The sequence below is a fragment of the Acomys minous genome (genome assembly GCF_964271855.1).
Source record: "Acomys minous genome assembly, chromosome: 20".
NCBI classification, from domain to species: Eukaryota; Metazoa; Chordata; class Mammalia; order Rodentia; family Muridae; genus Acomys; species Acomys minous.
Genome location: NC_140502.1, coordinates 10,945,497 through 11,017,585, shown reverse-complemented (window position 1 = coordinate 11,017,585; position 72,089 = coordinate 10,945,497). Strand labels below are relative to the sequence as shown.

At 37.1% G+C, this 72,089-nt stretch overlaps 2 protein-coding genes and 1 pseudogene across 3 annotated transcripts in view; all 3 read left to right on the top strand.

Moving 5' to 3' along the window:
- Positions 1-4,181, top strand: part of LOC311590911 (vomeronasal type-2 receptor 116-like) — a 16,978-nt pseudogene extending 12,797 nt beyond the window's left edge. Inside the window, exons 4-5 of the transcript in view lie at positions 700-823; positions 3,286-4,181. The product of the transcript in view is annotated as a vomeronasal type-2 receptor 116-like (transcript). The remainder of the gene's footprint in view (positions 1-699; positions 824-3,285) is intronic.
- An 18,942-nt stretch (positions 4,182-23,123) lies between these two features.
- LOC311591390 (vomeronasal type-2 receptor 116-like) lies at positions 23,124-46,676 on the top strand. The gene is made up of 7 exons (XM_084770930.1): positions 23,124-23,204; positions 26,138-26,278; positions 28,810-29,092; positions 29,906-30,193; positions 31,562-31,789; positions 41,894-42,017; positions 45,727-46,676. The coding sequence occupies exons 2-7, from the start codon at positions 26,166-26,168 to the stop codon at positions 46,623-46,625; spliced, it is 1,935 nt and encodes a 644-aa protein (XP_084627056.1). The 5' UTR covers positions 23,124-23,204; positions 26,138-26,165; the 3' UTR covers positions 46,626-46,676.
- Positions 46,677-52,400: 5,724 nt separating this feature from the next.
- On the top strand, positions 52,401-68,196 carry LOC311590910 (vomeronasal type-2 receptor 116-like; the record flags this gene model as incomplete). Its single annotated transcript, XM_084770204.1, has 6 exons — positions 52,401-52,513; positions 56,923-57,205; positions 57,493-58,305; positions 61,029-61,256; positions 63,485-63,608; positions 67,298-68,196. The coding sequence occupies 6 exons, from the start codon at positions 52,401-52,403 to the stop codon at positions 68,194-68,196; spliced, it is 2,460 nt and encodes an 819-aa protein (XP_084626330.1).
- Between the last annotated feature and the right edge of the window lie 3,893 nt (positions 68,197-72,089).

The following is a 72,089-nucleotide window of genomic DNA, read 5'->3' as shown; positions in this document are numbered from 1 at the left end:
GCTTACACTGTCAATTTATTGGAGGTCATGTTTTGTATCTGATATTCTAGGACAAACTTCCCTGGGTGCATGAGTCTTTTAGTCTTACACTGCTAATTGATGCTGTGAATAAGCAACCTTAAGCCAAGGGAAGAAAAAGTTGATTTGCCTCACCCATGACTGTCAAGGGAAGACAAGGCAGGAATCTGTAGATTAAACCAAATCTAGACCCTGAAAAAGCTCTGTGTACTGGCTTGTTCTGCTAGATTTCTCGTAGAACCCTGCCTAGCAAGAGCGCCTCCCACAGTGGGATGGTCACTCATACATAAATTACCACTGAATGAAATGCCTCACAAATATAGGAACAGTTTAGTCTGGTGGGTGTAATTTCTCAAGTAATTTTCCTCTGTCTTTTTACTATACTTGGTATCAAGTTGGCATTCATTAGCTAGAAAAATCTGACTGAGGTTCTGTAGTGTTTGCATACAGCACACAGTCAATTTTTGTTACTACATTTTTAGGAATTGGGAAGCAACTCAATTTTTCATCAATTTTGTTTCCATATGTTTAGTACTTGACACTATACAATGTACTAAGTGACATGTGCTCCATCAGTTCTTGTCTATAGAATAAGGTCATTCATAACTCAACAGGCTAATATAATATATATGAAGAAGTAGGTAAAAAATCTGATCTTGGTATGTGTCTAATTTTTCTCAGATCTTGCCCTCTGTGTGTAGTGCTGACTGTGGTCCAGGTTTCAGAAAATTCTGGAAAGAGGGAATGGCCACTTGCTGTTTTGAATGCAGCCCATGCCCAGAAAATGAGATTTCTAATGAGACAAGTGAGTGTTGCTGCTGTGCAGAAACCTTCACATTTATCATCATCTCCTAACCACTTTGAGATACCAAACTTGCCAAAAAACCAATATGTATAGCTGAAAAATAATATATATAGCTTTCCTATGTAGATCTTTGTAGAAATACAAATATTAACAATTTCCTGAACAACAGCAAATGATAAACTCTTATGTCTTTATAGACACTGTGACTCATTTTCAATTGAAAGAGGATCACATTTTATCAAAGAAAGATTTTGATAACCAAACTTCAGTTGTTCGAATTTTATAGATTTTCTTAATGATTCATCTCTTCTAAAACTCTGTATAGATTAGATTCTAGTTATAGATCTTTAAAAATGTTTATTTATTCTCTTTGCATGTATATATGTGCCCCTACATGATTTGTGCACATCACATATGTACAGGAGTCTGTGCAGTACAGAACAGGGCATCAGACATGCTAGATCCTGTCATGTCACTGTTGGGTAATAAATACAAGTTCTCTGTTATATTAATATAGAGGGAAAATATTTCTCTTATAATTATGAGAATCTAAGAATGAGATGGAAGATATTTTGCAATATCCAAAGACCAATTTTCAAATGTCTGATGTTATGTAATTCTAAGTATGGGGGGGCAATGATTCTTCCGACATAATGTAGGAAATACGAGGATTCTTGTAACCAACAGTTTATATACAGCATCCAATTAATGCAATAATGTTATAGCTTAGAATAATTCATAGAGAAAGAATTTAGTTCAAAATATTATTACCACCTACACACAACGTGTTAGTCAAGATTATTTATTTAGCGGTGACTAAATGCAAATAGCCAATGGATAATTTTTCAAGTATTTCGCCTGTCATCCTATATAATTAAATGAAAGTTCTTAAAGGGCACTAGTGGCAATTGAGATGACCCAGAATCTAAATCTCTTGACACTAAGGCTGATGAACTGAATGCACGCCCAGGATCCATGTAGAAGCAGTATGTAACTAACTCCTAGAAGATGGCTTCTTACATTCATGCATTCCAACATACAACATTCTCTAAAACAAACTACATGAAATGAAATTGTTTTAAATGTAAAAACAAGTAATAGTAGAGGTGATTTACATTAACAAATACCACAAAATTACCAAAAATTATTCTTATCACTTTAATTAGGTTTATGATTTGGAGGAGGTGGATGCATCTCACAAGTGAAGACGCAGGTGAGAGGCTATGAAAACACATGTAGATAGAGTTACATGCAGTTTTGAGACACAGGACAAAAGTACTGGAATTTGAATTCTGGGTTTCTGAGACATATTTATTTTCTTTACTATTGAACCAACTAGCCTAGGTGTTTAAAAACAATAATTAATTATATCGATCCGTAAATACATTCCTCTAGATAAAAATAATGAAATGACTTGAAGCACATCATCACTCTCTGCAATTATCCAATGACTGGATGAAATTTCACACACATATATTTCAGTTGCCATTCTGGATCTTGCAACATATGAATGAAGTACTATGGCAAAATAAAAAAAATATTGGTTACCACTGTTGGAATTCTTGTGTTATCTTGCTCATGGTGTTTTTCCATGTGTATTTCACCCTTGAGTCCACTCACAGAGTCTGGGTCTCATAGAGTTGAAAATAAGGGAGGAGGAATGGGGTGAATGATTCCAAACATAATGGAATCAAGATGAAAGCTTTTAGTGCTCAGTAAGATCAGAGTTTTCCACTTTCAGTGTTAACAAGTATCAGGAGTCCTGGTCGCTATGACCAGATAAACATACAACTGAGAAAACTGTTATTTAATATATTGCAGTTTTCAATCATTAACTTTATATTCATATGTCATTCAACTCTCACTCTAACCCTATTACATCCTCTTTAGACTCGAATAAAATTCAGATTCATAAGCTTCCTTATTACTTCTACATTCACACACACACAAATATAAACCACACATACAACACGATCATTCTATTTATGTTAGTGTGCTTTGGCTAGTGAACTGAAACTCAAAAATTTACAACAGGTCTTGTCCCAATAAAAGGCATAGTCTCCTTCTGTCATAGAGGAAACAGTGATAAAACACTCAACGACCTCAGGGTACAATGAATGTACAGAATTTGTTATTTTAAAATACACTCAAGTACACTGTCATTAATGAATTTACCTTTCCAGAACTCAAGAGTCTAAGTCATTTCAGTATATCATGAAGTACGATCTAAGAAAACTGTACATACAGAAAACATAAATTATATCATCAACAAAATTCAATAAACATAGAAATGATTGCTTTTTCTTTAAAGAGAATGAGTATGATCCAATAAAAACGTTGCTGTGCAACACTGTCCTTGAATGACATAAACAGTATTAAAATGTGCCTATCACCATGATTCTTCAATGTCCTATCAATAAAATGCTTAAGAAGCACTAATAAAACCTCCCTTTCTCCATCAGATGTGGATCAATGTGTGATGTGTCCAGAAGAACAGTATGCCAACCCAGAGCAGAACCACTGTATAGACAAAGCTGTTGTCTTTCTGAGCTATGAAGATCCATTAGGTATGGCTCTTGCCTTAATAGCCCTGTTCTTCACTGCATTCACTGCTCTGGGTCTTGGGGTCTTCATGAAGCACCATGACACTCCTATTGTAAGAGCCAATAACAAAACCCTCAGCTACCTCTTACTTATGTCACTCATTTTCTGTTTCCTGTGATCCTTGCTCTTCCTTGGGCGTCCAAACAGGGCCACCTGCATCCTGCAGCAGATCACATTTGGAATTGTATTCACTGTGGCTATTTCCACAGTTCTGGCCAAAACAATCACTGTAGTTCTGGCTTTCAAACTCACAAGCCCCAGAAGAAGGATGAAGTATATCCTAATATCAGGGGTACCTAACTACATCATTCCCATCTGCTCCCTATTCCAAGTGATTCTGTGTGCAATTTGGCTAGGATCTTCTCCTCCATTTGTGGATATTGATGCACACTCTGAACATGGCCATATCATCATTGTGTGCAACAAGGGCTCAGTGACTGCATTCTACTGTGTCCTGGGATACTTGGCCTGCCTGGCCATGGGAAGCTTCACTGTGGCTTTCCTGGCAAGAAACCTGCCTGACACCTTCAATGAAGCCAAGTACCTGACCTTCAGCATGCTGGTGTTCTGCAGTGTCTGGGTCAGCTTCATCCCTGTATATCATAGCACCAAGGGCATGGTCATGGTTGCTGTGGAGATCTTCTCCATCTTGGCTTCCACTGCCGGGATGCTTGGATGCATCTTTGTTCCTAAGTTCTACATAATTTTGTTAAGACCAGAAAGAAATTCTATCCAAAAGGTCAGAGAGAAATAATACTCCTTAATTCATATTTCATGAACTACAACTGACAAATAATGCTTCTACATTAAAAACCAAATACACGGTTACAGTGTGATATCTATTTGTTTTTAGAATGACTCTCACTGTTTCTTCTAATGGTGATGCTAGTCAGTATCTTATGTACTAATGTTATCTTCCTTTTCCGTATAAACATGTGTCAAACTATTTTTTCACAAGACTTAGATTTTTGGCATTTTCACAGTGTGGAATTGCACTAACATACAACTTGTTAAAAAAAAAACTCAAACGTCTTTCTTTATCACTTGGATGAACGAATTACTCTTGTGTTAATTCCATAGTGAGAATCAAATACAAGGGGATTGTAGAGAGTGAACTGTGAGAGTGAATGAGTTTGAAACTATGTTCCCATTACAGGGTCCATATAAATACCACTAATAGTATATGTGAGTTAAAGTAATAGAACCTAGAAGAAAGAGTAATGTCTTGATAATCAAATAGAAAAATCCTAGCAAAGCTGGATTGGCAACTAAGTAGTGAATAGTATGCTTTGCTACAGTAGAGGACCCAATTCAATATCCAGTTCAGTCTTGACAAAATGATTTTTCTAGCAGCCACTTACAATATCTCCAAAAAGAAAACCAAATCATCTTTTGAGCTGCATGGTTATGTAAACTCATAGGTGCATACAACAATATAACAACACACACATAAACACACACACACATGCATACAACTCAAATTACGTCATTTTTTAAAGATAGAAAAATATTACTAAAATCTTCAGTAGGATTAGGTTTTCCATTTTTAAATATTTTTTTATTTTATTTCTTTCTTACATATATTATCATATTATTACACATAAATAAAATACACTGTATACAGCAAGAAGAACAACAAAATAATTAGGACTTATAAAAATGTTACATTCATAGTGTTTTGCTATTTGTATTTGGCAGTCTCGAAGAAATCATCTTTCCTATCTTGGTGCATCTAAAATTCTGAATGTAAAAACAATATTATCATATCTCATCTCTACCAACTTAAAACATCTATCTAGTCCTAAAAACATCTTGACCCCTAAACAACCAAGCTTAATTGTAAGACTAAACTATCTTGTCTTCAGCCCCATCAGAGACTTGAGGAGGAATAAAACTTAATTACCTAAGTAAATCAGAAGTACCACTTAGCAGTTTCCAAAATGAAAACATGATTGAGACAGGTGGCTTCTGAAAGAGTCACCCAAAACTCTCTATAATTTTGGAGGATCATCTTCAGCCCTCTGGCCCAACATATCTGACAGATATATTTGAGAGGCAGAAACTATGGAGGACTTGCTTAATGTATTTTATCAGAGGTTTGCTGTCAACTCTGCCTGCATCAAGGCTTGCCTATTTTTCAGAAGAATTGTCAGTGTCAGAAATGTAAACTCTTTGCCCATTGGATGGTTGAAGCATTTGAAGCAATCCCCATAAAGAGATTCTCTGATGCTCATCATCTTCTTTGAGGAAGGCTTGGTGTTGCAAGGATTTAATGTGTCTTCTTGTAAAAAATTTTAAATAATAATTTAAAATAATAAAAGCATCTTTAAATGCCATATTCTGTAGGTCTCTGATTCTTTTGAAGACCTTATCTAACTATTTTACCTTATATATCTGTAGAATCATTTCTATCTGTTAAGTCTAAGATATATTTTTGTGACAAAAATAGACTAGTAATTGGCATGGCCATGATTTGATCAACTAACTAATAACTTGTATTACTTAGTTAGCCTAAACAGCTTGCAATACCACTTTTCAAGGTAAGGGAAGTAAACCTTGTATTCTATTTGAGTTGTATGGGTGTAATACCTCATATTATGTATAAATATATAAAATGTGTGTGGTAAATAATCATAAATTTGGTTCTATACCAATGTGTCAAACTTAAACTTATTTTCATCAATATGCAAAATTCTATAACAAGTTATTAAAATAGCATTATTTTTGATTAACAATTTAGGCCTTAATTTATGAATAGATTCAATAATGTATTTTTTCTCCTATTATCCCTATATATTTTATTCTCTATCATCTTTTTTTTCAATCCCTATCTCTATATCCCTGAGTCCAACACCTTTTTCTTTCTGAATGAGACCAAAAATAATTTATAAACAACCACCACTGAATTAAGTGTCTGTAGCCTAAGAGAACAAACAAAAAACCTACCCAACCCCCCTCAGGGGAAATGGGGCATCATTCTCTTAAGGTTCCTATCAGCTCATTTGGCCCAAATATAATTGGAAAATGGTTAAAGAAGCCAGGGATAACATTTGTGACCCAGTTTCTAAATGTTGAGACATTCCATGCTTAATATGAGTCCCCTGTGGGAGTGTTAGAAGTGCTGTAACAATTGGGATGGGAAGTTTTCTTTGAAGCTGTCTTGTGAGCCGTCCTGTTCTAATAAGGAACAGCAACTGAAGCAATTGCAGCTGGAACATGAATGATGCAGGATGTGAGTGTCCAGCAAGCTGAGAGGAACGAATCCGGCCAGGTCTGATCAAGGGTCAGTGTCCAGTTCTTTTGTTCTGAAAACACATAATTTAAAAATTACAGCAGGACAAAATGGTGGTGAACAGTGAGGATCCAAGAAAACACAGTACACAGATAATCTCACATCAGCAAAACCAAAACAGACCCTCCACACACAATCACCACCAACTCCACAATGAGAGGATCCAATAACCGCTGGTCACTAGTATCTCTCAACATTGATTGCCTCAATTCCCCAATAAAAGACACGGGCTAATTAAATGCATGCAAAAACAAGACCCACTATTCAGTTGCATTCAGGAAACACATCTAAACAAGAATACAGACATTACTGGAGAGTAAATTACTGCAAAAAGATGTTCCAAACAAATGGACCTAGAAAGCAAGCAGGAGTAGTCATTCTAACACATGATAAAGTAGAATTTCAATGACAATTGATAAACAAAGATGGAGAATGACATTTTGTTCTCATCAATGGAAAAACCCACCAAGAGGACATTACTAACTTGAATGTCTATGTCCCAAATACTTGGGTACCTGCATTCGTAAAACTGCATGTTATTGGAATAAAAAGAGACAAGTTAAGCAATGGAATCAAATGAAGACCCAAAATTAATCCCACTCAACTATGGACACTTGGTATGGACAAGGAAGCCAAAATCATATAATGTAAAAAAAAAACAGAACATCTTAAATAAATGGAAGTGATCTAACCATGTGTTTATATAGAATAAGGCAAATAGATCCATATTTGTCACCCTGCACAAAATACAAGTCCAAGTGTATCAAAGAACTCAACATAAAACCAGAAAGGTGAAATATAATATTAGAAAATGTGAGGATGAGCCTGGAACTAATTGGGACAAGAAACAACTTCCTGAACAGAACAATAAAATCTCAGGGCATAAGGTCAACAATTGGTATATTGGACTTTATGAAATTGAAAATCGTTTGCAAGTATAGGAAACTGTCAATTGGACAATGACGAAGCTACAGAATGTGGAAAGATTTTTACCAACTCCACAACTGATTGAGGTCTAATATCCAAAATATATAAAGAAATCAAGAAACAAGATAATAAGAAAGCAAATAAGAGGAGATCCAAGATGGCAGCGAGCAGTGTGGACAGTGTTTGAAAGCTCCAGTGAACGATTCAGGGAATTGCACAGATTTCTGAGCCAGGAACACCAAGGTGCCCACACCACAGCAGCAGAAGTGCTCCATGGTTCGAAGGGACCAGGGTGCGGACGACCTGCTTGCCCCTGCACACGGGAGGAGCGTGGACTTTCTCGGATCAGAGCAGCAGTGGCAAAGACAGCAGTGTCACCAGCGGCACCAGCGGCACCAGCGGCTCCAGTGGGACCAGCAGCGGTGGCTGAGGTTTGCAACTCAGAGTCTTCCAGTGGAGGCGATTGGTGAGGTGGATGGTGGGAGTTGCTGTGGGAGAGGGGACTCTGGACAGGATTTGGGTCACCTGGTGCCTTGAGACCCAAACTGGACTGAGCAGACACTTCAGCCCCAGAGTCCTGGGTTTGCTCAGTGAGCTGTGCCGTGGAGAAGCTGACTCAGCTCAGCAAGCAATTCAGCCCAAGGCACAGCTCCCCTGCTGTGATACAGGCTGGGCTGAGTGCTCACTTCCACCCTAGGCTCCAGCTCAGCGGAGCCACAGTTTTCCTGCTGTGACACAAGCTGGGCAGAGCGCTCACTTCCACCCTAGGTGCTTGCTCAGCGCAGTTGCAGTTTCCCTGCTGTGACGCAAGCTGGGCAGAGCGCTCATTTCCACCAGGTGCTTGCTCAGCGCAGTCGCAGTTTCCCTGCTGTGACACAAGCTGGGCAGAGCGCTCACTTCCACCCTTGGTGCTTGCTCAGCGCAGTCGCAGTTTCCCTGCTGTGACACAAGCTGGGCAGAGCGCTCACTTCCACCCTAGGTGCTTGCTCAGTGCAGTCGCAGTTTTCATGCTGTGACACAAGCTGGATGGAGCGCTCAGTTCCACCCTAGTTGCTTGCTCAGCACTGTTGCAAATTCCCTGCTGTGACGGAAGCTTGGTGGACAACTCACTTCCACCCTAGGCACTTGCTCAGTGCAGTCGCAGTTCTCCTGCTGTGGCAGATGGTTCAGGCCCTGAGAAACTAGCTGAGCTCGACGCGTGGTTCGGGCCCAATATGCCTGGCTGGACTTGTCAGGGAACCCAAAAGGCTGTGGAAACCTTGGCCTGACCCAACGATCATTCAGAGACCCAGAACGATTGCAAGACCCACAGCAAAGGGGAGCTGAAGATCACTGGCTGTGAGAGCCCAAAACTACAAGGCTAACCTCATGACATCCACACCAGTGAAGTATCAGGGCTTCCGGCATACGGAAATCGTGAGAAAACAAGTGAATCTATCATCAGACTCCCTCCACCCAATTCTGGAAGTTACCCAACAAAAACAGAGACGGCAAGATGTTTAAAGGACAACGTAATAGCATACGCAAAAAAAAAAAAACCAAAACAACATGGCGTCTCCAGTTCCCAGCTATCCCAAAGAAAACAACCAAGAGAACTCAAATACAACGGAAACACGAGAAAATAACCTCAAATCCTTGGTAATGAGGATGATAATGGAGGAAACATATAAAATTCGAAATCAGATGCAGGAAGACGCAGCCAAGCAGGTGCAAGACATAAAAGAAGCACATAGAGTGGAACTGGAAAATTTTCAGGAAAATGTAAACAACCAGATGAAAGAAATCAAAAAATCTGTTCAAGATATGAAGATGAAAATGGATTCAATCATAAACACACAGACAGAAGAAAAACGAGAACGTGAGGTCTCAGAGATGAAGGCGAATGACACAGTGCTGAGCTTTTCTAACAGAATCCAAGAGATGGAAGAACGAATCTCAAATCTAGAAGATACAATCACAGATCTTGAAGCAACCATTAAAGAAAATGCCAAATCTGGAAAACTCCTGACACAAAACATCCAAGAAATTAAGGACACCATGAAAAGAAGAAATCTGAGGATAATAGGCATAGAAGAAAGAGAAGATATCAGACTCCAAGGCCCAGAAACTCGTCTCAACAAAATCATAGAAGAAAATTTCCCCAATCTAAAGAAAGAGATGCCTATAAACATACAAGAGGCATACAGAACACCAAATAGAATTGACCAGAAAAGAAAAACTGCCCGTCACATAATAATCAAAACACAAAACATACAGAACAAAGAAAAAATATTAAAAGCTGCAAGGGAAAAAGGCCAAATAACATTTAATGGCAAACCTATCAGAATTACACCCGACTTCTCAGCAGAGACCATCAAAGCCAGAAGGGCCTGGACAAAGATGCTGCAAATCCTAAGAGACCACAGATGCCAGGCCAGACTACTTTACCCAGCAAAACTATCAATAACCATTGATGGAGAAAATAAAATATTCCATGACAAAACCAAATTCAAACAGTACCTATCCACAAATCCAGCTTTACAGAAGGTACTAGAAGGTAAACTCGATTCCAAAGGGTCAAGCTACAACCAAAACTACTCAGGAAATAGATAATTATACCATGGCAAAAACACAACTACACAAATGCTCAACTGGAACCAACATCGAAATTAAGACTCTTAATAGTAACTGGTCATTAATATCTCTCAACATCAATGGTCTCAATTCTCCAATAAAAAGACACAGACTAACTTAATGGGTGAATAAACAGGATCCAACATTCTTCTGCATTCAAGAAACACATCTCACCCATAATGATAGGCATTACCTCAGGATAAAAGGTTGGAAAAATATTCCAAGCAAATGGACACAAGAAGCAAGCAGGCGTAGCCATTTTAATATCGAACAAAATAGACTTTCAGCCAAGATTAATCAAAAGGGATGAGGATGGACACTTCATACTCATCAAAGGTAAAGTCAACCAAGATGACATCACAATTCTGAACATCTATGCTCCCAATACAAGGGCACCCACATTTGTAAAAGATCTGCTAAAAAGGCTTAAACCACACATCGATCCCCACACAATAATAGTGGGAGACTTCAACACCCCACTCTCTCTGAAGGACAAGTAATTGAAACAGAAACTAAGCCGAGAAATAACATTATTAACCAATGCCATGGGTCAAATGGATCTAACAGATATCTATAGAACCTTTCACCCAAACAAGAAAGAATATACCTTCTTCTCTGCATCCCATGGAACCTTCTCCAAAATTGATCACACCGTAGTTCACAAAGAAAGCCTCAACAGATACAAGAGGATTGAAATAATACCTTGTATCCTATCAGATCATCATGGGCTTAGGCTGCAATTCAACAACAACAGAAATAACAAAAAGCCTACATATATGTGGAAACTAAACAACTCTCTGCTAAATGACACGTGGGTCAGGGAAGAAATAAAGAAAGAAATCAAGGAGTTTCTGAAATTCAATGAAAATGAAGGAACAACATACCCAAACTTGTGGGATACATTGAAAGCAGTGCTAAGAGGAAAATTCATAGCACTAAGTTCCTTTAAAAAGAAATTGGAAGCATCGCACATAAGCACCTTAATGACACAACTGGAAGCCCTAGAAAAAAAAGAAGCCCCTGTTGAGCCTGTTCACCTCAGGAAATACTCCACTCTCCAGCTCAATAAACAAAAGTTCAGTACTTTAAACCACAAATAAACCAGGATTTGCCCACTCACCTCTGTTTCTATTTACACACAGCTGTCAAAGTTCACACTGTCAATTTATTGGAGGTCATGTTTGTTATCTGAGATTCTAGGACAAATTTCTCTGATGCATGAGTCTTTTAGTCTTAGACTCCTAATCTGTTGCTGTGATTAAATACTGATCCTAAGCAAAGTAGGGAAAATGTTGATTTATATCACAGAAATTACTGTCAAGGGAAGACAAGGGAGGAATCTATGGATTGGAACTAGACCTAGACCCTGAAAAAGCTCCACATACTCGCTTGTTCTGCTAGATTTCTCATAGATCCCTGGGCAGCAAGAGAACCTCTCACAGTGAGATGGTCACTCATACATAAATTACCACTGAATGAAATGCCTCAAAAATATAGGCAATGTCTAGTCTGATGGACATAATTTCTCAAGTAATTTTCCCCTGTTGTTTTACTGTGGTTGGTGTCAACTTGACAATCATTAACTAGAAAAATGCAGCTGAAGTCTCTATAGTGTTTGCGTACAGCGCACCATCAATTCTTGTTACTACATTTCTAGGAGTTGGGAAGCAACTCAAATTTTCATCCATGTCTTTCCATATATTTCTGTGCTTGACACTATACTATGTACTAAATGACATGTTCTCCTTCAGTTCATGTTTATTGAATAAGGTTATTCATAACTCAACAAACTAATATAATATATATGGAAGAAGTAGGTAAAAAATCTGACATCAGCATGTGCCTAATTTTTCTCAGATCTTGCCCTCTGTGTGTAGTGCTGACTGTGGTCCTGGATTCAGAAAATTCTGGAAAGAGGGAATGGCCACCTGCTGTTTTGAGTGCAACCCATGCCCAGAAAATGAAATTTCTAATGAGACAAGTGAGTGTTGGGGCTGTGTAGAAACCTTCATGTTTATCATCACCTCCTACCCACTTTGAGATACTTAACTTGTCAAAAAAACAAGAGAACAAATAGTATATATAACTTTCCTATGTAGGTCTTTGTAGAAATACAAATATTAACAATTTCTTGAACAACAGAAATGAATAAACCCTTATGTGTTTATGGACACTGTGACTCATTTTCAATTGACAGAGGATAACATTTTCTCAAAGAAGGATTTTGATAATCAAACTTCAGTTTGCATGTATTTTATAGATTTTCTTAATGATTTATCTCTTCTAAAACTCTATGTAGATTATATTCTAATCATGGATCTTTAAAAATATTTATTTATTCTCTTTGCTTATATATGTGTTCCCTACATGATTTGTGCACATTGCATAACAGGATTCCATGAGGAATATAAGAGGGCCTCAGACAAAGTAGATCCTGTCGTGTGACTTTTGAGTACAGAATATAAGTTCTCTCTTATATTAATATAGAGGGAAATAGTTCTCTTATAATTATGAGAATCTAAGATTGAGATGGAATATACTTTGTAATATCCAAAGACCAATTTTTTTAAATGTCTGATGTTACATGATTATAGGTTATGGGGGGAATACGTCTTCAGACATGATGTAGGAAATACGAGGATTCTTGTATTCAAATTTTACATACAGTATCCAATTAATAATGTAATAATGTTGTAAAAGAATAATATATACAAAAAGAATTTAGTTCAAAATATTAAAATATTATTCTCACCTACAGAGAATGTATTAGTCAAATAATTATTTATTTAGAGTTCACTAAATGCAAATAGCCAATGGATAATTTTGCAATGTTTTTCCTGTCGTTCTATATAATTAAATGAAAGTTCTTTTTGTTTTCTGGGTTTTTTGTTTGTTTTTTAAGACTGGGTTTCTCTATGTTACCTTGGACATCCTGGACCTGCTTTGTAGGCCATGATCACTTCGAATGCACAGTGATCCACCTGCATCTGCCTCCTGAGTTCTGAGATTAAAGGTGTGTGCCAGAGGCACTAATGGCAATTGAGTTGACCCAGAATATAAATTTCCTGACACTAACACTGATGAACTGAATTCATGCCCAGGATCCATGTAGAAGGAGTAGGTAACTAACTCCTACAAGATGTCTTCTTACCTACATGCACTCCAACATACAACATTCTCTAAAATAAACTACACGTAATGAAATATTTTAAATGTAAAAACAAGAAATAATAGAGGCTTTTTACATATTTATTAACCAATGTCACAAAATTTACTCAAAATTATTTTTATCACTTTACTTAGGTTTATGTTTTGGGGGAAGGTAGATGCATGTAACAAGTGCAGACACAGGTGAGAGGCTACGAAACACATGCAGATAGAATTACATGCAGTTTTGAAACACCTGACATAAGTACTGGAATTGGAACTCTGGTTTTCTGGGAAATATTTATATTCTCTTTACAGTTGAGCCAACTATCTAAGGGATATAAAAACATTCACTAATTCTATCTATCCATAAATGCATTCCTCTAGATAAAAATAATGAAATGGCTTGAAGAACATCATCACTCTTTGCAATTATCCAATGATTGGGTGGAATTTCACACACATATATTACAGTTGCCATTCTGGATCTTGCAACTTATGAAAGGAATACTATAGGAAAGTATAAATAATCTTGGGTATCACTATTGGAATCCTTGTGTTATCTTACTTATGTTGTTTATTCATATGTATTTCACCCTCAAGCCCACTCACAGAGTCTGGGTCTAATAGAGTGTAAAAGAAGGGAGAAGGAATGGGCTGAATGATTCCAGACAAGTGGAATCAAGATGAAAGGTTTTAGTGCTCAGTAAGTTCAGAGTTTTCTACTTTCATTGTTAATCTTGGTGCTTCCCATTAACAGTTATCAGGGGTCCTGGTCTCGATGACCACATAAGAATACAAATGAGAAAATTGTTATTTAATATTTTTTCAGTTTTCAACCATTAACATTATATTAATACGTCATTCAACTTTCACTCTCACATGCTACATCCTCTTTATAAGTACAAGAGAATTCAGATTCATGAGATTTCTTATTACTTCTATATTCACACACACACACACACACACACACACATACACACAAATATAAACAAACCACACACATAGCTTTGTCATTCCATTTATGTGGAATTGATTTTTCAATGTCTTTCAAAAATTGTGTAGGTATTTTGATAGGGATTGCAGTGAATCTGTAAATTGCCTTTGGTAAAATGACCATTTTTACTGTCTTAACTCTCCCTACCCATGAACAAAAGAGATATTTCCATCTTCTGATGTCTTCCTCAATCTCCTTCTTCATAGATTTGAAGGTTTTTCAAACTAGTCTTTCAGTTGCTTAGTTAGGGTTATTCCTATTTATGTTATATTTATTGCTTGTGACTATTTGGAAGGATGTAGTTTCCATACTTTCTTTCTTAGCACTCTTGTAATTTGTATACAAGAAGGCTACTGAATATTTTGAGCAAATTTTGTATTCAGCCACATTGCTGAAGGTGTTTGTCAGCTGTAGGAATTCTCTGGTGGAATTTTGGGGGTCACTTATGTACACTATCATATCATCTGCGAATAGGGATAATATGACTTCCTCCTTTCCCACCTGTATCCCCTTGAATTCATTTTGTTGTCCTGCTGCTCTGGCTAAAAATTCAACGTCAAACTGACTGGAGAGAAAGTTAAGTCAACTACACAGAAATCAGGGACAAAGAAGGGCTGTCTACTCTCTGTATCTCTTAAATATAGTACTTGAATTCTTATCTGGCACAATAAGACAACAAAAGGAGAAGAAAATATTACAAGTTGTAAAGGGAGTAGTCGAGGTATCACTATCTGTACATCATATCATAGTAAACATAAGTGACCCAGAACATTATACCAAGAAAATCTTTTAGCTGAAAAACACCTTCAGCAAAGTGGCTAAATACAAAATCACTTCAAAAAATCAGTAACCCTATTTTATATAAAAGACAAACAGGCTGAAAAAGAAATTAGGTAACACGACACCTTTCATAATAGCCACAAAACATAAAATAACTCTAGCCAAGCAATTGAAAGACCTGTTTGAATAAAAATTCAAGTTTGTGAGGAACGAAATTGAAGAAGGTATCAGAAGATGGAAAGATCTCCATGCTCGTGGATCATTAGGATTAGAATAATAAAAATGACGATCTTATGAAAAGCAATATACACATTTCAATGCAGTTCTAATAAAGACAAACACAATTCTTTACAGAACTTGAAATAACAATTCTCAAATTCATTTGGAGAAACCAAAAAAAAACCCAAATAGCAAAAAACCAACCCTACAACCCTAAACAACTAAAGATCATCTCGAGGTAAATCCATCCCTGATCTCAAGCTGTATTATACAGCAACAGTAGTAAAAACTGCATGTATTGGCATAGAAATATAACAATTCATCAGTGGAACCAAATTAAAAACCATGAAATAAATTCACACACCATGGATATTTGATATTTGAAAAAGAAGCCAAAATCACTAATGGAAAAAAGACAGCATCTACAACATATGGTACACTACTTATTGAATGTCTACATGTAGAAAATTGCAAATAGATCCATATTTATCACACTGCCCAAAAGTAAAGTGCAGGTAGATTAAGGACCTCAACATTAAACCATACACACTAAATATTTTAGAAGTGAAATAGGGGACGAACCTTGAGCAGATTGGCAAGGAGATATCTTCTTGAAGAGAATGCCAATAGCTAAGGCTAAAAGATCCACAACTGATAAATTGGACATCATGTAACTGAGCACTTCTGTAGGACAAAGGACACTGTCCACAGAGCAAAGTAACAGCCTAAAGACTGAAAAAGATCTTCACAAAATGGACATCTGACCAAGGGATAATTTCCACAATATATAAATAAATCAAGAACTCAAATGCTACCAAAACCAAAAAGCTAGTTCAAAATGAGCTACTGAACTAAACAGAATTCTCAATAGAGAAATATTGATGGCTGAGAAACACTTAAATAAATCTTTAAAGACCCTAGTTATCAGGAAAATGGAAATCAAAACCACTCTGAGATTCCACTTTACACCTCTCAGAATGTCTAAGGTTGAAAACCTCAACTAATTGCACCTGCTGGAAAGGATGAGGAGAAAGAGGAACACTCCTCCATTGCTGGTGGGAATGCAAACTTGTATAACCACTTTGGAAATCAATCTGGCCATTTCTCAGAAAACTGGGAACAGTGCTACCTCAAGTGTCAGCTATACACTCCTGGGCATATATCCAAAAGATGCCCCAACATACAACAAGTACATTTTGCTCAAGTATGTTCATAGCAGCTTTACTCATAAGACAGAATCTTGAAACAGCGTACCTGTCCTCAGCTGAAGAATGGATAGAGAACCTGAGGTAAATTTAAGTCAGGTTTTAAAAACAAGGAAGTCTTGAGATTTGCAGGCAAATGGATAAAACTAGAAATGATCATCATGAGTGAGTTAACCCAGACCCAGAAAGACACACATGGCATTTACTCACTTACAAGTGGATATTAGCCAATTAGTACATTATAACCACACTTCAATACAGAAACTTAAATAAACTAAAGGACAAGGAGGGGCTGAAGGAAAATATTTAACTTTCTTTCAGAAGAAAAAATAAGATAGACTCCTGAAGCAGGTGAAGAGAGAGAACAAGATTCTACCATAATAGGGCTCTGAAGAACTCCATCCAGTAGGAGATCTAATCAAATGCTGAGACACACAGCCAAACATTTCTGTGGAGCACAGAGACTCCTATATAAGAGCTGTGGAATAGAGGGACCTGGAAGGTCAGGAGATCCACAAAGAGACAAATGGAGCACACAAACCTGGGTGAAGGAGGGGGATGCTGAAGAGACTGATGTATCAACCAAGGACCATGATGGGGAGGACATAGACAATCTGCTCAGATGTAGTAGATAAGCAACACAGTCTCCTTGTAGGTTCCATAATTTGAAAAGTAGGGACTACTACTGACATGGCCCCCACATGTTCATCAATTCCTTCTGATTGCCTGGCAAGCCAGGCAACAGAGGAAAAAGATAGTGATAGTCCAGCTGAAACCTGATAGCCTCAGGGTAGATGTTAGGAGAGAAGTGCTCCCCTTTCTGAGGAGTATGGGAGGAAAGTCTAGAGGGAGGGAGAGAGGGAGAGTGAATGTATGAGGGAGGGGGGATACAATCAAATTGTAAAGTGATATTTCTTAAAGAAAATCTTTCTTTTGCGTCTAAAGAAAGGATTCAGTCCGCCCCTGGTTGGATTCTCTCAGAGGACAGGTACAAGAAACTATCATTGCGAGCATAGCTAAGTATCACTAATGATGTCAGTGGATGGCTCTCTCCAATGATGAGAGTCTCAGGTTTGGCCAAATAATGGTTAGACATTCTTCCAATGTCTTTTTTATCTTTATACCTACACATGTTTCAGACAGGGTAAATATTGGCTTAAAGTTTTTGTAGGTGGGTCGGTGTTTCAATCCCTCCAGCTGACAAAGGGCTAATATGCAAAATATATAAACAATACAAGATATTTATCACAATCAAATCAAATAATCCATTTAAAATGGATATAGGCCTAAAGAGAGAATTCTCAACAGAGGGATATAAAATAGTTAGGAAGGGCTCAACATCATTACACATAAAAAATACAAATCAAAATGACTCTGAGATTTCCTCTTTTTTTGGTCAGAATGGCTAAGAACAAAAATTAAAGTGGCTTCCCTTGCTAGTGAAGATTTGGAGAAATAGGAACACTTTTACATTGCTGGTGGGAGTGCAAACTTGTACAATCATTTTGGATATAAATCTTGTGCTTTTTCAGAAAATTGGGAATAGTGCTACCTCAGCAGCCAGATACACCTCTCCTGAGCATATACTCAAATATGCTCCACCACACAAGGACCATTCACACCTATGTTCATAGCAGCTTCATTTGTAATAGCCAAAATCTGGAATACACCAAGATGTTCCTCAACAGATGAATGGATAAAGGCACTGTGGTACATTTACACCATAGAATACCAGTCACCTATTAAAAAACAGGGAAATCTTGAATTTTTCAACCAAAGGAGTGGAACGAGAAATGATCATTCTGAGTGAGGTAATCCAGACACAGAAAGACACGCATGGTATCTACTCACTTATAAGCAGATATTATCCATATAAGAAAAAATACTACATACTACAATCCAGAGACCTAAAGTAGCTTAATAGCAAAGAGGATGCTATGTAGGTTGCTTAATTCACATCCAGAACGGCAATTAGAATAGATATCAGAAGCAGATGGTGAGAGGGAAGAGAACTTGAGCCTGCCATTAGACATCCTCTGACAGACTCCACCCAGCAGGGGATCAAAGCAAATGCTGAGACTCACAGCCAAATGTTGGGCAGAGTTCAGCATGTCTTATGGAAGAGTTGGGAGATAGAAGGACCCAGAGGGGACTGGAGACACATATCTCACAAGGAGACACATATCTCCAACAAATCTGGTTCCATGGATGCATGCAGAGATGAATGTACCAATGAAGATTATGCATATGAAAGACCGGACTCCCGGCTCAGGTGTAGTCAATAGGCAGCTCAGTCTTCTTGTTTGCCCCTAAAATGAGTGCTGGTGTCAGTATTTCATATGGACTCTGTTCCCCTTACCATGCTATAGAGGAAGAGGATGTAGGCAGTCTATTAAGACTTAATTGGCTAGGATCATATAGTAGGGGAGGAGGGATCCCTATTTCTGAAGACTAGGGGAGAATTTGTTGGAAGAGAGGAGCCAGAAGGAGATGGAGGGTTAGCAATCAGGATGTAAAGTGAATAAATGTAAGAAATTAAAATTTAAAAAGATAATGCCATATTTGACCACGTTCCCTGGATGGGGAGGACTGGTGGCACTCAGAGGATGGATAGCAGGCTACCAAGAAGAGGCTTGATACCCTACGAGCATATACATGGGGAGGAGCTCCCCCTCAGTCACAGTCATATGGGAGGGGAGTAAGGGGGAAAAGGGGAGGGAGGGAGGAACGGGAGGAAACAAGGAATGGGATAACAATTGAGATGTAATATGAATAAATTAATAAAATGTATTTTAAAAATTTAAAAAGATAGTAAGAATAAATGAAACAAAATGCAGTTTCTTTGAGAAAATCAACAAGATAGCCAACACTTAGTCAATTCATTAAAAGGCAAAGAGATAATATTCAAATTAACAAAATCTAAAACGATGAGGGGAACATAAAAATAGACACTAAGGAAACCTATGGGATTATTAGGTATTACTGTAAAAGTCAATGCTGTATGAAACTGAAAAATCTAAATGAAATTAATGGGTTTCTGGATTGCTTACATTTGCCAAAGATGAATTACACTCAGGATAAGAACTTAAATACTCCAATACAGCTTAACAAATTAGAAACATTCATAAAGATCTCCCAATCAAAATGAAGCTAGGAACAGATGGTTTCAGAGTAGAATACAACCAAACTTTTATAAAAGAGCCAATACCAATCCTCATCAAACTTGTCCACAAAATATAAAGAGGAGGAATATTGCCTTTCTCATTCTATGATGCTACATTCACTTCAAAACCTAAACTAAGCCGGGCGTGGTGGCGCACGCCTTTAATCCCAGCACTCGGGAGTCAGAGGCAGGTGGATCGCTATGAGTTCGAGGCCAGCCTGGACTACAAAGCGAGTCTAGGACAGCCAAGACTACACAGAGGAACCCTGTCTCGAAAAACAAAAAACAAAAAACAAAACCTAAACTAAACAAGGATTCAACCACGGAAGACATTTTCAGACCCAAATCCCTTATTAACATTCACACAATTACACCCAATATAATACTTACAAATAAAGTCCAGGAAAAATTCAAAAACCTCATAGACAATGTTGAAGTCATCTTCACACCTGGGACATAGGAATGACTCAACAGTTGAAAAGAGATCAACGTAATTCACCTCATAAACAAATTGAAAGACAAAAGAAACACAGTCATAGCACTCGATGTTTAAAAATCCTTTGAGAAAATCCAACACTATTTCATATTTAAACACTTGGAGAGATCAGAAATACAAGCCCCATATGTAAACATAGTAACAACAAAATGCAGCAAGCCGTTGGCTAACATCAAAATAAAGGGACAGACACTTAAAACACTTGCAGTAAATTGGAGTCAGTAAAAGACTGTCCATCTTTTCATATCTGGTCAACATAGAATTTGAAGTCCTAGCTTGGGCAATAAGAAACTGGAAAGAAAGAAGCTAAAGTATTGCTATTCCTAGATGATATGATATTATATGTAAGTGACCCAAAATTTATACCAGATGACTCAGAGAGCTTAGCACCACCTTAACCACAGTGTATGGATATAAAAATAAGTTTAAAAATTTTAGCCATCTTTCTACATAAGAGAAATGTATTGGGGAAACAACACTATTCAGAATAGTCACACATACTATAAAATATCTTGGCATAACTCTAACCAACAAAGGGAAAATCCAATAAAATAATAATTTTAAGACTAAAAAAAGAAAAATAGATGAGAAGCTAGAAATATCTTACATGCTCTTGGATCAGTAGGATTAACGTAGTCAAAAGGGGAATCTTACTGAAAGGAATCTACGGATTCAATGCATTTCCCATCAATATCAACCGAATTCCTCATAGACCTTGAAAGAGCAATTCTCAAATTTGTATGTAACAATAAAAGAAAGCTCTGGATAGCAAAAACAGTCTTGCACAATAAAAGAAATTATGGAGGTATCATTAGCCCATATTTCAAGTTGTACTACAAGCAATAATAATAAAAATAACTGCATGTTATAAGAGACAAGTTGAGCAATAGAAGCAAATGGAAGACCCAAAATTAATCCCACTCAACTATGGCCAATTGATAAGGACAGGGAAGCCTTAATCATATTATGTAAAATAAAAAAGAACATCTTACATAAATGGAGGTGGTCTAATCAGGTGTTTATATAGAAGAATGCCAATAGATCCATATATATCACCCTGCACAAAATAAAAGTCCAAGTGTATCAAGAACTCAACTTAATACCAGATAGGTGAAATCTAATAGGAGACAATGTGGGGATGAGCCTGGAACTAATCGGCACATGAAACAACTTCCTGAACAGAACAACAAAACCTCAGGGACTAAGATCAAAAATTAGTAAGTTGGACTTTATGAAACTGAAAAGTGTTTGCAAGTCAAAGAAAACTATCAATTGCACAAAGCTGCAACCTACGTAATGTAAAAAGATTTTTACCAACTCCACATCTGATTGAGGTCTAATATCCAAATACATAAAGAAATCAAGAAACAAGATATTAAAAAACAAAATAAAACATTATAAAAATAAGTTACAGATCGTAATAAAGAATTTTCCATAAATGAATCTCAAATGGCTGAGAAACAATTAAAGAAAGTTCAATCTCCTTAGCCAGCAGAGAACTTAATATTTAAACAGCTTAAAGACAGAATCTTACTCCTGTCAGAATGAGTAAGATGAAAGAAAAAACACAAGTGACAGCATATGATGTAAAGGGTAAAAAAAAAAAAATAAAGGGATGACTCTGTCATTGCTGGTCAGAATGAAAATTTGTACATTGACTGTAGGAATGTATATTGCAACTTGTCAAAAAGTTGGGAGTAGATATCTCAAGATCCACTTATATCATTCTTGGGCATATGAAATGTTAATGGATCTTTATATCATGATATTTACAAATGGTTGCAACTAGAAAACATCATCCTGAGTGAGGTAACCTACATGAAAGAGATAAATATGGTATGTATTCACTTGTAAATTGATATTAGCTGTTAATTAAATAATAGTCAAGCTGTAAACTATAGACCCAGAGAGGCTTGGTACAGGGAAGGCTCTAAGGAGATATGTTAGGAAGGGAAATAGAATCAATTTTGTGGGTGTACTGGATAGAGTGGGTTGGGAGGGTGAAGAGAGGCCTGCCAGTGTTGGGGTTAACTTGAAGCTCACACAAAGAGATGGAGCCCATGTCCTCCACTATCTGAATGGCCAGGAACCAGACTGGTTAGTTCAGAGACCTAAGGTAAAATAAAACATGACTGACAAAAAGAAAATAAGAAAGGAAAAACAATAAAATTATTCCCAATAATGTTCTGCTATATTAATAGGCCGTTCTCCAGCCAACATAAGAGAGGCTTCCTCCAGCAGCAGATGAGAGCCAGTGCACAGACTCACACCAAGACATGAGTGAAGACTAATTTGGTTGCAAACAGTTGCATCTCCCTTGAAGATCAGGGAGCATAGCTGAAGAGGGGGAGGAAAGACTGAAAACAGGGGGAATGGAGGCCAACAAGAGAGCACAGCATACTTAATCCCCTAAGAAGGTCTCACTCACATGGGCTCACAGAGACTGAAGCAGCAAGAAAAGGTCATTATGGATCTTCACCAGGTCCTCTAGGTACATGCTATGGCTGTTCACTTGGTGTTTTTGTGAGACCTCCTAATAGTGTGGGGAAGATGTTTCTCTGACTCATTTGCCTGCTCTTTGGACTCTATCCTTCCTATTGGTTTGCCTTCTCCTCCCTCTATATTAGGGCTCTTGGTTCAGGGGGAATATACTTATTTCACATACACATGACTTGGAGTTTGTCTCCAGTCCTGTGAAAATGGGCATTATTACATCAGTGTTTCTAGAGAATTTGGAATTTGTGCTTCAAGCTGGGTTGGTGGGAAATATCTGAAACCTGGGGAGGCTGATGGCAGAGAAACTAAAGATGGGTGCCAGCATTGGCAATACAGCCAAGACTGCCATCAAGCCTGATATCCTGACTTCCATCACTGAGTCCATTTTACCAAGGCTACGAAGTGGCACACACACACATACACATTACGCAAATAAATAAAGGTAAAATATTATATATAATATTGGTATTTGTTTTTAAATGTAGGACACACACAAGCAAGTGATTATTGTAAAGATGAGTAAATGAACAACTGAATATAATCTAAGCCACTTCCACTCTCTCATTATTCACCTCCATCTCCCAGTTTTGTTTTCTTATCCTCAAGTTCTAATCACTCATCACTTATACAAAAACGAGAAAATAAAAATGAATATATTGAAGAAAATGTTTTTCATCATATAAAAATTTTACTTAACAAACATTATAAATATGAACATGGTTATATCGGGATGAAAAAATGTCACAGAGGTCAGGAGAACTAACTGGCTGAATATCTAGAGGTCCTGAGTTCAATTCCCAGCAATCTCATGGTGATGTACAATCATCTGCAATGAGATCTGGGTCCCTCTTCTGGACTTCAGGCATACATGTAGGCAGAACACTGTTTACATAATAAATGAATAAATAAATGAATCTTTAAGAAAAATCTGATTAGAATCTGAAGATAAAGGTGGGGATTTAGATATGAAGGGGCATCACCAATAAATACCTGTGGAGATGGCTATCACGCTGGAATTCAGCTGGAGCCCAGAAGACACAGAGGAGTGCAGAGGAGAGGTGAGCACGATTAGGAAATTTCCTCTTCATTTATCAGCGCAATACCAAATGATATCCTGGTGACTCCAGCTAAGACAACCTACTACCAGCAGGGCACATGTAGACTGAAGAGGCCAACCTCTAGTTAGATTGCATTCTTAGTAGTGAGTGGGAAACAGAAACAAACCCAAAAAATAATTTCAACCAAAATTTTCCCTGCCTGTAAGATGTGACGAGATAAAAAGCAAGCAAAAATTAATTGAATGTCCAAGTAATTCATAGCAACAGGATGCATGAGAGCCAACCTCTGACACTATTATCAATACTCTGATGCACTCACAGACAGGAGCCTACCATAGCTGTCCTTTAAGAGGATCAACCAAGAAATCAATAGAAATGAATGCTGAGAGTAACATTGAAACATCTGGGAGAGCACACAGTTTGTGGAAAAGTGGAAAGAAAGAAGGCCTTGGAGGGAACACTAGCTCCACAAGAAGACCAACAGAGCCTAAGAATATGTGCCAAAGGGGGTTTAATGAGACTGCAACATCAGCCAGGGGCCATGTATGGGCTGTACTTATGCCTGAAAATGGCTGAAGGTGTTGGGATGTGAGTGACAGGTGAAAGCAGTATTTAGAAAAATACAGAAGAAAATATGACAGTTATTGAAGAAATTGAGCAAGCACAAACTCTCAAATGATATAGAATCAAAGGGAGGATTTTCAATTGAGAAATGAAATCAGTAGTAAGATTAATCCTAGATACGGATGACAGAGAGAAAAAATGCTTGTTAGGTACCTGACATGTATGAGTGCCTGTTCCATAAGGTATCCCACTAAGCTGTATGAATGTGTAAATAAATGAATAATTATTATTACACACTAAAACTGGATACCATGCTCCATATCACATAGTGGAAATTTCACTTGCCAGCTTAAGAGATGATTTATTTCTGTCTTCCTAGGAAAGCCTTCTCTGGTGACTTTCCTTCCTATCCATGTCTTAGCACTCCAGGAGAGCTCATCACAGGACCACAGGTCATGTATAAGTTAAATGATATTTCTTAACTATACAACAAGACACAGAGAAATATACAAACCTTGTGTTCTCATCTCAAATGCTAAATATGCTATATCAGCACAAAACCTGACAATTTTCTGCATTTGCCCTGCTTTTCTTGAACTCCATATGTATTTCAAGAGGGTGATGAGCCTAAACTAACTCATCAGTAGATGAACAGAAAATTACATAAGGGTTTACAGATTAAACCCAGTATTCCTTCCTAGTTGTTATTTGCTTCTTAGATACTCAAGACAATACTTCTTCACAGCCATGACTGGAATGTAAAACGAGAAAAAAGAATGTAATAAATTAAAAGTAATGTGGGAAAAGTGGGTCAGCACACAGCATTGAATTTGAAAATGGAGAATCTGGGAAGGAGATAATGATTTAGAAGGCAAATATTCAACTTACTTTCCCATGAAAAATGAGTGGTTGAGTGTAGGACTGCTTGGTATTTTCTAGAATCTGAAACAAGGTACACAGATCTGATGTTCTCTCTTGATCTTGCTGAACCTTTAATATCAACCTTTAATTTGTAAACAAGATAGATAATTTTTGATATAGCAATACTGAGTAGATTTTTATATTGGACCTGTTAATTGATTTTCAAGACAATGGAAGCAAAGGCTTTGTTTGGATAATCTGTACCATTGCAAAGTGTAGCATAGTCCCCAATACGCTTGTTTTTTGAGTCTCAATTTTTCTAAATGTGTACAGATCTCTCTGAATTGGATTTTGCAATACGCTTCCCAATGTGTCCGCATAAATTGGAGTGTTGTAAGTCTTTCCGTAACCATTTCTGCATGTCTCACTGTTTATCATCTCACACAATATGCTGAGATCATTTATAATTTTACTCATATAATGGTTTTGTTAGGACATTCCAAGGAACAAATTTGAACAAAAGACTTTTCTCCCACAGGCTTCCAATTTTAAAACATGAATGATTTCATGGAACTTGGGACTGAACTATTCACATATTTATTTACCTACCCATGCTTTTCCTATGGACTGTGGACATCAGGTGCATAACCCAAGGGAAGAGGGTGTTAAAAATTCCTCCTGGAATCAGGACCAATGTAGAAAACAAGGAAACAAGAACAGACAGCTAGAATCTCTTTGACCAGAGAAATAAAAGCAGGTCAAAAAACATAGGTTCTCATTTGATGTACTGATGGTGGTTCAGATTCCACATTGCCCAGGTTTAAGGAAGGACAAATATGTGTGCTTTGAATTTCCATTTCTTGCTACTGAACGTCCCCCTTCTCCTGGCCAGGTTCATTCATCCTAGGTGCTATTGGAGAATGAATGTGAAGGAAGACAAAGAACTGGACTTGGGGGCAAATTGTGTCTTCTTCATTCAAGCAACCACTGAGAAACTAGGCAGAGAGCATTGGAACAAATATCTGAATAAATTGTAAGTGCTTTTAAAATCTTCCATATAAATATCCTAACACATGTTTCATGAGGTATTTGATGAGGAACACAGCAATACTTTGAGTCTTCTGTCCTATTCTCACAGCATGCATACCAAGCGTGAATTATTACTACTTTACAGACACTTTCATTTTTTTCTGCTTTTAATTCTTTTCAGGAGTTAACTGATTTTATTTCTGTTAGGCACCTCATTTAAAGCTGTAGGCTGTCAGAAAAAACATCTCCCACAGTGACCCAAAATATATAGTCCTCCTAATCAAGTTTCCATTATACCATAGCCAGGGATGTATGGCTGAAAGCAATCCCATATATTTCAACAAGTTTTATCCTAAGTGCATTACAGTAAATGACTATACAGTCTGCTGTATCTCCTAGTGCATGTAGTGTTTGTGTTAGTAGTGTTTGTGCTACACATGGCTCTTGAGAGCTTCCACATAGATACAAAGACACTCTCCAATTCTTTGCATGTGGTCAAACTATGGTTTCTGAAGATGTACTGAGAACGGAAGTAAGAGATCAGGTTACTGGGAACTATGTTCCTGTTGCTTCATACTTACTGGTATAGTTTTACAAAGACTAGCTTTTTTATATAACCAAGGTGAGCGCCTCACACTCTTGGACTGTAAAGGATAGATTTGGATTCTTTGAAAAGAGAGGCTATCACTCATAATGTTTATAGTTTACATCCCTTTTTTTTGGTTGGTTGAGTGGCAGTTGTGTCATGTGATAGGTGGCAACACTTGAGAACAGAGAGAGAAACTACTTACTAATTCAATTTTGCCATTATTTAATAACCATACATCTTCTCCCTTTATGTATGAATTGTCTATTTACTGAGACTTCAGTCATATTTACCTCTTTCATTTCTCTTTCAGTAATTTTGCTACGCATAGCTGAATGTTTTTGAAATATAGGATTCATATGAAGTATCTGAATTTCTCAATTGTTTCAAACACAGAACATTGGACAGCTAAGCTAGGCATGCAGTTGAAATAATTGATGTTTTCCAACATTTGTTGTAGGATATAGTGATTGAAAGCACAAGTGTTGAATCTGAATTCTTTTTTCTGTTACTGAAAATCTCAATGATAAATGTTCTCTGTATAAGTAAAGGATATTCTAATAGAAACTCTTTTTATAAATAAAAACACCACAGAGATACAAATTTTATATGGAAACTGACTGTATTTAATTCTGAGTGAATCATTCAAAATGATGTAGGAAATTTGATGTATATTAGTTAGATAGGGCTTGACACAGAAGACACAGGAGTTATTTTTTTTCTCATAAACAAAACTGCAATATACTATTATTTTACAATTGATATGTTGCCTATTTTAATTTAAAAATTAACATTCGCACACATTTTTGTATTCTATTTTATAAATACAAATTATGGCATTTACAAAGTTCACTGCAATTTCTGAATATTCCTGGTTCTCAGTAGGGAGCTACAGTTATGTTGGTGTTACCAGAGAGTTGGTCAAAATAATGTTTTTTGAGACAATTTTTGGCAATGTCTTGGCTGTTCTGCACTCATTTCATAGAAAATGATGTCTTCAATCTAACAGTAATCTGACTGCATCTGCCTCCCTGAGTGCTGTCATTACAAGGCATGTGCCACCACATCTAGTTTAGGAAGTCTTCTAGTAGAAAAATTGTGTTACCAGCGTATGCTCAGTGTGAGTACATCATATGTGTGTGTATGGGAAAAAAATAGGTGAATCATCATTGGATAGTGTCTTGGGATCTTATTCTCTAATCTCAGTACCAGAAACAAGTATGTGCATCTGCATTTGAGTCACAATAATCTAGATCAAACCATGAATTGTATTATCATATTGTGGCCTAAAATATTGATTGTCCACACAAACATTTACATACATATTTTTATTAATTATTCTTTAGATATAATATTTTGCATAACACTAAAATTTACAAAAGGATTTTATTAATCTAGTAGTTAAACTGGAAGAAAAAACACAGGAGATGGAGATGGAAATGAGGTGATTTGTTAAATATATTGCCACTAATTATAAATAAATTTAAGTACAGGAGCCAAAAGCAGCCCCTGATAAGGACTGTTGTACACTCCTAATTCTTCCTTTTACTGCCTTAGCTAATTTCATTATAATAACCTAAGACATCTCACAGTCATATATATTTTTATATTGCTCAATAATTTCAAATTAAAATTTTGAGAATTTCTCTTTTGTCAAATATGTGCTCATGTCTTTACCTTCTGAGCCAGCATCCAAAAGCAAGACACAGAAACAGTCTCTGTAGAAGATGTCAAAACCATATATTATCAATGGGAGTCACATTCCCAGAAGTGTTTAAAGCATGTATAATTTCCAGCTTCTTATGTCATTATAATCTCACCACAGAGTACATCTTTTTCAGTCTTTGGAGGTGGGAGGAAATACTGTTCAATAAATGATATTTCTTGTATTCATTACAAATGATTAGCTGCTTATATCTGCTCATAATAAACACTGTTTCCTTTTGCAGCACAACACCAGAAAGCCAGCGATTTGCTTTTGCATTGGCTTTTTCCATGGATGAAGTCAACAGGAACCCTGGTCTTTTACCAAATATGTCTCTGCTTGACTACATTGAGTTTCGTTGTAAGACACTGCCACAATTCACCAGTTATATGCGTATGGTCATAAACAATGCTCTACCTAATTATGACTGTACAAGAAACACATTGTGCGCAGTGTTACTTACAGGAACAAGCTGGGAAACAACGTCAACAATACAGACATTCATGACCCTCTTCCTAGGTTACAAGGTGAGAGTTTTTTGGAGTGGGACTTTTGATATATGTCTCTTGTGGTAGGACTCAGAAATTCTAAGAAGAATTTAAGGAGGAGAATAACCTCATGATTCCATCAATCTATTTGTTAAAAAGGCCTTACTATTTAGAGATATGATAGGTCTTCCACCCACATGTCCTTCTTTGAAATAGAGATGAGGGAAGACATAAGAGCTATTTGGTTTCGCTAGAACTCTCTGAAGAGAAATGTGTTTACAAGTTCTTGTATATTCTTGCTGCCTCATGCTATTACCTGTGTCCTAGGTCTTTCTGCTTACATTTGGGCCTTTCCATCCTGTCCTAAGTGATCATGAACAATTTCCTCTTCTATATCAGATGGGCCCTAAGGACATGCCTCTAGCCCTGGCCATGGTCTCCTTCCTACTTTATTTCAGATGGAACTGGATTGGACTAGTCATCTCAGACAATGATCAGGGCATACAATTTCTCTCATATTTGAGGAGAGAGATGGAAATAAACATAGTCTGCTTTGCCTTTGTGAGCATGATCCCAGTCAACATGGAGTTATACATGTCAAGAGCAGAAGTGTATTACAACCAAATCATGACATCTTCCACAAATGTGGTCATCGTTTATGGTGACATAGAGTATACACTAGCTTTGAGTGTAAGAAGATGGGAATCTCTAGATATAAAGAGAATATGGATCACCACCTCTGAGTGGGACGATGCTATAAGTAAGAGGGACTACACACTGGACTCATTTCATGGGACTCTTACCTTTGAACACCATCGTCCAGATATTTCAGTTTTCAAAACTTTTGTCCAGACAGTGAACCCTATCAAATACTCTGACAAATATCTGGCAAGCCTGGAGTGGATGGACTTTAGCTGTGAAGCCTTGGCATCTAACTGTAACGCAAAGAAGAACTGCTCATCCAATGCCACGTTGCAGTGGCTAATGGAACACACTTTTGACATGGCCTTTAGTGGTAGCAGTTATTACATATACAATGCTGTGTACGCCTTTGCTCATGCCAGTCATAAGTGGTTATTTCATTACATAGCTCATCAGGAAATAAGCGCATGGAAGAACTCCAATCATCAGTGCTTTAAGGTACTATTTATTCTGTTGTATAATATTTGAAGTCATCAAAGACATACTTTTATAAGGCTCTCACAGGCGCCATGCGAGTGCAGTAGAAATGAAATATAAAGCTTTGTAGGGTGAAAGAGGGAGAAAAGGGTAATGGGAAGATACGAATGAGGAGATAACAATTGGGATATAATCTGATTCAATTATTTAAATATAAAAAAAGGAAATAGCAGGAAAAAATGTAAAATGTAAAAGCACTAGTGTGTGGTACGGAATGTTGTTTATGATGCCTATTGACTTTGATACATATGTCGTTTGGTTCTGCAAGTATGTCTCTGTGTTTTGTAGTATACTCTTGAGAGCTATAAAACTATAGTAACATTTTGATAATTTTTAATTTAATTAATTTCTTTATTCTCTCTATATCCTGAGGGTAGGCTATTCGAGCTTTATGTCCATCCCCACTACCCTACTCCTCAGAAAAGAAGATCCCTCTTACCCACTCACCCAAGCTCATTAAGTTGCATCAGGGTTGAGCATTTCCTCTTCCCTGTGGCCAGGTCAGGCAACTCCACTAAAAAGTAGTGATCATAGAGATCCAACTGAGTCCTAATCTGAGACATCCTGCTCTCTCTTTATTATGGAGCACATATAAGCCTACCTGCCCATTGGCTTTATCTGTGTAGGGGACCTAGGCACAGACCTAAGCTTGATCCTCAGTGTGTGTTTCAATCTCCACAACCACTTTGTGCCCTGGTTAGCTTCCTATTTTGGCCTACTTGTGGAACTCTGTTACTCCCAGATATTTCTTTCTTTCCTCCAACTTTTCCACTAGACTTCATACATTTCACCCTGTCTTTGGCTGTGAATATCAGCTTCTGTTTCTATCCACTTCTGGGTGTAGGGTCTCAGGGAATAGCTTTACTAGGCTCCCATGTGCAAGCATGGAAAAATGTCATTAATAGTGTAAGGGTCTGGTTTTCTCCCATGGGGGTGTGTCTCCTATTGGTCCTGGAATTTTTTGGGCATCCCTCAATCTCACTGCTACCTTTATCCTTGTATTTTCCATAGGCAGGGTAAATTTTGGGCTGAAGTTTTGTTGGGTGGGATGGTGTTTCCTTCCCTCCACAAATAGTTCTGTCTAGTCTCCATCCATGACCCTTGCTACTAGGACTCTTACCTAGACTCACTCCCACATGCTCCCAGAAGGCCTCCATATCTCTAGGTCTCCAGATTGTCACAGAGATTTTAATTTTATTTATCCAGTTGCTACCACTGAGATTTTGCTCCTGGATATGTTCATTGAATTTACCTTTAAAATAATGTGAGATTACACTGTCTGGCTTCAAGAAAGGGATTGTGCACTAAAGCATGCTATTTCTATTTCAGCTTTATGACATTCTGATGAACATTCACTTCACAAATCCAGTTGGTGACAGAGTAAATATGAACCAAAGAGAAAAACTGCAATGGGAAACTGATATTTTCTATATTTCCAATTGGCAACAAGGTATTGGAATTAAGGTGAAGATTGGAACTTTCAGCCCCTATTTTCCAAATGGCCAAAAGCTCCATTTATCTACAGAGATGATGGAGTGGGCCAAAGGAAGTACAAAGGTACGTTTGAACTGATTGTACTGATTTTCCGGACTAACCAGGCATCAGTGTCATGTGTGCACATTCTAAATTAGTAAAATAAAATAGATTGTCAAATAAGGGATCAAAAGGTGTCCTCTTATACTTTGTTTCTTATTTTTTCTTTTGATGTGATATATTTACTAGTATGTTGAACATTCAATTTCCATATAGTTACATTTAAAATATTAGATCTCTTACTGGTTTTTTGGTTTTTTGTTTGCTGGTTGGTTGGTTGATTTGTTTTGGGTTTTCAAGACAGGGTTTCACTGTGTAGCCTTGTCTGTCTTGGACTCACTTTGTAGACCAGGCTGGCCTCAAACTCACAGAGATCCACCTGCCTCTGCCTCCCTGGGATTAATGGAGTGTGCTACCACTGCCCAGCCTCTCTTTCTAGTTTTTAATATAACTATAACACTGTGTTTTACTACTGTTTTATATTACTTGCTCTAAAGTGAGCAAGTGTTTCTTGTTTCCAATCTTATTACAACACAATGATTTTCCCACTTCTGTGGGACTCTGGCACAGATTTCAAAGATACTGATGTTATTGAAAGGATGGAGTAAAGAAAAAATATCATTCATTTTATTATGTAATACTTTTCAAGCCTTTTTAGATCGAGCTTCTAAATTCTAAGTGCTTACCTATATGAATGTAAATTTTCATGAACCATTTTAGATTTTCTAAGATTTATAACCTTGGTTTTTTTTTCAACTAATTTTTTTCTTTCACGTGTTTATGAATGGTGCATCTGTATATATGTCTATGCAATACTGGCACATGTAATGCATATGGATTCTAAGAAGTTATGCAGGTTCGTGGGAACTTAAGGTGGATTTCTAACCAAAAAATTGGTTTTCAAAGTCAAACATGGGTCCTCTTCTTGAGCAATAATTTTTACTGACAATGTAACATCTCTACAGCCCTGAGTCATACACTAGAGAAGAAATTTTTCACCAGAAGAATCTTATTTAACCCCCTGAATTATGATATAGTTCATTCCAATCAATAATGGGGTTTTATTTTTAATTCTCTATATGTGGTGAATTGATAGGAATACAAATGTGGCTTTATCAAAAGAAATTTCACATGATATGTGATTTGTATACTATAGCTATGAATTGTGATGTGGGTGATATTAAGGTATTCACTGGAAATTGCCCAACCCCAAAGGTCATTGAATTTTTAAAAGATTTAATTTCAGGAATGTCTTCAATTTTGATATCAAGTGATATGTCCTATTGCTCAGAAAATATAAAATTTATAGTAAATTATTCTCTTCAGTGTGATGAGAAAAATCTATCTAAGGGAAAAGAACATATGAGCTGAAGGTGTAGCAACTGAAATATATATCAATTCTGTAAGTAGAAATGAACACTCATTTTTGGTATAACCACATCTTAGTAGAATATTACATAAGCAACCACGGGAAGAGCATACAGAACTCAAAACAATATAAACAATGCTCTGCTACCTATATTCATAACCCAATGTAAAAAAATAACCAAAAATATGAAGATATGGAAATGAATAACATAACTCTAATGTTATAGACTTAAATGAAAGAATGTTCAATGTCATATTAAGCAACAAATTGATAATTATTATAAGAGGATCCAAGATGGCAGCACAGATCATGTTCTATGATCAGAGAGACTGAGCCTAGGGACTGGGTTGAGAGATTCAGAACATCAAAGCTCTAGTATCCTGGGTGAGATGGGTCCACACTGTCTGGAACATGGTGAGTCTGGCCTCAGGCCACATAAACTAGGCCACAAAGACATTGCTGTGTCCCTGTGGGCATGAGCCCAGACCCCAGAGACTGGATGTGTGCCTGAGAGCTCCATCTATACTTTATATCTCTGACTCTGTGTCTGGGAGTAAACACATCTGAATTTTCATCAGAGGCCATCAAAGCCAAAAAGGCCTGGGAAGAGGTCTTGCAAACCCTAACACTCTACAGATTAATTCGATTAATATGTCCAGCAAAGTTTTCAATAACCATGGATGAAGAAAAGGAGATATTCCATGAAAAAAATAAACTTAAACAGTACCTTTCCAAAAATCCAGCCCTATAGAAGATGATAGGAGGAAAACTCCAAACCAAAGAGGCTAACTAAAACAAGGAAAACACAGGAAATAGATAACTTCACTTTAGCAAAACAACACCAGATAGACACACTACCACCACATAAATCAAAATATACAACCTAACATTCACTGGTCATAAAAATCTTTAAATATCAATGGTCAATATTCTCCAATAAACCAAAAAATAGACTAACAGAATGGATAAATAAAGCAGACCCAATGTTCTTCTGCATTCAAGAAATGCAACTCAGCCACAAAGATAGAAATTATCTCACAGTAAAAGGTTGTAAAATGTTCTCCTAAGCAAACAGACAGAAGAAAAGAGTGGAAGTAACCATTCTAATATCCAATAAAATAGACTTTCAACCAAAATTAGAGAAAAGACATGAAGAAACACACCTCATACTCATCAAAAGAAAACTCAACCAAGATGAACTCACAATTCTGGTCACCCATGCCCCAAATAAAAGTGCACCTACATTTGTAAAAGAAACAATAATAAAGCTTAAACCAGACATCTTTACCACATACTAACAGTGGGGACTTAAACATTCCCACCCATTAATCAGTGGGTAAGTAAATGAAACACAAGCTAAACTGAGAAGTAATTATACTAAGAGATGTCATGTATCAAATGGGCCTAACAGATATCTACAGAATGTCCATCCAAACACAAAAGATTATACCTTCTTCTCAGCACCTCATGGAGCCTTCTTCATAATTGGCCAAATAGTAGGTCACAAAGCAAGCTTCAACAAATACAAGAAGATTGAAATAATATATTGAATATTATCAGAAAACCATGAAATAAAGCTGGACCAGAACCATAGCAGAGATAACAAAATGCCTACATACACATGGAAACTGAAAAACTCTGTACTGAATGACAACTGGGACAGAGAATCAATAAAGAAAGAAATTATGGATTTCCAAAAACTCAATGAAAATGAAGGTACAACCTATTCAAATTCATGGGATACATTGAAAGCACTACTAAGCAGAAAGGAAGTGCATTCATAAAGAGATTGGAAACAGCTCATACAAGCAACTTAAAGAGACATCTGGAAGTGCTAGGAAAAAAAGAATGAGAAATACCCAAAAGGAGTAGATGGCTGGAAAAAATCAAACTTGTGGATGAAATCAATTAATTAGAAACAAAGGGAACAATTGACAGAATAAACAAAAACAAGAGTTAGATCTTCAAAAAAATTAACAAAACAAAAAAGTAACTATAAGGTAGAGAGGCATTATTCAAATCAACAAAATCAACAGTCAGAAAAGGACAACAGAAACCACAACCACACATCAGAGACAGCAAGATAACTAAAGGCCAGTGGGACAAAACATGATAAAAGCCAAAATAATATGGCATCTCCAAAACAAAGTTATACAAAAGCAATCAGATCTGGAAACTCTCTGACAACTGGAGCAAAGAAAAGGACCTCTAATTCTTCAAAATGAAGATAATAATGGATGAAAGAAATGTAAATCATATAAAAATACAGGAAGATAGAGCCAAACAATTTGGGGGACTTAGGCTGAGACAGAGGCCAGTACAGAGGAAGTTAAGAAATCACGGGAAGAAATTCAAGAAAATGCAAACATTCAGTTGAAGGAAATAAATAAAACAGCTCAGGACCTGAAGATGAAAATGGAAACTAATAAAAGCACAAACTGAGGAAATCTTGAAAAGAGAATTTACAGAGGAAAACAGAACCTGCAGAGGCAAGCAGACCCAACACAGTACAAGACAGGGAAGTAAGAATCTCAGGTATAGAAGATACAATAGAATAACTTGATGGAACCATCAAAGAAAATGTTGCTGACATAAAGCACCCAAGGAATCAAGTAGAGCATGAAAAGATGAAACCTAAGAATAAAAGGAATTGAAAAAACATAAGATGCAAGGATCAAGCCCAAGATACTATTTTCAACAAAATAATAGCAGAAAACTTTGGCAATTTGAAGAAAGAGATGCTTATAAGCATACAAGAGGTCTGCAGTGCACCATAGAGGGTAGACTATAAAAGAAAATCCTGTTGCCACATAATAACCAAAACACAAAATGCACAGAAAATGAAAAATGTTAAAAGCACCAAGAGAAAAAGGCTAAGTAATCTACAATTGCAAACTTACCAGAATCACATCTGAGTTTTCAGCAGAGGCCATAAAAGCCAGAAGGGCCTGGACAGAGGTCTTGCAAACACTAATAGTCTAGACATACCAGTCCAGATGACTATGCACAGCAAAATTTTCTTAACAATGGATGAAGAAAATTAGATAATCCATGAAAATAAAACTAGATGATACCTATCCAAAAATCCATTCCTAATGAAGATGATAAGAGGAAAACTCCAAACCAGAGGCTAACTAAACTAAGGAAAACACAGGAAATAGCTACCATTACTTTAGCAAAACAAATCCAGAAAACACACTACCACAACCAACATCAAAATAAAGAACATAACAATCACTGGTCATAAAAAATTTATTTCTTTGTTATTATTATTTAATTATTCAAATTACATCTCAATATAATTACCTTGCTTCTCTCCTCCCATTCCTCCCACTGTCCTTCTTTCACAGACAGTGGAGGACCTCCTCCCCCATATGGTCACAGCCTTTCAAGTCTCATCTTGGTAGCCTTCCTATTCTTTCTCTGAGTACTACCAGACCTCCTCACCAAGGGGAAATGGCTAAATATGGGGCTCCAGAGTTCATGTCAGAGTCAGTCCTCACTCCCACATGACTGAGAATAATGACCTGTCTCTTGCTTATATCTGATTAGGGGTCCAAATTTTACTGTGTATGTTGTCTTGGTTGGTGCAGTAGCTTAAGCAGACACCCTGGTTCCAGATCTGCTGATCATGATGTGCTTCTTGTAGGTTCCTAGGACCCACTGGATCCTTCTATTTCCCTATTCTCATGTACTTTGCTCACCTGGAATCCCAATAGGATGTCCCCTTATCTATCCTAGTCTCATGGTTAGTTAAGACTTTCAGGGGACATCCTTGTTGGGCTAGTGTCCAATTATATGCATGTATACACCATGTGAGTCTTTCTGAGCCTGTGTTAACTCACTCAATATGATCATTCCTAGTTCCATTCATTTGCCCACAATTTTCAGGATTCTCTTGTTTTTAATAGCTGAGTATTATTCAATAGTGCAAATGTACCACAGCTTCTTTAACTATTCTTTGACTGAGCAACATTTAGGTTGTTTCCAGGTTCTGGCTATTACAAATAAGGCTGCTATAAATATGGTTGAGTATATGTCCTTGTGGTGTGGTACAACAACTTCTGGATATATTAAAAGGAGCGGTATAGCTGGGTCTTAAGGGATTCTTAAGTATTCTGAAAAAGAGCCAGATTGATCTCCAAAATGGTTGTACAAGTTTGCGCTCCCACCAGCAATGATGGAGTGTTCCCTTTCTCCACGAACTTGCCTACATGTGCTGTCAATTGAGTTTATGAACTTGTCCATTTTGATGGGTGTCAGATGGAATCACAACATAGTTTGACTAGCATTTCTCTGTTGACTAAGGATGTTAAGCATTTCTCAGCCATTCAATATTCATCTCCTTAGAATTCTCCATTTAGTTCTGAGATCCATTTCTTTATTGGATTATTTGGTTTGGTGGTGTTAATTTCTTGAACTCTTTATATATTTTGGATATTAGTCCTTTGTCAGAAGTAGAGTTGGTGAAAATCTTTTCCCATTTGTAGGCTGTCGCTTTGTTCTCTTGACAGTATCTTCTACCATATAGAAGCTTCTCAGCCTCATGGAGTCCTAGTTACTAATTGTTGACTTTATTGCCTTGGCTCTTGGATTTCTGTTCAGGAAGTTGTCTCCTGTGCTACTTACAGGCTCTTTCCTACTTTCCTACTTTTCCTTCTAACATTGATTGTCTCTGGTTTTATGTTCATGTCTTTAATCCACTTGGATTTGAGTTTTGTGCATGGTGATAAATATGGGTGTCCTTGCATTTTTCTACATGTAGACATCCAGTTATACCAGAAACACTTGTTGAAGATGTTATCTTTTTCCATTTAATAGATTTGGCTTCTTTGTCAAAAATCAAATGTCCATATGTGTGTGGATTTATTTCTGGGTCTTCAATTCGATACCTTGATCAACCATCATATTTTGATGCCAGTACAATGCTGTTTTAATTATTGTTGCTCTATAGTACAGCTTGAGATCAGGTATGGAGATTCCTCTAGAGGATCTTTTATTGTACTGGTTTGTTTTAGGTATTCTGGGATTTTTGTTTTTCCACATGAAACACTTAAAAATGCTGAATGTTAGTCATCAGTGAGAGCTAAATGAAATCACTTCTGACATTCCATCTTACACCCACCACCATGGCTAAAACAAAAAACTCAAATGGCAGCAACTGCTGTCTAGAATGTGAGGAAAGGGTAACACTTTTCCATTGCTGGTGGAAGTGTAAACTTGCACAACCAGTATAAAAATCAATCTGGCACTTTTTCAGATAATGGAGAATAGTGATACTTAAAGCCCTGCTATACCACTCATGGGTATATATGGAAAAATGCTCAATTATACAACAAAGACATTTGCTCAACTATGATTAAAACCACCAGAATCTGGAAACAACCTAGATGCACCTCAACCAAAGACTGTGTAAGGAAACTAAGGTACATTTACACATTGGAATCCTACTCATCTTTTAAAAACAAGGAAACCTTGAAGTTTCCAGGAAAATGTATGGAGCTAAAAATGGTCATCCAATGTGAGGTAACAGAGACCCAGAAATTCAGGCAGGGTGTATATTCACTTATAAGAGGATATCAACTCAAAATTGATGTCCTATGAGAGGCTCCACCCAGGGGTGGTTTAGCACAGATGCTGGGACTTGCTGCTGGACACCTGGTAGGGTACAGAGAGTGGGATGGAATAATTGGAGATTAGACCACTCGTTATCTCTCAGTTTTGTGTACAGTAGACACTGCCTCTGACGAAAACTATATTTCCCCATAATTGATCACTTCCATGTGGTGGGAGGCCCTTTGGAAAACAGAAGGAGAAGAAGGCACCAGGATGAGACCTTATATGCTGTAGCCATATGGTGAAGGAGGAAGTCCCCTGTTGTCAGAGGTCTAGGGGAGAGAAATAGGGGAGAAGAAAGATCATGGGAACATGAAGATACAAGTGAGTAGTAAAAATCAGGATGTAATCTGAAAAAATGATATAAAATTAGGGAAAAATAATTTTGCTGTAGCTGGGCATTAAAAACAATACCTAATTTCATTGGTTCTTATAACTGAGCTTCATCTTACATTCAAATATATATTTTAACTACATCTGTACCATTCACAAGATATACGTCTTTGAACCATTAATTCCATGGGCATCAGTTTATTTTTAATTGGCTTTTGGTCAAGATAACATGCTATATTGAATCCTTTTAAGATAGCCATGATGTAATATTTAAATTATGTAATATAAAAAAATTATAGGAGTTCCCGAAGAATTAAGAATCCGAATCAAATTTGAGAGCAAACAATGAGATGTTGAAAACTTGGATACAAAAAACACTGAGTGAAGAGTTGAAACAAGAAGGCAGGGAAGATACAAAATGTTGTTAAATAATCAAACTAAAATAGGGAAGGGAACAACATAGTAAATCAAATAAAAGCATCAGTGTTCTCACCAAAAGAATATTTCAAGTTGAAGATTGGATGCAAAGACTTGAAAACAAGACATATGAGTTAGAATGATCAAAGTATGATGAAGATAAAACAATAAAGAAGAATGAAATACAGAGTATACAAAGGGCATATGATGAGCAGGTCAATTTCACAAACCATTGCCACAATGAGAGAAAAAGGACAGACTGAAGGCATCTACGTTGTATCCAGTAAAATGTAGCTTTAAATTTCTTAAGTAAAAAACGATCTGTGGCTACACAGAGAGAGCACTTGTTAAGTACTAACCTCTCAACATCAGAAATGGTCCAACTTTGTTTTTAGTTGTTGTTTCTTTGTTTTGTTTTGTTTTTCTGGATAAGGATTCTCTGTGTAGCCTTGGCATGCCAGGGCTCACTTAGCAGAGCAGACTGGTCTCAGAGTCACAGCAATTGCCCTGCATCTGCCTCCCTGAGTGCTAGGATTAAAGGTATACATCACCACAAAAAATGAGCCAGAACTTGATATATATTATTTAATTTTGCTTTGAACCAAGATGAGAATATGGAATGCTTCTATATAAAGCCCCATTCATAGAATAGCAGCACATGAAGAATTGAAGATTCCACTATGGAGGCTCTTAAAGGAGAAGAGTAACAATGATGTGTGTCAAACATTTAGGCACATAATTGTCAAGGCTAGTTACTACACATAGTATTTTGATATCTAATAATAGAAGGATAGGGACCAAAGTTCAATAATGAACATAATTACAAAATTCATGTGCACTGAAACAGAGCTATAAATGATACTTTAAGAACTCCTTCACAAATATAAATATGATGAGCAAAAGTTTCCAATGCTACATAAAGACAACACTAGGATGGCAGAAAGAAAAACATCTATTAGAAAGGAATCAATATCGCAGTAATAACATGCAGAATTAATTAACAAATAATTATAACAAATAACTGAATTGTAGTAGTCACATTCTCTAATGGAAACACAAAGGCAATAAGAATTGCTTATGAGAAAGACAGGTTTCTTGCCTCCATAGGGAAAAGAGAAACTCATTCACATACATGAAGAGAGCTGTTCTATAAGAGTAGTGGAAATGCATTGCTTTAAAGTGTAATATAAACTATTAGAAAATCATCTCTACACTGGCTATGCATTGAATAATCTTGACTAATCACCTACCAAAAGAACTCCGCAACAAAAGAGAAAGATCACTCTCTTAGCAGAACATGACTTCATTCCTGGAATAAAAGCATGACTCAACATACATATATCAATAAGGTTGATCCATCACAAAATTCAACTCAACTATAGAGCGAAGTACTCAAACTGGGAAGGAAGAAACGGACCAATTATCCATGCAGTCCCCAATTTCAATGTTCATTGTCATGCAAATGACCTTCAAGTTCAATATTTTATTTCAACTTAAATTTCTTCAAATTAAATTAAACAAACTTTATTCAAGTGTTCTCATATTCACAGGCCCTGTGGAGCCTGTTGACCTCAGGAAACACTCCACCCTACAGCTCAATACACAGAAATTCAGCACTTTCTTACTACAAATAAACCAGGATTTGCCCACTCACTTCTTTGTCTCTTTATACTCAACTTGTCAAAGTTTACACTGTCAGATTATTGGAGGTCATGTTTGGTTTCTGAGATTCTAGGATAAATTTTCCTGGGTGCATGAGTCTTTTAGTATTACACACCTAATCTGTTGCTGTGATTAAATACTGACCCTAAGCAAAAGGAAGAAAGAGTTGATTTGTCTCACCCATGACTGTCAAAGGAAGACAAGGCAGGGCATCTGTGGATTGGAACTAAATCTAGACCCTGAAAAAGCTCTGTGTACTGACTTGTTCTGCTAGAATTCTCATAGATCCCTGCCTAGAAAGAGCATCTCCCACAGTGGGATGATAACTCATACATAAATTACCACTGAATGAAATGCCTCACAAATATGGGAACAGTCTAGTCTGCTGGACCTAACTTCTCAGGTAATTTTCCTCTATCTTTTTACTGTACTTGGTGTCAACTTGACAATCATTAGCTAGAAAAATCCAGCTGATGTTCTGTAGTGTTTGTATACAGAACACCATCAATTCTTGTTACTTCTTTTCTAGGAATTGGGAAACAACTCAATTTTTCATCAATTTTGTTTCCATATGTTTATGTGCTTGACACTATACAATGTACTATGTGACATGTGCTCCATCAGTTCATGTTTATAGAATAAGGTCATTCATAACTCAACAGGCTAGTGTAATATATATGGAAGAAGTAGGTGAAAAAATCTGATATGAGCATGTGTCTACTTTTTCTCAGATATTGCCCTCTGTGTGTAGTGCTGACTGTGGTCCTGGATTCAGAAAATTCTGGAAAGAGGGAATGGCCACCTGCTGTTTTGAATGTAGCCCATGCCCAGAAAATGAAATTTCTAATGAGACAAGTGCGTGTTGCTGCTGTACAGAAACCTTCACATTTATCATCATCTCCTACCCACTTTGAGATAAATCACTTGTGAAAAAAAACAGGAGAAAAATTATATATATATGTGTGTGTGTGTATATATATATATATATATATATATATATATATATATATATATATATAACTTTCCTATGCAGGTCTTTGTGGAGATACAAATATCAACAATTTCTTAAACAACAGCAAACAATAAACCCTTATGGACACTGTGACTCATTTTCAGATGGCAGAGGAATATTTTGGTAATCAACCTTCAGTTCCATGAATTTTATAGATATTCTTAATGACTTATCTCTTCTAAAACTCTATGTATATACCATTTGACTCATTCTGCTTCTGGGTTAACTCACTCATTATGATCATATCTAGTTCAATCCAATTGTCTACAAATTTCAGGAATCCCTTGTTTTTAATAGCTGAGTAGTATTCCGTAGTGTAAATGTACCACTGTTTCTTTATCCATTCTGCTACTGAGGGACACTTAGGCTGTTTCCAGGTTTTGGCTATTATGAATAAGGCTGCTATAAGCATGGTTGGGCATATGTCCTTGTTGTGTGCTGGAGCATCTTCTGGGTATATTTCAAGGAGTGGAATAGCTGGGTCTTGAGGAAGCCCTATTCCCAGTTTTCTGATATAGTGCCAGATAGATTTTCGAAGTGGCTGTACTAGTTTGCATTCCCATCAGCAATGAAAGAGTGTTCCTCTCTCTCCACATTCTCGCCAGCATGTGGGGTCACTTGAATTTTTTATTTTAGCCAATCTAATGGGTGTAAGATGGAATCTCGGAGTTGTTTTGATTTGCATTTCTCTGTTGAGAAATTTGAGCATTTCTTTAAGTGTTTCTTATCCATTCAATAGGCCTCTGTTGAGAATTCTCTGTTTGGTTCTGAGCCCCATTTCTCAATTGGGTAATTTGGTTTTGTGGTGTTTAATTTCTTGAGTTCTTTATATATTTTGGAAATTAAACCGTTGTCAGATGTAGGGGTGGTTAAGACCTTTCCCCAGTCTGTAGGCTGTCGCTTTGTTCTGTTGACAGTGTCTCCTGCCTTACCGAAGCTTCTCAGCCTCATAAGGTCCCATTTATTAATTGTTGACCTTAAAGCCTAGGCTGTTTATGTTCTGTTCAGGAAGTTGTCTCCTGTGCCAATGTGTTCAGGCTCCTCCCCACTTTTTCTTCTAAGTGACTTAGTGTCTCTGGTTTTATGTTGAGGTCTTTCATCCACTTGTATTGAGTGGAGAGTGGGGTCTGACTTTCACATGCACTCTGGTGCCCCATATTTGACTACATCTCCTGGATGAGAAAGCCAGGTGGCACTCAGAGGAAGGATAGCAGGCTACCAAGAAGAAACTTGATACCTTATGAGCATATACAGGAAGAGGAGGTCCCCCTCCATCACAGTCATATGGGAGGGGAGTAAGGAGAAAATGGGAGGGAGAGAGGAATGGGAGGATACAAGGGATGGGATAATGATTTAGATATAATATGAATACATTAATAAAATATATTTAAAAAGTAAAACTCTATGTAGATTAGATTCTAGTCATGGATCTTTTAAAATGCTTATTTATTCTCTTTGCATGTATTTATGTACCCCTACATGATTTGTGCACACCACATAGATACAGGATTCCATGCAGTACAGAATATGGCATCAGACGTGCTAGATCCTGTCATGTCACTATTGGGTACCAAATACAAGTTCTCTGTTATATTAATATAGAGGGAAAACATTTCTCTTATAATTATGATAATCTAAGAATTAGGTGGAAGATATTTTGTAATATCCAAGGACCAATTTTCAAATGTCTGATGTTATGTAATTCTAAGTATGGGGGCGGATGATTCTTCAGACATAACGTAGGAAATATGAGGATTCTAGGAATCAGTAGTTTATATACAGCATCCAATTAATGTAATAATATTATAGCTTAGAATAATTGATACAGAAGGAACTTAGTTCAAAATATTATCACCATCTACACACAACGTGTTAGTCAAGATTATTTATTTAGCAGTGACTAAATGCAAATAGTCAATGGATAATTTTTCAAGTATTTTGCCTGTTATTCTATATAACTAACTGAAAGTTCTTAAAGGGCACTAGTGGCAATTGAGATGACCCAGAATCTAAATCTCTTGACACTGGGGCTGACGAACTGAATACATGCCCAGGATCCATGTAGAAGGAGTAGGTATCTAACTCCTAGAAGATGGCTTCTTATATACATGCATTCCAACATACCACATTCTCTAAAATAAACCACATGTGATGAAATTGTTTTCAATGTAAAAGCAAGTAGTAGTAGAGGAGATTTAAATTAATATATTCCACAAAATTACAAAAAAATATTCTTAACACTTTAACTAGGTTTATGTTTTGGAGGAAGGTAGATGCATGTCACAAGTGCAGATGTAGGTGAGAGGCTACAAAAACACATGTAGATCAAGTTACATGCAGTTTTGAGACACCAGACATAAGTACTGGAATTTGAATTCTAATTTTCTGAGAAATATTTATATTCTCTTGACAGTTGAATGAACTAGTTAAGGTGTTTAAAAACATTAACTAGATATATCTATCCATAAATACATTCCTCTACATAAAAATAATGAAATGGCTTGAAGCATATCATCACTTTCTGCAATTATCCAATGACTGGGTGAAATTTCACATACATATATATCAGTTGCCATTCTGGATCGATCTTGCAACTTATGAATGAAGTATTATGGGAAAATAAAAAATATTGGTTAGCACTATTGGAATCCTTGTGTTATTTTGCTCATGTTGTTTTTCCATGTGTATTTCACCCTTGAGTCCACTCACAGAGTCTGAGTCCCATAGAGATTAAAGGAAGGGAGGAGGAATGGGCTGAATGATTCCAAACAAAATGGAATCAAGATGAAAAATTTTAGTGCTCAGTAAGATCAAAGTTTTCTACTCTCAGTGTTAACAAGTATCATGAGTCTTGGTCCCTATGACCAGATAAGCACAAAACTGAGAACAGTGTTATTTAATATGTTGCAGTTTTCAATCATTAACTCTATATTAATATGTCATTCAACTCTCACTCTCACATACTACATCCTCTTTATAACTCCATTAAAACTCCGATTCACAAGATTTCTTATTACTTCTGCATTCACACACAAAATAATATAAAGCACACATACAACCTGCTCATTACATTTATGTGAGTGTGTTTGGGCTACTGAATTGAACCTCAAAATATTACAACAGGTCATTTCCCACTAGAAGGCAGAGTCTTTTTCTGTCAAAGAGGCAATAGTGATAAAACAGTCAACAACCTCAGGACACAATGAACATACAGAATTTGTTATTTTAAAATACACTCAAGTACACTGTCACTAATTAATTTACCTTTCCTGAACTCAAGAGTCTAAGTCATTTAAGTATAACATGAAGAACAATGTAGAAAACTGTACTGACAGAAAACATTATAAATGATATCATCAACAAAATTCAATAAACATAGAAATGATTGCTTTTTATTTAAAGAGAATGAGTATGATCAAATAAAAACACTGCTGTGCAACGCTGTCCCTGAGTTACAAAAACAGTATTAAAATGTGCATACTGCAACGTTTCTCTAATATCCTATCAATAAAATGCTGAACGCTACTAATAAAACCTCCCTTTTTCCATCAGATGTGGATCAATGTGTGATGTGCCCAGAGGAGCAGTATGCCAACCCCGAACAGAACCACTGTATAGACAAAGCTGTGGTCTTTCTGAGCTATGAAGATCCATTAGGTATGGCTCTTGCCTTAATAGCCCTGTGCTTCACGGCATTCACTGCTGTGGTTCTTGGGGTCTTCGTGAAGCACCATGACACTCCTATTGTAAAGGCCAATAACAAAACCCTCAGCTACCTCTTACTTCTATCACTCATGTTCTGTTTCCTCTGCTCCTTGCTCTTCCTTGGACGACCAAACACAGCCACCTGCATCCTGCAGCAGATCACATTTGGAATTGTATTCACTGTGGCTATTTCCACAGTTCTGGCAAAAACAATCACTGTAGTTCTGGCTTTCAATCTCACAGGTACCAGAAGAAGGATGAAGTATATCCTAATATCAGGGGTACCTAATTACATCATTCCCATCTGCTCTCTATTCCAAGTGATTCTGTGTGCAATTTGGCTAGGATCTTCTCCTCCATTTGTGGATATTGATGCACACTCTGAACATGGCCATATCATCATTGTGTGCAACAAGGGCTCAGTTACTGCATTCTACTGTGTCCTGGGATATTTGGCCTGCCTGGCCATGGGAAGCTTCACTATGGCTTTTCTGGTGAGAAACCTGCCTGACACCTTCAATGAAGCCAAGTACCTGACATTCAGCATGCTGGTGTTCTGCAGTGTCTGGATCAGCTTCATCCCTGTATATCATAGCACCAAGGGCATGGTCATGGTTGCTGTGGAGATCTTCTCCATCTTGGCATCCACTGCTGGGATGCTTGGATGCATCTTTGTTCCTAAATTCTACATAATTTTGTTAAGGCCAGAAAGAAATTCTATCCAAAAGATCGGGAAGAAATTCTAGTCCGAAACTCAGTATATGAACTAATACTTACAAATAAATGGGTCTACACAGCCACGAAGTATACGGTTGCAATACAATATCTATTTGCTATTAGAATGACTCTCACACTTTTTTCTAATGGTGATGCTAGTCAGTATCTTATCTACTAATGTTATCTACCTTTTTCATATAATCATATGCTAAACCTTTCTTCTTTAGAGATTTATGTTTTTGGCGTGTGTACAGTGCAGAAAAGTCTTTTCTGCTCTAACATAAAAAAATTTAACAATAAACTCCAAGTATTCTTTAACACTTGGATGAATGAATGACATTTTTTACAGTTCAATAGTGAGAGTAAAATGCAAGGAAATTTTGGAGAGTGAACAGTTGTTTACAGATGAAATTGAAACAATGTCCCTCTTACAGGGGGATGGTAAAATACACCTAACAGTATTATATGAGTTAAATGAATATTACCTAGGATAGAGAGTAATGTCTTAATTAACAAATAAAAAAGTTACAAAGATGGATTGAAAGCTTACTAGTTAATAGTATGACTTTCAGTGGTAGAGGACCTGATTCAATATCCAGTCCAGTCATGAGAAAATGATTATTCCAACCACCTGTAACAATATCCAAACAGAAAATCCAACTGATGCCTTCTTTTGGACACCATGTGTATGTGAACTCATAGGTGTACACAAAAATATTCTAAGACACACACTGAAATACATACATGTACATACATGCACACAGATATGTTATTGAGTCAGGAACTGTCGAGAACTTGCTTGCCCTGTCTTGGCAGAGTTTTGCCATCAACTTTGCTTCCATGCAGATTTACCCACTTTTGCGCAGAATTCTGTCCTTGGCAGAATGAGGCAGAAATGGGACTTTTTGCCCAATGGCAAGTTGCAGCATTTGAAACCATCTCCATAAAGAGGTTCTTTGGTGTTCATCATCTTCTTTGAGGTAGACTGGGTATTGTCAGTGTTTAACCTGTCTTGTTCCCAAAAATCTTTAAAATAATAAAAATATCTTTACATGTCATATTCTGTGGATCTTTGGGAGATTTCAAGACATTATCTAATGATTTTACCACATATATCTATAGAATCATATCTATCTGTTTAATGTAGGACATACATAATTGTGTTAAAAAACAGACTTATAATTGACATGAACATGATTTGATCAACTAACAATTAGCTTGTACCAATTATCTTAAACAAACTGCAATACCAGTTTTAAGGTATTAGAAATAGACCGCGTAATCTACTTGAGTAGAGTGGATATAATACCTCATATTACAGTAGAAATTATATATATATATATATATATATATATATATATACATATAATCTTTGAAGAATAATCTTAAATTTGAGTTCTATGCCAAGGTAGACAGAGTGGACATAGCAGGACGGAACAGCCACAGTAACATGATCTTTTAAAAATTAATTCATTCATTTTACAACTCCGTTCTTATGCCATTACTTGTATCCTCCCATTCTTCCCTCCCTCCCACTTTCACCCTATTCCTCTCCCCTAGATCTATGATCAAGGGGGATCTCCTCCCCCACTTTATGTTCATAGGCTATCAAGTCTCATCTTGGTAGCCTGCTTATTCTTTCTTTGAGTGCCAACAAGGCTCCCCACCAATAGGAGGTTGGAAAATATGGGGCACCACAGTTCATGTCACAGTTAGTCCCTGCTCTCCACCCAACCTTGGAGAATTCCTGTCCTTTGGCTAGATCCAACTAGGAGTTCAAAGTTTACTACTTGTAATGTCCTCAGTGAGAGCAATAGTTTGAACAGACTCGCCCTTGGGACCTGATTTTCCTATTACAAGGTTCTTCTTGTAGGTTTTTACGATCCTCTGGATCCTTCTATTTCCCAATCTCCTATATTTTTCTTACCAAGAATCCCAGTGTGATGTCCTCCCATGTATCCCAATCTCCTGGTAAGTGAAGACTTTCATAGGCCATGCCTTTTGGGCTAGTGCCTAATTATAAGTGAGTATATACCATATAATTCCTTCAATTTCTGGGTTAACTAATTCATTATTATCTTTTCTAGTTCCATCCATTTATCCACAAATTTCAGAATTTCCTTGCCTTTAATAGCTTAGTGTTCCATCATGTAAATGTACCATAGTTTCTTTATCCATTCTTCAACTGAGGGACATTTAGGCTTTTTCCAGGTTCTGGCTATTATGAATAAGGCTGCTATGAAGATGGTTGAGCATATGTCTCTGTTGTGTGGTGGAGAATTTTCCGAGGATATTCCAAGGAGAGCAATAGCTAGGTCTTGAGGAAGACCAATTTCCACCTTTCCGAAGGTTCACCAGATAGCTTCTTCAAAGTGGTTGTACAACTTTGCATTCCCAGAAGCAATGAAGGAGTGTTCCTCTTTCTCCACATCCTTGCCAGCATGTGGTGTCACTTGAATTTTTGATCTAAGCCATTCTGATGGGTGTAAGATGGAATCTCACAGTCGTTTTGACTTGCAATTTTGTGATGACTAAAGACATTGAGCATTTCTTTAAATGTTTGTCAGCCATTTGATATTTCTCTGCTGAGAAGTATCTGTTTAGTTCTGAGCGCCTTTTCTTCTTTTATTTTATTACACATGTATAAAACAAACGACATACAGCAGGAAGAACCATGTGACAGTCATAAGAATAATGAGTTCTATATATGTTACATTCATGGTGACTTGGCCATCTGCATTCGTCTCGTTTGACATAAGTGTTTTTCCTGTCTTGTTGGGTCTAGATTTCCAAATGAGATTCAATATCTATCTTATCTCAACTCTAATAGCTTAAATTCTTTATCTTGATCTAAAACGATCAAGAAGAGCCCCTTTTCTTAATTGGGTTATTTGGTTTGTTGGTGTTTAATTTCTTGAGTCAGTTCTGTATTTTGAATAATAGACCATTGTCAGATGTAGGGTTGGTGAAGATCTTTTCTCAGTCTGTAGGCTGACGCTTTGTTCTGACACTGTCTCCTGCCTTACAGAAGCTTCTTAGTCTCATTAGGTCCCATTTGTTAATTGTTAACCTTAACACCTGGGCTGTTGGTGTTCAGTTCAGCAAGTTTACTCATGTGCCAAGGTTTTCCAGGCTCTTCCCCACTTTTTCTTCTAAATGATTCAGTGTCTCTGGTTCTATGTTGAGGTCATTGGTCTACTTGAACTTGAGGGAAATGGACAATTTTCATGAAGGATTCCACTTGCTACTCCACAAAATAGAAATGGATGGAACACCCTCAAACTCCTTCTATGAAGTCTCAGTCACTTGGATACCTAAATCTCACAAAGATCCAACAAAGAAAATTTCAGACCAATTTCTCTTATGAACTTTGGTGCAAATATACTCACTAACATACTCTCTAACCGAATACAAGAGCACATCAAAAACATCATTCAACAAGACCAGGTAGGCCTCATTCGAGGCATGCAGGGATTTTTAAAATATGGAAATCCATCAATGTAATCCACCATAGGAACAAATGGAAAAACAAAACACATGATCATCTCCATAGGTGTAGAAAAAGCATTTTTAAAACTCCAACATCCATTTGGGTTTAAAGGTTTAGAGAGATCAGTGATACAAGGCACACACCTGAACATAATAAAGGCTATATGCAGCAAGCCAATAGCCAACATCAAATTAAATAAAGAGATACTTAAGGAAATTCCTCTAAACACGGGGACTAGGTAAGGCTACCCACTTTCTCCATGTCTCTTCAATATAGTTCGTGAAGTTCAGGCCAGAACAATATGACAACAAAATGATATCCATGATTCCAAATGGGAAAGCAGGAAGTAAATTATCCCTTTTTGTACATGATATAATACTGTGCATAAGTGACCCCCAAAATGCCACTTCAGCAAAGTGGCTGGATACAAAATTAACTCAAAAATGTCAGTAGCCTTCGTATATACAAATGACAATCAATATAGCAACAAGCAATATAAAATATCTATGAGTAACTCTAACCAAGCAAGTGAAGCACTTGTTTGAAAAAAAAAATTCAAATCTCTGAAGAAGGGGATTGAAGATGACATCAGATGATGGGAAGATCTTCCTTTTTCGTGGATTGGGAGAATTAACAGTAAAAATGGACATCTTACCTGTAGCAATTCACAGATTCATGTAATCCATATCAAAATGCCTACACAGTTTTTTAAAGACACTGAAAAATCAATTCTCAACTTCATATAGAAAAACAATAAACCCAGAATAGCTTAATCAATCCTGTACCATAAATGATCCGCCAAAGGAATCGCCATACCTGATCTCAAGCTGTAGCATAGAGCAAAAGTAATTAAAACAGCATGGTACTGGCACAGCAATAGGCTCGTTGATCAATGGAATTGAATTGAAGACCCACACATGAAGGCACACATATACGGACACTTGATTTTTGACAAAGAATCCAAATCTATTCAATGGGGAAAGGATAGCATCTTTAACAGATGGTGCAGGTCTAATGGGATGTCTACATGTAGAAAAATGCAAGTAGACCCATATTTATCACCATGCACAAAACTCAAGTCCAAGCAGATTAAAGACATCAACATAAAACCACACACACACACTAAATCAGTTCGAAGAAAAGTGGGTAAGAGCCTGTAATACATTAGCACAGGAGATGACTTCCTGAACAGAACATTTACATCGCAGGCTCTCAGGGAAACAATAAATGGGACCTCATGAGCCTGAGAAGTTTCCAGAAGGCATAAAACACTGTCAACCTAACAAAGTGACAGCCTACAGACTCAGAAAATATCTACACCAGAGCTACATCTGGCAAAGGCCTCTTCCACCTCTCTCATTAGTCACCTCTATCTCCCAGTTTTATTTTCTTATCCTCATATTCTAATCATCTACCAGTCATCAAAAATGAGAAAATAAAACTGAGCATTTAACGAAAAATGTATTTCATTGTATAAAATTTTTACTTAACCCACATTTTATATATAAATAGGGTTACATTGGGTTAAAGGGAAGGCACAGAGGTTAAGAGCACTGGGTAGACTTCTAGAGGTCCTGGTTTCAATTTCCAGCAAGTACATGGTGGCTTACAACCATCTGCAGTGAGATCTGGTGCCCTCTTCTGGACTGCAGACATGCTTGTAGGCAGAACACTGTATGCATAAAAAAATAAATAAATCTTTAAGAAAAATCTGATTATATTAAGAAGAGACAGGTGGGGATTTAGATAGGAGGGGGCACACACAGTAAATACCTGTGGAGATGGCTATCACTCTGGAATTCAGCTGGATTCTGGAAGACACATAGGAGTGCAGAGGAGAGGTGAGCATGATTACGAAATATCTTCTTGGTTTATCAACTCGATGCCACATCAGAGGGAAATGACATTGTGGTGACTCTAGCTAAGACAACCCACCAGCAGGGGACATGGAGACTGAAGAGGCCAGCCTCTATTAAGAATGCATGCTTAGTAGTGAGTGGGGAATGGAAACAAACCCAAAAAATACTTTGAACCCAAACTTACCCTGCCTTCATGATGTGAGAGGATGAAGAGTGAGCAGAAATTGAGGGAATGTCCAAATAATTCATACCAACACCATACACGAGAGCCAACCTCTTACAGTATTAACAATACTCTGTTATATTCAAGACAAGACCCTACCATAGCAGTCCTTTAAGAGGATCACCCAATAAATCAATTGAATGCTGAGACTAACATTGAGACATGGGGCAGAGCACAGCTTGAGGAAAAGTAGAAGGAAAGTATGTCTTGGAGAAAAAACTAGCTTCGCAGGATGACCAACAGCAAAATAATATGTGCCAAAGGGGGTTGGATAAGACTGCAATATCAACCAGGGGCCATGTATGGACTGTACTTACGCCTGAAAATGGCTGAAGAGATTGGGATGTGGGAGAGAGGTGAAACCAGTATTTAGAAAAATACAGAAGAAAACACAAACTCACAAATGACATAGAATCAAAATAGGATTTTGAACTGAAGAATGAAATCAGTAGTAAGATTAATACTAGATATGGATGACACAGAGAAAAATGCTTGTTAGGTACCTGACACATGTGAATGACTGTTCCAAAAGGTACCCCGATAAATTGTAAGAATTTTTAAATAAATAATAATTACACACTAAAACTGGATACCACTCTCCACCTCACATAGTGGAAATTTCACTTGCCAGCTTAAAAGATTTTTTTTATCAGTCTTCCTAGGAAAGCCTTCCCTGATGACTTTCCTTTCTGTCCATGTCTTAGCACTCCAGGAGAGCTCATCACAGAACAACAGAACTTGTATAAGTTAAATGATGTTTCTTAACTATACAACAAGACACAGAGAAATACACAAACCTTGTGTTCTCATCTCAAATGCTAAATATGCTATGTCAGCACACAAACCTGACAATTTTCTGTATTTCTCCTGCCTTTCTTGAATTCCACACACATTTCAAGAAGCTCATAAGCATGAAATCATCAGCAGATTAATAGAAAGATTACATAAGGGTTTACAGATTAAACAGTGTTGTTTCCCAGTTGTTATTTGCTCTGAGATACTCAAGACAATACTTCTTCACAGCCATGACTGGAACGCAAAATGAGAAAAAGCAATTTAGTAAATCAAACATAATGTGGAAGAAATGGGTCAGGACACAGTATTGATTTTAAAAATCAGAATCTGGGATGGAGAAAATGATATAGAACTCAAATATTCAGATTACATCCTCATGAATAATGATTGGTTGGGTATAGGACTGATTGGAATTTGATAAAAGATGAAACAAGGTACACAGATCTCATGTTCTCTCTAGATCTTGCTGAGCCTTTAATATCAACCTTTAATTTGTACACCAGCTCTGATTCTGTGATGAACTAGATAATTTTAGATTATAGCAATACAGAGTTGATTTCTATGTTTGACAGGTTTATTGATTTTCAAGACATTGGAAGCAAAGGTTTTGTTTGGATAATCTGTACGACTGTGAAGTGTAGCATAGTCCCCAATATGCTTGCTTTTTTGAGCCTCAGTTGCTTTAAATGTGTACAGACTCTTTCTGAATTGGATTTTACAATACAATTCCAAATGTGTCCATATGAATTGGAGTGTTGTGAGTCCTTCCTAAACCATTTCTGCATGTCTCACTGTTGACCATCTGACACAATACACTGACATCATTTATAATTGTACTCACACAATCATTATCTTAGGACATTCCAAGAAACAAATTTGGGCAAAAGACTTTGCTCCCAGGGGCTTTCAATTTTGAAGCCAGAGTGATTTCATGGAACCTGGGACTGAACTATTCATATATTTATTTACCTATCCATGCTTAAACTATGGTCTGTGGACATCAGTTGCACCCCAGAGAGAAAGGTGTTGTAAATTCCTCCTGGGATCAGGATCAATGTGGAAAACAAGGAAACAAGAACATACAGCTAGAGTCTCTTTGACCAGAGAAATAAAAGCAGGTCAAAAACCATAGGTGCTCATTTGATGTGCTGATGGCGGTTCAGATTCCACATTGCCCAGGTTTAAGGCAGGACAAGTATGTGTGCTTGGATTTTCCATTGCTTGCTACTGAACACCCCCCTTATCCTGGCCAGTTTCATTCATCCCAGGTGCTATTGGAGAATGAAGTTGAAGGAAGATAAAGAACTGCACTTGGGGCCAAATTGTGTCTTCTTCCTTCAACCAACCTTTGAGGCAATAAGCAGAGAGCATTGGAATGAATATCTGAATGAATCGTAAGTGCATTTAAAATCTTCCATGTAAATATCCTGACACGTATTTCTGTGGGGTATTTGATGAGGATCATAGCAATATTTTGAGTCTGTTGCCCTGTTCCTGCAGCCTGTATAACAAGAGTGAACTATCACTTCTTTACAGACACTGTGATTTCTTTCTACTCTTAATGCTTTTCAGGTGTTTTCTGATTTTATTTCTGTTAGGCACCTTATTTAAAGCTGTAGGCTGACTGAAAAAAAATCCCTCACAGTGACCCAACAGATATAGCCCTCCTATTCATAGTTTCCATTGCAACATAGCCAGTGATGTATGACTGAAAGCAACCCCATATATTTCAACAAGTTTTATCCTAAGTACGTTACAGTAAATGACTATACAGTCAGCTGTATCTCCTAGTGCATGTAGTGTTTGTACTGCTTGTGTTAGTAGTGTTTGTGCTACACATGGCTCTTGAGAGCTTCCACATAGATACAAAGACACTCTCTCCAATTCCTTGCATGTGGACACACTGTGGTTTCTCAAGTTGGATTGAGAATGGAAGTAAGAGATCAGGTTACTGGGAACTATGTTCCTGTTGCTCCATACTCACTTGTATAGTTGTACAAACACTAGCTTTTATATATAACCAAGGTGAGTGCTTCACACACTTGGACTGTAAAGGATATATTTGGATTCTTTGAAAAGTGAGGTTGTCACTCATACTGTTTACAGTTTACATCCATTATTGTTTGCCTGAGTGGCAGTTTTGTCCTATAATAGGTGGCAACACTTGAGAACAGACAGAGAAGCTACTTACTAATTCAATTTTGCCATTATTCACTAACCATACATCTTCTCCCTTTATGTATGAATTATTTATTTAATGACACTTATGTCATATTTACCTCTTTCATTTCTCTTTCTGTAATTTTGCTATGTATAGCTGAATGTTTTAGAAATAAAGGATTCATACAAAGTTTCTGACCGTCTCATTTCTTTCAAACACAGAACATTGGACAACTAGGTTATGAATACAGCTTAAAATTTTGATGTTTCCCAACATTGTTGTAGGATATAATGATTGAAAGCACAAGTCCTGAATCTCAATTCCTTTTTCTGTTACTGAAATTCTCAATGATAAATGTTCTCTGTATAAGTAAAGAATATTCTAATAGAGACTATTTTTATAAATAAAAACACCACAGAGATACAAATTTTAAATGGAACCTAACTGTATTTAATTCTGAGTGAATCATTCAGAATGATGGAGTAAGTTTGATGTATATTGGTCAGATAGGACTTTACATGGAAAAGACAGGAATTATTTTTTTCATGAACAAAGCTACAATATGCTATTATTTTACAATAATTGATGTGGTGCCTGTTTTTATTTAAAATTTAACATTCTCACACATTTTTGTATTCCATTTTAGAAACATAAATTATGGCATTTACAAAGATACGGGAGTTTCTGAATGTTCCTTGATCTCAGTAGGGAGCTACAGTTATGTTAGTGTTACCAGAGAGTTGGTCAAAATAATGTTTTTGAGACATTTTTTGGTAATGTCTTGGCTGTTCTGCACTCATTTCATAGAAAATGATGTCTTCAATCTAACAGTAATCTGACTGCATCTGCCTTCCTGAGTGCCGCCATTACAAAGCATGTAGCACCACATCATCTAGCTAAGGATGTCTTCTAGTAGTAAAATTATGTTACAAGGACATGCTCAGGGTGACTGCATCACATGTGTGTGTAAACAGAAAATAGGTAAATCATAATTGGGTGGTGGCTTGTGATCTTATTCTCTTTTCAGTAAATTACACAGTGTGTGCATGTGCATTTGAGTCAGAATATTCTAGAGCAATGTATAAATTTTAAAAACCGTGTATTGTATTATCATATTGTGACCTATAAAATTTATTGTCCACACAAACATGTGCATACATACATTTTTATCAATTATTCTGTACAGGTAAAAATTTGTATAACAGTAAAATTTACAAAATGATTTTATTTCTCTAGTAGACAAACTGGAAGAAAAAACACAGAAGATAGAGACCGATATGAGGTGATTTGTTAAATATATTGCCACTAATTAGAAATAAATTCAAGGGCAGGAGCAAAATATAGGCCATGAGAAGGATGACTTGCACTCATAATTCTTCCTTCAACTGCCTTAGCTAATTCCATTAATTTCATGATAAAAACCTAAGACATCTCACAATCACATATATTTTTATATTGCTCAATAATTTCAAATTAAAGATTTCTTTAGAAATTCTCTTTGGTCAACCTTATGCTCTTATCTTTACCTTCTGAGACAGTATCCAAAAACAAGACATAGAAACAGTCTCTGTGGAAGATGTCAATATCACATATTGTATATTGGAGACACACTCTCAGAAGTTTTTAAAGCTCTTATAGTTTCCAGCTTCTCATGTCATTATAATCTCACCACAGAGTACATCTTTTTCAATCTTTGGAGGTGGGAGGAAATATTGTTCAGTAAAGGATATTTCTTGTATTCATTACAAATGATTAGCTGTATATCTCTGCCCATAATAAACACTGATTCCTTTTACAGCACAACACCAGAAAGCCAGCGATTTCCTTTTGCATTGGCTTTTTCCATGGATGAAGTCAACAGGAACCCTAGTCTTTTACCAAATATCTCTCTGTTTGACTACATTGGATTTGGTTGTAAGACACTGCCACAATTCACCAGTCATATGCGTACGGCCATAAACAATGCTCTACCTAATTATGACTGTACAAGAAAGCCAGTGTGTAGAGTGTTACTTACAGGAACAAGCTGGGAAACAACAGCAACAATACAGACATTCGTGAACCAGTTCGTAAGTTACCAGGTGAGAGTTTTTGGAGTGGGAATTTTGATATCATGTCTCTTTGGGTAGGATTCAGAGATCCTAACAATAGTTAAAGGAGGAGAATGACCTCATGATTACATCAATCTATGTGTTCAAAGGCCTAACTATTTAGAGACATGATAGGTCTTCTACGCACATGCCCTTCTTTGAAATAGAAATGGGGGAAGATGTAACAGCTAATTGGTTTCTCTAGAACTCTCTGAAGAGAAATGTGTTTACAAGTTCTTACATATTCATGCTGCCTCATGCTGCTACCTGTGTCCTAGGTCTTTCTGCTTACATTTGGACCTTTCCATCATGTCCTAAATGATCATGAACAATATCCTTTTCTATATCAGATGGGCCCTAAGGGCATATCTTTAGCCCTGGCCATGGTCTCCTTCCTACTTTATTTCAAATGGAACTGGATTGGGCTAGTCATCTCAGACAATCATCAGGGCATCCAATTTCTCTCTTATTTGAGGAGAGAGATGGAAAAAAACACAGTCTGCTTTGCCTTTGTGAGCATGATCCCAGTCAACATGGAGTTATACATGTCAAGAGCAGAAGTGTATTACAACCAAATCATGACATCTTCCACAAATGTTGTCATCGTTTATGGTGACATAGAGTATACACTGGCTTTGAGTGTAAGAAGGTGGGAATCTCTAGGTATAAAGAGAATATGGATCACAACCTCTCAGTGGGATGCCACTATAAGTAAGAGGGACTACACACTGGACTCATTTCATGGGACTCTTAGTTTTGAACACCATCATCCGGACATTTCAGGTTTCAAAAATTTTGTCCAGACAGTGAACCCTATCAAATACACTGACAAATACCTGGCAAGCCTGGAGTGGATGGACTTTAGCTGTGATGACATGGCATCTAACTGTAACACAATGAAGAACTGCTCATCCAATGCCACGTTGCAGTGGCTAATGGAACACACTTTTGACATGGCCTTTAGTGGTAGCAGTTATGACATATACAACGCTGTGTACGCCTTTGCTCATGCCAGTCATGAGTGGTTTTTTCACTACCTAGCTCATCAGGAAATAAGCACATGGAAGAACTCCAGTCATCAGTGCTTTAAGGTACTGTTTCTTCTGTTGTATAATATTTGATGTCATCAAAGACATACTTTTATAAGGCTCTCACAGGCGCCATGCGAGTGCAGTAGAAATGAAATAAAAGGCTTTGTAGAGAGAAAAAGGGGAAAGGGTTAATGGGAAGATACAAGGGAGGAGATAACAATTGGGATATAATCTGAATAAATTATTTAAAGAAAAAAGAAAAAAATACAAATAAAAATGCAAAATTTAAAGGCACTAGTGTGGTAGGAAAATTTCTTTATGATGCCTATTGACTTTGATACAAAGATCCTTAATATCATCACACTGGTTCAAAACTGGAAGTTTAATCACTGTTTGCAAATTAATCCTCTCCATGATGAGAGGATAAGCCCTTGTTCATTAATTGTCAAATATGCTGTAATAACTGTACAAATGTTTTCCCCAAGGTTTTAAACTGATTCAGCACCCACTGTATGTACTAGTATCCTTACTGTGGTTTGTGAGAGTAGCTACCAAGGAAACAGTGCTGGAATTCAATTCAGTACATACATGTTTGCTCATATGTGAAAATTATACTAATCACTTTGTATATCTGTATGTTTTTCCTGTTGTTGTGCGTCACTTTGCACATTTGTGTTGCTGTTCCTGTGTATAGATTTTTCATTCCACATGCCCATCTTTCCAAGTATCTGTGGGAGTGAATATAAAATTTTTAATGTAGCAGTATCTTTCTGTATGTGTGTTTGTGTCTGTTTTGATCTTTCTGTGTGTATTTGTCAGTGAATGTGTTGTGAGGTGACTGGGTGTGTTATTTTTTGTGTTTTGGTCTATGTGCTTGCATGTAGGTATATCTGTGTTGCTGTGTGTGTGTGTGTCTGTGTGTGTGTGTGTGTGTGTGTGTGTGACTTTATGTGTATCTGGATCTTCCTGTTGTATACGACGGTAAATTTATCTATCTGTCAATGTCACTCATTGTGGGTGTTTTTATCTGTTTGTCTTCTGAGTACCTTTCAGGGAATGTATGTGATTATCTATGAATGCATTTTGTATTCTTCTACATCTGTATATTTCTCTACCTGTGTGTGCTTGATATGTTTATAGGTTTGGGGGCGTGTATGTGTATTTGGGTATAATTAATTCTGTTCTTGCACTGTGTGTATATTCTGTATGATTAAGAAACCTCTCTGTGTAGGAGTGTGTGTGTGTGTGTGTGTGTGTGTGTGTGTGTGTGTGTGTGTGTGTGTCTTGCGTTACCGTCTCGTCAGCAAGAACGACGCTGCACACACAAACAGGATCCTTCTGGAGTAAAGCTTTACTGCCTCTTGAGAGGAAGAGCATAAGCTTACAACACGAAAAACGGAGACAGAGAGAGCAAACAGCAGAAACCCCTCCCTTATATAGGAAACTGTCCTCCGCTTAGGATGTCAGTCCCTGATTGGCTGTTGCTCATCGGGCGAGATGATGCCACGGGAGAGGCAGAGCACAACGAGTGGAAAATCCCTTCGCACATGCGCAGATTAGTTGTTTGTCAGCATGGGACACAGGGTGTCAGCGCCATCTTGTAATGGCGAATGTGGGCGCGGCTTCCCACATGTGTGTGTCAGTGTCTATCTGTGTGTCAGTGTGTATGTGTGTGTGTTCATACTACATATCTCATCTGGTTCTGCAAGTATGTCTCTGTGTTTTGTAGTATGCTCTTGAGAGCTATAAAACTCTAGTAACATTTGGTAATTTTTAAATTTAATTCATTTCTTTATTCTCTATATCCTGAGAGTAGGCTTTTCTCTAAGATCCTCCTAGTCACACTTTATGTTCACCCCCACTACCCTACTCCTCAGAAAAGAGGATCCCTCTTATGCACTCACTCAAGTTCATCAAGTTGCATCAGGGCTGAGCACTTCCTCTTCCCTGTGGCCAGGTAAGGTAACTCCACTAGGTTGTAGGGATCATAGAGATCCAACTCTGAGTCCTAATTTGAGACATCCTGCTCTCTCCCTATTATGGGGCACATATAATCCTAAACTTCCCATTGGCTTTATCTGTGTAGGGGACCTAGGCCCAGCCTATGCATGATCCTCAGTGTTTGTTTCAATCTCCATAAGCCCCTCTGGGCCCAGTTCACTTCCTATTTTGGACTACTTGTGGAGCTCTGTTACTCCCAGATACTTCTTTCTTTCCTCCCAACTTTTCCACTAGACTTCATACCCTTCACCCTGTGTTCAGCTGTGAATCTCAGCATGTGTTTCCATCCACTTCTGAGTGTAGGGTCTCAAAGAACAGCTTTGCTAGGCTCCCATGTACAAGCACAGCAGAATGTCATTAATAGTGTCAGGGTCTGGCTTTCTCCCATGGGGTGGGTCTCCCATTGGTCCAGGCATTTTTTGGACATCCCTCAATCCCACCGCTATCTTTATCCTTGCACTTCCCATAGGCAGGGTAAATTTTGGGCTGAAGTTTTGTTGGGTGGGATGGTGTTCCCTTCCCTCCACAAAGAGTGCTGTCTAGTCTCCATGACCCTTGCTACTAGGACTCTTACCTAGACTCACTCTCATATCCTCCCAGAAGGCCTCCATGTCTTAGGTCTCCAGATTGTCACACAGTTGATAATTTCATTTATCCAGTTGCTGTCACTGAGATTTTGCTCCTGGATATGTTCATTGAATTTGCCCTTAAGATAATGTGAGATTACACAGTCTGGCTTCAAGAAAGGGACTGTGCACTACAGTATGCTATTTCTATTTCAGCTTTATGACATTCTGAGGAATATCCACTTCACAAACCCAGTTGGTGACAGAGTGACTATGAACCAAAGAGAAAAACTGCAAAGGAAAACTGACATTTTCTCTATTGACAATTTGCAACAAGGTCTTGGAATTAAGTTGAAGATTGGAAGTTTCAGCCCCTATTTTCCACATGGCAAACAGCTCCATTTATCAGCAGACATGATGGAGTGGGCCACAGGAAGTACAAAGGTAGATTTGAACTGATTGTACTGATTTACCTGACTCACCAGTAAACAGGGTCATGGGTGCACATTCTAAATTAGAGAAATAAAATAGATTGTCAGATAAGGCATCAAAAGGTGTCCTCTTATACTTGGTTTCTTATTTTTTTCTTTTGATGTGATATATTTATAAGTTAGTTGAACTAATTTCCATACAGTTACATTTATCATATTAGATCTGTTTCTGGTTTTTGGGTGTTTTGTTGGTTGGTTGTTGGTTGGTTGTGGTTTTTCAAGACAGGGTTTTTCTGTGTAGCCTTGCTGGTCTTGGACTCGCTTTGTAGACCAGGCTAGCCTTGAACTCACAACGATCCACCTGACTCTGCCTCCTTGTTTCTGGGATTAAAGGTGTGTGTTACCACCGCCCAGCCTCTCTTTCTGGTTAATATAACTAAAACACTGTGTTTTACTACTGTTTTATATTGCTTGCTCTAAAGTGAACAAGTGTTTTTTGGTTCCAGTCCTTTTACAACACAGTGATTTTTCCACTTCTGTTGCCCCTCTGGCACAGATTTCAAAGATATTGATGTTATTGTTAGGATGGAGTAAAGAAAAATATCATTCATTTTATTATTTAATACTGTTCAATCCTTTTTAGATTGAGCTTCTAAATTCTAAATGCTCCTATATATGAATTTAAATTTCATGAACTATGTTAGATTTTCTAAGATTTATAACCTTGGTTTTTATTCAACTAATTTTTTCTTTGGCATGTTTATGAATGGTGTATCTGTATATATGTCTATGCAATACTGGCACATGTAATGCATATGGATTCTAAGAAGTGATTCACGTTCCTGGGAAATTAAGATGGATTTCTGACCAAAAAATGGGTTTTCAAAGTCAAACATGGGTCCTCTTCTTGAGCAATAATTTTTACTGACAATGTAACATATCTACAGCATTGAGTGATACACTAGAGAATAAATTTTTCACCAGGAGAATCTTGTTTAACCCCCTGAATTATGATATCGTTCATTCCAACCAATAACGGGGTTTCCTTTTTAATTCTCTACATGGGGTGGATTGATAGGAATACAAATGTGGCTTTAACAAAAGAAATTTCACATGATATGTGATATGTATACTATAGCTATGAATTGTGATGTGGAAATTGCCCAACTTCAAAGGTCATTGAATTTTTAAAAGATTGAATTTCAGGAATGTCTTAAACTTTGATATCAAGTGATATGTCCTATTGCTCAGAAAATATAAAACTTATAGTAAATTATTCTCTTCAGTGTGATAAGAAAAGTATATCTAAGGGAAAAGAACATATGAGCTGAAGGTGTAGCTACTGAAATATATATCAATTCTGTAAGAAGAAATGAAAACTCATTGTTGTTATAACCACATTTTAGTAGAATATTACATAAGGAACCACGAGAAGAGCACACAGAATTCAAAACAATATAAACAATGCTCTGCTACCCATATACATATCCCAATGTAAAAAAGTAAACAAAAATATGAAGATATGGAAAGGAATAACATAACTCTACTGTTATAGACTTAAATGAAAGAATGTTCAATGTCATATTAGGCAACAAATTAATAATTATTATAAGAGGATTGAAGATGGCAACATCGGTTGCTGTGATTAAATACTGACCCTAAGCAAAGTAAGGAAAACATTGATTTGTCTCACCCATGACTGTCTAGGGATGACAAGACAGGCATCTGTGGATTGGAAGTAAATCTAGACCGTGATAAAGCTCTGCATACTGGCTTGTTCTGCTAGATTTCTCATAGAACCCTGCCCTGCAAGAGCATCTCCCACAGTGGCATCGTCACTCATACGTAATAACCATGGAATGAAATGCCTCACAAATATAGGAACAGTCTAGTCTGCTGGACCCAGCTTCTCAAGTAATTTTCCTCTGTCCTTTTACTGTGCTTGGTGTCAAGTTGACAATCATTAACTAGAAAAATCCGGCTGAAGTTCTATAGTGTTAGCATACAGCACACCATCAATTCTTGTTACTACATTCCTAGGAATTGGGAAGCTATTCAATTTTTCATCAATTTTGTTGCCATATGTTTATGTACTTGATACTATACAATGTACTAAGTGACATGTGCTCCATCAGTTCATGTTTATTGAATAAGGTTATTCATAAATCAACAAGCTAATATAATATATATGGAAGAAGTAGGTAAAGAATCTGATATCAGCATGTGTCTAATTTTTCTCAGATATTGCCCTCTGTGTGTAGTGCTGACTGTGGTCCTGGATTCAGAAAATTCTTGAAAGAAGGAATGGCCACCTGCTGTTTTGAATGCAGCCCATGTCCAGAAAATGAAATTTCTAATGAGACAAGTGAGTGTTGCTGCTGTATAGAAACCTTCACATTTATCATCATCTCCTACCCACTTTGAGATACTTAACTTGTGAAAAAAACAAGAGACAAATAATATACATATAACTTTCCTATGTAGGTCTCTGTGGAAATACAAATATTAACAATTTCCTGAAGAACAGCAAACAATAAACCCTTATGCGTTTATGGCCACCATGACTCATTTTCAATTGACGGAAGATCACATTTTCTCAAAGAAAGATTTTGATAATCAAACTTCAGTTGCATGAATCATTTAGATTTTCTTACTGATTTATCTCTAAAACTCTAAGACTCTTTCTGCTTCTGGGTTAACTCATTCATTATGATCATTTCCAGTTCAATCCATTTGTCCACAAATTTTGGGAATTCCTTTTTTTAATAGCTGAGTAGTCTTCCATAGTGTAAATGTAACACAGTTTCTTTATCCATTCTTCTACTGAGGGACACTTAGGCTGTTTCCAGGTTCTGGGTATTATAAATAAGGTTCCTATGAACATGGTTGAGCAAATTTTCTTGTTGTGTGCTGGAGCATCTTCTGGGTATATTCCAAGGATTGGAATAGCTGGGTCTTGAGGAAGCTCTATTCCCAGTTTTCTGATATAGTGCCAGATATATTTCCAAAATGGCTGTACTAGTTTGCATTCCCACCAGCAATGAAGGAGTGTTCCTCTCTCTCCACGTCCTTGCCCGCATGTGGGGTCACTGGAATTTTTGATCTTAGCCATTCTGATGGGTGTAAGATGGAATCTCAGTGTTGTTTTGATTTGCATTTCCCTGATGACTAAGGAGGTTGAGCGTTTCTTTAAGTGTTTCTCAGCCATTCGATATTCCTCTGTTGAGAAATCTCTGTTTAGTTCTGAGCCCCATTTCTCAATTGGGTAATTTGCTTTTGTGGTGTTTAATTTCTTGAGTTCTTTATATATTTTGGAAATTAAACCGTTGTCAGATGTAGGGGTGGTTAAGACCTTTTCCCAGTCTGTAGGCTGTCCCTTTGTTCTGTTGACACCGTCTCCTGCCTTACCGAAGCTTCACAGCCTCATAAGGTCCCATTTATTAATTGTTGACCTTAAAGCCTGGGCAGTTGATGTTCTGTTCAGGAAGTTGTCTCCTGTGCCAATGTGTTCAGGCTCCTCCCCACTTTTTCTTCTAAGTGACTTAGTGTCTCTGGTTTTATGTTGAGGTCTTTTATCCACTTGGAATGAGTGGAGAGTGGGGTCTGACTTTCACACGAACTCTGGTGCCCCATATTTGACCGCGTCCCCCTGAAGAGGAAGCCAGATGGTACGAAGAGGAAGGATAGCAGGCTACCAAGAAGAGGCTTGATACCTTATGAGCATATACAGGGGGAGGAGGGCCCCCTCTGTCACAGTCATAGGGGAGGGGACTAAGGGAAAAATGGGAGGGAGGGAGAAATTGGAGGATACCAGGGATAGGATAACATCCCTGAGCTGTAATATGAATCAATTAATAAAATATATTTTAAAAGTTAAAGCTCTATGTAGATTAGATTCTAGTCACGGATCTTTAAAAATGTTTATTTATTCTCTTTGCCTGTATGTATGTTCCCCTACATGATTTGTGCATACCATGTATGTACAGGATTCTACGCAGTACAGATTAGGGCATCAGATGTGCTAGATCCTGTCATGTCACTGTTGGGTACCAAATACAAGTTCTCTGTTATATCAATATAGAGGGAAAATATATCTCTTATAATTATGAGAAGCTAAGAATGAGATGGAAGATATTTTGTAATATCCAAAGACCAATTTTCAAATGTCTGATGCTTTGTAATTCTAAGTATTGGGGGGCAATGATTCTTCAGACATAATGTAGGAAATATGAGCATTCTTGTAACCAACAGTTTGTATACAGCATCCAATTAAATGCAATAATGTTATAGCTTAGAATAATTTATACAGAAAGAATTTAGTTCAACATATTATTACCATCTACACACAATGTGTTGACCAAATGATTATTTATTTAGAGGTGCCTAAATGCAAATAGCAAATGGATAATTTTTCAAGTATTTTGCCTGTCATTCTATATAATTAACTGAAAGTTCTTAAAGAGCACTAGAGGCAATTGAGTTGAACCAGAGTCTAAATCTCCTGACACTAAGGCTGATGAACTGAATTCATGCCCAGGATCCATGTAGAAGGAGTAGGTAACTAACTCCTAGAAGACGGCTTCTTACATACGTGCATTCCAACATACAACATTCTCTAAAATAAACTACATAGAATGAAATTGTTCTAAATATAAAAACAAGTAATAGTAGAGGTGATTCATATTAACAATTACCACAAAATTACAAGAAAATTATGCTTATTTTACTTAGGTTTATGTTTTGGAGGAATGTGGATGCATGTCACAAGTGCAAATGCAGGTGAGAGTCTACGAAAACACATGCAGATAGAGTTACATGCAATTTTGAGACACCTAACATAAGTATTGGAATTTGATTTCTGATTTTCTGAGAAATATTTATATTCCCTTTACAGTTCAACCAATGAGCTAAGGTGTTTAAAAACATTAACTAATTATATCTATCCATAAATACATTCCTCTAGATAAAAATAATGAAATGGGTTGAAGCACATCATCACTCTCTGCAATTATCCAAAGACTGGGTGAAATTTAACACACATATATTTCAGTTGCCATTCTGGATCTTGAAACTTATGAATGAAGTACTATAGGAAAATAAAAAAATACTGGTTACCACTATTGGAATCCTTGTGTTATCTTGCTCATGTTGTTTTTCCATGTGTATTTCACCCTTGAGTCCACTCACAGAGACTGGGTCCCATAGAGATTAAAAGAAGGGAGGAGGAATGGGCTGAATGATTCCAAACTAAATGGAATCAAGATGAAAGGTTTTAGAGCTCAGTAAGTACAGAGTTTTCTACTCTCAGTGTTAACAAGTATCAGGAGTCCTCGTCGCCCTGACCAGATGAACATACAACAGAGAACAGTGTTATTTAATATTTTGCAGTTTTCAATCATTAACTTTATATTTATATGTCATTCAACTCTCACTCTCACCCTATTACAAAGTTCTTATACCTCCAATAAAACTCAGATACATAAGCTTCCTTATAACTTCTACATACACACACACACACACACACACACACACACACACAAATATAAACCACACACACAACCCGCTCATTCCATTTATGTGAGTGTGTTTGGACTAGTGAATTGAAACTCAAAAATTTACAACAGGTCTTGTCCTAATAGAAGACAGAGTCTCCTTCTGTCATAGAGGCAAGAATGATAAAAGAGTCAACAGCCTCAGGACACAATGAATATACAGAATTTGTTATTTTAAAATACACTCAAGTACACTGTCACTAATGAATTTACCTTTCCTAAACCAAGAGTCTAAAGTCATTTCAGTATAACAAGAAGAAAAATGTAGAAATCTGTACTTACAGAAAACATTACAAATTATATCATCAAGAAAATTCAATAAACATAGAAAGGATTACGTTTTCTTTGAAGAGAGTGAGTATGATCAAATAAAAACATTGCTGTGCAACACTGTCCTTGAATGACATAAACAGTATTAAAATGTGCATACTGCAATGCTTCTCTAATATCCTATCAATAAAATGCTGAAACAGCACTAATAAAGCCCCCTTTTCTCCATCAGATGTGGATCAATGTGTGATGTGTCCAGAGGAGCAGTATGCCAACCCAGAACAGAACCACTGTATAGACAAAGCTGTGGTCTTTCTGAGCTATGAAGATCCATTAGGTATGGCTCTTGCCTTAATAGCCTTGTGCTTCACTGCATTCACTGCTGTGATTCTTGGGGTCTTCATGAAGCACCATGACACTCCTATTGTAAAGGCCAATAACAAAAATCTCAGTTACCTCTTATTTATATCACTCATGTCCTGTTTCCTCTGCTCCTTGCTCTTCCTTGGGCATCCAAACACAGCCACCTGCATCCTGCAGCAGATCACATTTGGAGTTGTATTCACCGTGGCTGTTTCCACAGTTCTGGCAAAAACAATCACTGTAGTTCTGGCTTTCAAACTCACAGGTGCCAGAAGAAGGATGAAGTATATCCTTATATCAGGGGTACCTGACTACATCATTCCCCTCTGCTCTCTATTCCAAGTGATTCTGTGTGCAATTTGGCTAGGATCTTCTCCTCCATTTGTGGATATTGATGCACACTCTGAGCATGGCCATATCATCATTGTGTGCAACAAGGGCTCAGTGACTGCATTCTACTGTGTCCTGGGATATTTGGCCTGCCTGGCCATGGGAAGTTTCACTATGGCTTTCCTGGCAAGAAACCTGCCTGACACCTTCAATGAAGCCAAGTACCTGACATTCAGCATGCTGGTGTTCTGCAGTGTCTGGATCAGCTTCATCCCTGTATATCATAGCACCAAGGGCATGGTCATGGTTGCTGTGGAGATCTTCTCCATCTTGGCTTCCAGTGCAGGGATGCTTGGATGCATCTTTGTTCCTAAATTCTACATAATTTTGTTAAGACCTGAAAGAAATTCTATCCAAAAGATCAGGAGGAAATCCTAGTCCTAAACTCATATTGAATGAACTGAAACTTACAAATAATGGGTCTACACAGCCATCATATATAAGGTTGTAGTACAGTATCTCTTTGCTAAGTGACTCTCACACTTTTTTCTAATGGTGATGCTAGTTAGTATCTTATCTACTTATGTTATCTTCCTTTTCCAAATACTCTTTGTGCTAAACCTTTCTTTTCATGAGACTTATCTTTTTGGCATGTGTACAGTATGGAAATGTTCTTTCCTCTCTCACATAAAAAACTTCAAAATAAACTCAAAGTATTCTTTAACACTTGGATGAATGAATGACTTTTTGACAGTTAAATAGTGAGCGTAAAATACAAGGAGATTTCAGAGAGTGAACAGTTGTTTACAGATGAAATTGAAACAATGTCCCTCTTACAGGGGCATTTTAAAATACTCTAATAGTATTATGTGAGTTAAAGGAATATTACCTAGAATAGAGAGTAATGTCTTAATTAACAAAGAAAAAAGTTACAAAAGATGGCTTGATAACTTACTAGTTAATAGTATGCCTTTCTGTTGTAGAGGACCTGATTCAATATCCAGTCCAGTCTTGAGAAAATGATTATTCCAACCACCTGTACAATAGCTCCAAATAGAAAATCCAACTGATGCCTTCTTTTGGACACCATGGTTATGTGAACTCATAGGTGTACACAAAAATATTCTAAGACACACACTTAAACACATACATATACACACATGCACACATTTCAAAATGCATTATTTTTTAAAAGTAGTAATATATTTAAAAATCTTCACTAAGATTTGCTTTTCAGTTTTTAATTTTTAAGTTTATATTTCTTTTTTACATACACATATTATTACACATAAATAAAATAAACTACCTACAGCAGGAAGAACCACAGAACAATCAAGACTTATACAAATGTTACATTCATAGTGTTTGGCTACTTCTATTTGGCATTCTTGAAGAAATTATATTTCCTATAGTGGTGAATTTAAAATTCTGAATGCAAATTAATTATATTTCATATCTCCTCTTGAATAACTTAAAGCATCTATATAGACTGAAAACCATCTTAACAGCTAAACAACTAAGTTTAATAGGAAGATTAAACTATCTGGTCTCAACTACATCGGAGACTTGAGCAGGAATAAAACTTAATTATCTACGTAGACCAGAACTGTAGGTTAGCATCTTCCAAAATGAAAAAGTGACTGAGACAGTTTGCTTCTTGAAAAGTCACCCAAAGCTCTCATGCAGGTATAATTCAACATACAGAAATCCTCCAGTGTAATCCTTCATATAAACAAACTTTTAAAGAAAGAACCACATGAAAATCTCCTTAGATGCCAGAAAATTATTTTAAAAATCCAGCACCATTAATGCTTAAATCTTGGAAAGTTCATGAATACAAGCAAATACCTAGATATAGCAAAGGCAATATAAAGCAAGCCAATAGTCAACATCAAACTAAATGGAGAGAAATTAAATCAATTCCACTGAAATCAGGGACAAGAAAGGGCTATCTACTCTCTGTATCTCTTGAAAATAGTACTTGAATTCCTAGCTGGAGCAATAAGACCACAAAAGAAGAAGAAAGTATTCTGATTTAGTAAGGGAGTAGTCCAAGTATCACTATTGGTACATAATGTGATAGTAAACATAAGTGATCCCAAACATTCTACCAAGGAACTCTTTTAGCTGAAAAACACCTTCAGCAGAGTGGCTAGATACAAAATCAATTTAAAACCCAGTATCCATACTTTATGTAAAAGACAAACAAGCTGAGAAAGAAATTAGGGAAACAACACCTTTCACAATAGCCACAAAAATACATAAAATAACTCTAGCCAAGCAAGTGAAATGCCTGTATGAATAAAATTTCAAGTCTGTGAAGGACAAAATTGAAGAAGTTATCAAAAGATGGAAAGATCTCCAATGCTCATGGATTGGTAGGATTAACTTAATAAAAAATGGACATCTAACCAAAAGCAATATACACTTTCAGTGAAATTCCCATCAAAATACAAACACAATTCTTTTTAGAACTTGAAAGAACAATTCTCAAATTCATTTGGAAACACACAAAAAAACCCAAATAGCAAAAAATCATCCTAGACAATTAAAGATCTTCTGAAGGTAACTCCATCCCTGATCGCAGGCTGTACTATGGAGCAACACTAACAAAAACTGCATGTGCCAGTTGATCAATGGAACCAAATTAAAGGCTATGAAATAAATGAACACACCTATGACCATTTGATATTTGACAATAAAACCAAAACCATACAATGGAAAACAGACATCATCTTCAACGCATCATGTTTATCTAAGTGGATGTCTACATGTATAAAAATGGAACTAGATCCATATTTATCAAACTGTAAAAAACTAAAGTGCAAATGTGTAACTCAATTTTCATAACAAATATATTTTATTGCAAACTTATTAACTGAGAGTACCTCACTTATGAACAAGGTTGAGCATATGTCCCTGTTGTGTGGTAGTGCATCTTCTGGGTATATTCCAAGGAGTGGAATAGCTGGGTCTTGAGGAAGCCCTATTCCCATTTTTCTGAGAAATCACCAGATAGCTTTCCAAAGTGGTTGTGCTAGTTTGCACTCCCACCAGCAATGAAGAGTGTTCCTCTTTCTCCACACCCTCGCCAGCATGTGGTGTCAGTTGAGTTATTGATCTTAGCAGTTCTGATGGGTGTAATATGGAGTCTCAGTGTCATTTTGATTTTACAAATGACTAAGGAGGTCTAGCATTTCTTTAAGTGTTTCTGAGTCATTTGATATGCTCAAGCATGTTCATGGCTGCCTTATTCATAATAGCCAGAACATGGAAACAACCTACGTGTCCCTCAGTAGAAGAATGGATAAAGAAACTGTGGTACATCTACACTATGGAATACTACTCAGCTATTAGAAACAAGGAATTTCCAAACTTTGTGGACAAATGGATTGAACTAGAAATTGTCATAATGAGTGAGTTCACACAGAAGCAAAAAGAGTTAAATGGTATATACTCACTTATATCGAGACACTAGTCCAAGGTGTATGTCCCCATGAAAAACTGTACCTACCAGGAAAGTGGGTAAGAGGGGAGGACATCCTATTGAGACTTTAGGTGGGAGAAGCATGGGAGAATGAGGAAATAGAAGGATCCAGCGGGTCCTGGAAAACTACAGGCGACTCTGGGCCCTGGGTCCTCCGCAAATTATGGCAACAGCCAAGGAAAATATAGGCAGTAAACCTCGAACCCTGACACACACTAGCCGATGAACAGGAAATTCTCCACTGTTGAGTGGAGAAGGAGATCTGACTTTCACACAAACTCTGGTGCCCCATATTTGACCATGTCCCTTGGATGGAGATGCCTGGTGGCCCTCAGAAGAAGGATAATAGGTCACCAAGGAGAGACTTGATACCCTATGAGCATATACAGGGGGAGGAGGTCCCCCTCAGACACAGACAGAGGGGAGAGGAGTAGGGGGGAAGTGGGAGGAAGGGAGGAATGGGAGGAGACAAGGGATGGGCTAGCAACTGAGATGTAATATGAATAAATTAATTTTAAAAAACTGAAAAAAAAAGAGAGAGTACCTCACTTATAACCGGACTAACGCAAACAATAGGAAAAGAAGATTAAAGACTACAATAACAAAACCATAAAGATTTCAGTTCTGCTGAACGATTCTCCTCACATAAACAGCAGGATTTCTTCTGCTGGATCCTGGAGCCGCCAGAACCCGGAACCCGGAGCCTGGAGCCCCAAAGCCTTCTTACAAGTGGTTCTCTCTAGGACCATCTTGAAGTTGAATGATGAACAGCCAAAATTATCCCAAATCCCTAAAGGCCTCACCTTTTGTTTTTGGCTCATTTTTATACCTCCTCTCAGAATTT

Excerpts from the sequence above, each read along its gene's own strand:
- LOC311591390 (XM_084770930.1), top strand. The coding sequence starts at position 26,166 with ATGAATGTGAAGGAAGACAAAGAACTGGACTTGGGGGCAAATTGTGTC. Across the intron at positions 26,279-28,809 it reads AACAAATATCTGAATAAATT|CACAACACCAGAAAGCCAGC; the intron begins GTAAGTGCTTTT and ends TTCCTTTTGCAG. Across the intron at positions 31,790-41,893 it reads GGGCCAAAGGAAGTACAAAG|ATATTGCCCTCTGTGTGTAG; the intron begins GTACGTTTGAAC and ends ACTTTTTCTCAG.